The 72,089-nt window shown below is 40.6% G+C and overlaps 1 protein-coding gene and 3 long non-coding RNA genes across 4 annotated transcripts; 3 read left to right on the top strand and 1 right to left on the bottom strand.

Moving 5' to 3' along the window:
- Nucleotides 1-25,845: 25,845 nt before the first annotated feature.
- LOC136008691 (uncharacterized) lies at nucleotides 25,846-27,832 on the top strand. The gene is made up of 3 exons (XR_010610197.1): nucleotides 25,846-25,973; nucleotides 27,242-27,560; nucleotides 27,802-27,832. It is a non-coding gene; the product is annotated as an uncharacterized LOC136008691 (long non-coding RNA).
- Nucleotides 27,833-34,618: 6,786 nt separating this feature from the next.
- On the bottom strand, nucleotides 34,619-44,224 carry LOC136008690 (uncharacterized). The gene is made up of 3 exons (XR_010610196.1): nucleotides 43,952-44,224; nucleotides 43,692-43,803; nucleotides 34,619-34,686 (listed from the first exon to the last, which is right to left on the bottom strand). It is a non-coding gene; the product is annotated as an uncharacterized LOC136008690 (long non-coding RNA).
- Nucleotides 44,225-44,297: 73 nt separating this feature from the next.
- BPNT2 (3'(2'), 5'-bisphosphate nucleotidase 2) lies at nucleotides 44,298-62,491 on the top strand. The gene is made up of 5 exons (XM_065668314.1): nucleotides 44,298-44,906; nucleotides 57,354-57,513; nucleotides 58,455-58,550; nucleotides 60,438-60,599; nucleotides 62,030-62,491. Exons 1-5 carry the CDS (start codon nucleotides 44,529-44,531, stop codon nucleotides 62,299-62,301), a joined length of 1,068 nt encoding a protein of 355 aa, XP_065524386.1. The 5' UTR covers nucleotides 44,298-44,528; the 3' UTR covers nucleotides 62,302-62,491.
- Nucleotides 47,400-50,776, top strand: LOC136008689 (uncharacterized). Its single transcript, XR_010610195.1, has 3 exons — nucleotides 47,400-48,027; nucleotides 50,349-50,417; nucleotides 50,537-50,776. It is a non-coding gene; the product is annotated as an uncharacterized LOC136008689 (long non-coding RNA).
- Nucleotides 62,492-72,089: the final 9,598 nt, after the last annotated feature.

The following is a 72,089-nucleotide window of genomic DNA, read 5'->3' as shown; positions in this document are numbered from 1 at the left end:
ACAGAAAAGAGTTGTAGACCTCTCTTTGCAAACTGCTCTTTCAGTCATATCCCTCTAGCATAAATAAGATAAAATTAGGCTAAAAAAAAAAATATATCTGCAAGGACAGCAAGCTTTATCTGAGATTTTTAGGTCAGGCAAGGCTGGTTCAGTGGTGACCAGAAAAGAAATGAAAGATTTCAAAAAGCATAGACACGGGCATTTAAAATTTAAAGTTGCTTTTAACTCTTTTGGGCAACGTTCTTGGAAGATTTGGATAAGGATGTGAGATTTGAGCATTGGAAATATGAGATACACTGATTTCTTCAGAGGTGGAAGGTTCAAAGACAGACTTCAGGGAGGCTTACTGGCAACTCTGGCAACTCTCTCCATGCTGCACATACATGCAGACCAGATAGGTGATCTACGCAAGTGGAATGAACACCCTCCATGCACACTGCTGAATGTAAAATCTCTGGTCCTGTGTTTGAAAGTGGACTTGCCTTTTTAACTTGTGACTATTACTGAAACACAATATTCAACCCCCCCACCCCCACCCCCGCGCTTCTTGACTTGTTTATACCTCTGGGCTATCTCAGCTACCAGAACACTGATACTATGTAAATAATATCAAGTAAGTAACCAGTCTCTCTAAACGCACTGGATCCCCAAAGCCTTATGCTTTGACAGATCTTTACGCTTCTGGCTAAGTAATCGCTTGAATTCAATGGCAGTACTCAGAGTCCATGATGCCAAGCTTAAGTATAAGTCTTTATTAGAGCAGGACCTTGGATGGCGAGGCACATTATATAAATGTACTAAATAACCCTTTAGCCCACTAAGAAAAAAGTTTAACACCATTGTTTCACTGAACATGTTCTGAGCACTTTGCAATGAATGGTGACAGTAGTATACTGGTGAAAAAGACAAAGGCATTGACCTTAAGTGTCTGTGAGAATCTGCAGATAAGTCCATGACCTACAGCTTCTAAAGAATAGTATTGCAAACACAGGGCAAAATAAGATGAACTCTGGCATCAGCAAAACAGAGATTAAGGGTTTGAAAGACAGAAAGCCTGTGCTGGCAGTACAAAGGGAATAAGCTGGGCAATAATCAAAATTCAGCTTGGTCAAATACAGAAAAGCATTGCTGCAGTCTGGCACTACCTGCAAGAGAAATTTTCAAACTTCCTTTTTTAACAATTAGAGGGATTCAGGAGTCAAATTATCAGAATTTTTTTAGGTGAGCCCAACAGAGAAATATTCACATTCGTGTTGTTTGCAGCTTCATAGCTAAGTGAATAGTTAATGCACTATTGAACTGCGAATTCAAGCTGCTGTGCACCACCATGATAACTAGATAATATTTTCCAAATTGCTTGAACTACATGAATGACTCCAAACCAAGCTTCTGTTAAAGAGCATCACCTGGAATAATTTTCCTTTCATGGACCTTAAATAAGTGCTAGACATATCACATCAATTCACTTAGTGATGCTCACTTAGTCATAGAATCGTACAATTATAGAACATCAGGTTGGAAGGCACCTCAAGGATCATCTGGTCCAACCTTTGGTGGCAACAGCACAGTCTAGACAAGATAAACCAACATCCTGTCCAGCTGAGTTTTGAAAGTGCCCAACATTGGGGTGTCCACCACTTCCCTGAAGCGGTTATTTCCAATGGCTGATTGTTCTCACGATGAAACATTTTCCTCTTGTGTCCAGTCAGAATCTCCCCAGGAGTAACTCGTGCCCATTGCCTCATCTTTTCCATGTGATGCCTTGTGACTCCCTATAAAAAGCGAGTCTCTATCTTTTTTGTAGCCACCCTTTAAATACAGAATCGTGGTGGTAAGGCCTCCCCTGAGCCTTCTTTAGTATCTCATTCCCCTTGCATGAGCAATGTCCTTGGCCCAAACGGCATGTATGCGCTCTGTGAGACCAGACTTATGTAACTGCAGACAAAAACTCTTCTTCATCAGAGTTGCCGCAGACTAAAATAAAGTTGTGCACCATCAGCACAAAGTGATAAGCACTAACAAGTGAAGGGAGACAGCTCAGAGGAGGAATAGTATTTAAAAAGGGAAGAAGACAAGAGTCATCAAATAGATGATCATGAAAAAACAGATTGAATCAGCAAGGCAAAGGACGTCTCTGCAGTTACAGACCGCAGGGCATTTATTCAGATGAGAGCAGAAATCACCCAAGGCAGCCCCTGACAGCCTTAAGCCAAGATGCTTGCAGTCTATTTCACAATGCAACACAGTTATGCTAATGAAATAAGCCAAATAGACATAAATATTTCTGATCTGTTAAGGGAATTTATAGTTCTAAAGATCTTTCTCTCCCTCAAATAGACACCCCTCACTCTCTCCCTCACAGTGGCTGGTTTCTTTCTCTGGTTAGAATAGGCAGGAAAACTGTTTCTGGGTATGATTTTAAGGATTATGGTAGCCTCATTATTGTAACTACTAAAATGTAATCTCAGATACATGATTAACAATAGCTGTTCAAACAGTACATGCTAGTATAATAACGTAATCCATAACAGCAAGAAGAAATTTCCACCAGGAACAGTGAGAACTGAACTCTCTAGATGGGTCGCTAAAGCTACAGCCAGCTGAAAGTTTCACCTAAGGGTGAATGTAGTTAGAAATAAATAAAATAGAAAAAAAAATGGAGATATATGCATGTGCCATGCTTAACTGATGAAGTAAGCTTGCTTCGTATTGTGACAGAAAGGTCAGTGTCATGTCTGAGTTATGCACTCTCTGATTTCACACAGCAAACACTAGTAATTTTCACTGGAATACATGCTACCTGCCTTCTACAATGCTCCCCATAATGGGAACAGTCCTACTAACTAATAAAAAGAAACAGGCTTTTAATACTATTTATACTGTAACTCTATCTATAGCTATTTATAATTTGCTAGGACCAGGTATAGACCACTGCTTTCCACTTTAGCCATGGAATGTGACTATGCTGAGTGCTATGAAGTGAGCCATTGGTCAGGCCTTCTGCAGCTGGAGAACAGATTATCAGAGACCGAGCATTTGGTGAGGATTTCCTGAAAGCATAACAATGATGAATAAATATTACTTAATGGCTGTCTCATTCCTTGGCACTCTTCTTTTCAAGTCTAGAGCTGGTCAAAGAAATGGGCTAGCCTAATCCTGTTGGCAGGTGGAAGTGGGAGGGAAGATAGAGACCAGAACTGAATAAAGGAAAAATACAGCAGAATATCTTCTTTCCTTTTTAATTTTCACACAGCAAAAGAAAAACAACAAAACCCAACCCCCAATAAAATTTTTTAGGTCAGCCTTCAAGGTTTTTCTCAGACAAAAGAAAAATCAATGTTTCAGTTGTGCTACTCCTGTTACTGTTTCTTTTAGACATAGATCAATTTTAAATGAAAACAGCGCTCCCTGAAATGAAAACGAAGAACGTTTTATCTAGAAAATGTCAAACTAAATAGGCTGACATTTTTCATTATTAAAACACCTAAATTAATAGTTCTGATTTTTTGGTATTTTCCCCCATTCTTTCATTTTCCAACTAAAATACTTAAAATTTCAGAAATAATTGGTGCCTTCAATATCTGCGCTACTTTTCTTCAGGATAAAAAGGGTACATGTCAGAGCCTAAGGGCCTAAAGAGCCCCACAGCCAGCTGCTGAAGCCACCCCCAGCTCATGGGGAGGTGCCCACAAGCAGACATCTGTGCACAAGCCACTGTGACCCTCAGGTCTGGTGAGCAAAAAGGCAATGAGAAGAGAAAACACAACACGGCTGCTTTTGAATAGTCCTTTATCTCTGCAAAGCTACCTGCAAGTGGAAGGAATATAAAAATCCCTACCTTAAGTCTAACTCCAGAGTTGCCAGAATAACTTTGCTTTGGCTAATGAGCAGCTGTTACAGTCAGGATTAACAGCCCATCATTTTTTTATTTTGGTGTGTCTCTCCTACCCATCCATAACCCTTCATTTCAGCTTCCAAAAGACCCATAGGAAGATTTTCTCTCAGTGTCAGACCAGTAGTGCCCCTTATCCTTTCATGCTGAGGAGCCCATAGCATCTTGTGCAGATCAAGTCCCTTGCACTGTATCAGATCACATGGGCCTTTTTAGAGAACAGAATTGCAACTTATAGGATGAGGAGTTTCCCAGTCTGTCTTATAAAGGCAATAAAGCTAAAAACCTGGCGAGAAGGGGAAGAATGGTTGCCAGAACAGACTTCTGCCACTCCTGCAGGGAACCTGAGGGACGGCACTTGCCTCATCTTTGTTAACTCACATAGGCACTAAACTCTCGGAGCTCCATTTGCCACTCTCCTTGCTGCCTAAATAGCAGCTCAAACTCTTTCTACTGACTTCAGTAGGAAAGGCTCCATTTTGTGGAAGTAAGGGATGAATTCTCTGCATCTCCATATTGTCTGATGGACCATGCACAACACTTGTGAATGTGTGCAGCTCTATTCAGAGTGAAAAAAAGAAAGCTCACAGCATGGACTTGCACATGATCATAGCACTGCAACTGCCTTTAGTTCTGACATTTATCTAACACTGACAAATCAGTTGAGTTCTTGCAATTTACATGAGGTTTCATCAGAATATATTCCAATATTCAATTAAGATCCTTTCAGGGGGTGGCACTGTGATCAATATATTAGAGATAAGGGAGTCTTTGAAGCTGAGCTGCTCTAATTAATCTACTTTATTTTGCATTTTGCTTGTCTCAGAAAAATATTATTTCATTTCCCATCTGGTTTTTGCACCAACCTGCAAACAAAACCAGAATGTATTTGCCTCTTTTGCAAATGCATCCTGATTATTCTAGTCTTATAGGCATAAGCAAAAATTATATAAATGTACTAAATAACCTACTAACTAAATAAGTGTACTAAATCTGCTTTACTTAAAGCACTTACTGATGTTGTACCAGCCAAGCCTTGGTCTACTGCAACATGCCAGACTGGGAGTCCATTACAACTCTTACACTGTATATATGGTATAAGGAGTAGCAGATATGCCCAGTGGCTTGGGAAATGTAGATGTTATGTTTAATTATGTGACATGGTTAAAAAGGAAGCAGAAAAATATCACATATTCAATAATGAAGGGCAGGAAACTCTCATTAGCTTTAAGTACATAGTATTAAGCAACCATTTTGCTCAGATAAGACAATTTGCTGAATTCAAATCACTGCTAAACCTGAACAGTCTGTCTGGATCCTACACTTCATAATACTTTGAATCAGAGTTTAGATCATCAGGGTCAGAGTGTCTGAAACCAGATTTAAATATCTCCTGAGTGGAGTACAAATAAATGGTTTAAACTTGCAGCCATCTGTGGTGAGGATTATCATTCATTGACTCAAAAGAGAGCAACAGAAGCCCTTGGCAAGTTTGAAATACAGAATGGTGGTGCTTTACCATTGCAGACTTGAGTTACCACTAAATACACATACATGGCACTACAGTTATGGGATCTCCGAATTGTGTCGTATATTATACTTGCAGCCCTCAGACTCTTTCTGTGCAGCCTGCAGTTGTTTGCCAGCCTACAGGAAGTGGAAGAAAGAGAGCACAAACAGCTGCAGCCCCAGCACTACCCAAAAGCTCACATCTCCCCTTCTCTTCCCCCTCTGTTTAGGGGCTGGGCACACCAACAGGGCTTAGATTAGCAGTCTGAGGACATGAAATGGAGGCCTGTCCACAAATATAAGAGTTGTCACAGGCTTCTGTGTATAAGGCCTAAGGGATGTTTCTCTAGGGCATCAGTTAGCTTAGACAGTACACAAGAGTGTGGAGTAAGTGAAACTGGTAGACCAGCATTTTTGCCTCAGCACTACTGCAGATGGTGGAGGGTTTGTCCTGGCTGAAGTGCTGCAGGGGCATATTCTGCTTAGCATGGGCCCTTAGCATACACATGAAATGGTACTCCCCATACAACTCCCTCGCTATTTTCCCCACATTTCCCAGATTTTCCCCAGTCTGCACATGCTTGAGAGCTGTGCAACTGGATATTCAACAAGGGAGATAAAAATGACTGTTGGGTACCGGTTAGTCACTAAGCACAATCATCTTTGCCCTTCTTGATCAGACTAGTGCTCTGAGAGGAAACTACTGCGTGACTATGCCTTTATATGGAGGACCATTCCAGCCTCTCAAATGCAAAGGGCAAAGCTTTGATTGTACAGGCAAACTTACCTTTGATGCTACAGACTATCAAGTGCTTTATCTTGCAGCCCTACCAATGGAGGTTTTAATGGAATCTTATTAAACGTGAAAAATTATTGGCACCTGAGGACAGATACCTCAATAAATGTTAATGAAAGTAAGTAAATAAGGAGAGATGTTGGTAAGAATAATACTCTGAAGCACATTGCCCTTCTCCTGTCTGGAGTTTAGGGGGTCATTAGATGTGGTATTTGCAGCCACGCACTTAATTGCAAGATTTTGCTAGTAATTGTCAACAGTCAATACAATGAAAAATTCATCTGATGGATCTGTAAGATTTATGGAGACTGTAAAGCTTAAAATGGAAGAGAAGTCATCTTGAACTGATGCAAAATTCCCAGGACAACAGAGAAAACCATGGTTATAGTGTAATTGTAACTAGCTCTTTCTGTATTTTTAAGACATGCACAGAAATGAATACTGTATATTCTATGATAATAATTTACTTTTAGAGATATCTATCACTAACTAATTGGCCAGGAGCACTGCAATGTATCAGTAATGAATTATCTTTAAGCAGCACTTTGCATCTAAATGACGCCAATGTGCTTTATAGGCTAAATACTTGGCTGTTGTAACTTCATTGCAGTTGGAGTGATTTCAGAGGATCTACACTTGCATACACGAGTGAAGGGTGTGTGATATTTTATTTCATGCACATTGACATTCAGCCATGGATGAACAGCTGTCTACTAGCTAACCACACTGTTTCATGTGACTTCTGATAATACTTGTCTGATTGAAACCTAGAGGGAAATGAGATAGACCCGAATCATGCACTGAGAGGTTTGAGGCTGTATGAAGCTGCCTGGGACCAATTAGTAGCATGATTATTGATTCACATACTGGAGCATAAGACAATTATTTACCCCTTGATTTTCCCCCTATTAATCTGTCCAAGACTCTACATTTTTTTTGTGTACAGACTTCTTGCTGTGTTCTTTTGACCCCTAATTATTACCAGCACCATCACCAGACACTTCATAGTGGTAGTGAAATTGCCTCATGTATTGGCATATCACAGTCCTGATATTCCTCTCACATGTGGCAGAAATCTCACAAAAGTTCAGGTAAAAAAAATAATAAGTAAAAGTGATTCAGAACCTCGTGATTAATCTTCAAGCATTTTATCCAGGACGGGGCAGCTAGCTTGAGTCAATTATTAATTACTCACATCTGCTTCTGCGATAGGTGGGCCTGCCAGGGCTCTCCAATGCTTGGATCCAGAAGGCAATTTTCCCATGTTCATGGGTGCTTGGCTCCAGTGTTTTGGTTGGGTTTATGCCATCTCTCCTTTCTCTGACAGCATGTTGTTGTATTTAAAAATAGAAAACTCCATCTGCCGTATGGGAAACTGAATTGCAGCTAATGTCATTGTATTTCTCTTGTCCGTGATCAGGATATCACTGCCTTTCAGAAAGTACCGTCGCAGACCTATGAAGATCCAGACAGGCTATTTGTTTCTCTCTGAGTCCTTTCCACTAAAACGTAGTAACAACAGAAGAAAAGCAGCTGATCCTATAATTAGCTCCATGAAGGTGGAACCCTGGGACCCATATTGCCTCAGAAGTGCATGGCCAGGCAGACCAATGGAGTGACTCCCATTGACTTCAGGAAGCTCTGGATGATGCCCAAGAGCTCTGCATAGCTTTTCCAATGGCCCCAGTTTTCCACAGTGGTCGGCATAGCCCCAGTGCTCCCACAGATCTGCTGGTGCACTCACATCCTGCAGCAGGCTCCTGCAAAGCCCAGAGCAGAAGATGGGCCATTCCCTGAAAGAAGGCATGGGACTCCTGAGCAGTGACCACAGAAGACAAGCAGACGCTGCTGAAAAACATAAGTTTAAGCGATGATTGCAAAGGTTAGAGATTTGCACTTCAAACAGCCAGTTCCCCGGTTAAATACAGATTCTGTCCCATGACAGATTTCACACTTTGCTGACTCACAGCAACTACTCATTCATTTGTCTAAATATTTTCCATTGTATGCATGTTATGATGCCCCTGTGAGCTGGGGAGGCTGATGGTAAGGAGATGGGTGGCTGTGACCATGAGGCAGAGTGGGACATCTTCTCCCCAGCCCCAGGCAGGCAGTGGTCCCTGGCATGGGGACAAGGAGCTGGAAGGAGGTGACACACTGGGATAAGCTGGGATGTCAGCAGTGTGCTGGGGCATCAGGAAAAAAGCCTGATGTCACAGGGGTAATATTCCCTCAACAAATCTGGTGAGAAAAGAAAAGAAAATGAACAAACAAAAAACCATGACTAAAAATTTTGTTCTTATATTACAGAACTACAGAAAGACCCCGGAGGAGTAAATCCAGATGAAACTAAACAAACCAGTAATTCTGGTTGAGATCAGCTGGGAAGAAGACCTTCAGCAAACATAGGATGCAGATGGAGTCTGAAGCTCACAACTTACTCTTTTGCCATGCGGTTTCAGAAACCTACCTGACATTTGGAACATGCAAAATAAGAGATTTTGGGTAAACCAGTGAAACATAATCAGTGAACTTTATCCATCTGTCAAAATGTCAAAGTTGTTCTTTAATGAATTCCCAACACTGTTGCATTTGTCTGGACATTCCAGTGGGTCAATATCTACTCCTGATGTTTTTCTTCTGGTGCATATCAGGGAAGGGATGAGGAAAACTGTACTTGTGTCACTGGGCTTTAAATGTTCTGATCCTAAGTTAAAAAGCTTTGTCACTGCAGGAGTTATCTTACTGAGTTCATAAAGATTGTTCTTATATTTCACATATGTCTGAATGTTCTGATTTAATGTCAGAACACACAGCCCTTAATCTAATCCAATTTACTATAGGAGTCACAGTACAATACTCAGAGCAATCCTGGTAACCCAGCAGGTCACTGTGTATTCACCACTTTCAAAAGCCTACCTAAATACCTAGCTACAAGACCATGAGATACACTCATAAAACACTTATTATTTTTCTGGGGCAGTAGCTTGCTGAAATGCCACTGAAGCTGTAGTGCTTTTTCTTTGGTCACTGCTCCAGAATTTATTGTCACGAGAGAGCATTTGAGGATTCAGAGTTTTCAAAGATTTATGAAGTTACCTGGGATAGAGCCAACAGAGCTAACTAATAAAAATAAAACCATGTAAAGTAAATCCTAGGAAAAAAAAATCCTGCCCTGCTGCAAGAATAGCATCTCCAAACTATTTTTAGGCACAGGATCCATCCTCACCAATTAGACTGTTTGATAATTTGAAGAATAGAATGGTTTTGCGATTCTTTAAGATTAATGCCTTTTCCACAGATGAATGAGCTATACTCATGTCTGCTCTCATGTCAAGCTGTCAGATAAAGTACTAAAGTAGAAATAAAAAAATACCAGATTTCCTTTTTTGTCTGGCTTTAAGAACAGTATACGGAGTGCCCCAAATAAATCCTCATTATGCTACTTTTCTTAAAATAAGATTAGTGAGAAAATAGCTTGGCAAATGAAAAATTCCTCTTCCACCATAGATTAGTTGTCAGGCCCTGACAGAGAGACTGGAGACATTCCTTTTATCTGGTGGAAAAAATCTTTCTTCCTGGATTGAGCTATGGCAGCTATATTCATTAGTATTTTTTCTTTTGAAAAATGCCAGTGGGTGAAGGAAGCAGACTGTCTTTGGTAGGACATTATTAACCTAGACTTCGGGAAGCTGCAGTTTGCTGCTTCCCACAGGCTGGGAAAATCACTGAAATCCACAGCTGCACTGAGATAATTTCCCTGAAGAAGCTTGGGCATCATCCCTCTGTGCCACAGTTCACAACCTGGAAAATAAGGGTCAAATATTTTGTCTCTTTAAAGGAAGCATGAAAGAATGACACTAATTTACTTATCCAGGTGAAACACAGATATTCATTAATGAATTATAGCATTTACGTCTCTGAATTGAGTCTCTTCAGCCAAACGAAAGTGTAGCTTGTAGTAAGTAGAACATATGCCACCTTGTACTGAAAAATATTTTATTACATGCATAGTGAAAAACTAGGAGACAGAAACCCATGCTTGGAGGGTTAACTTCCCTAGGGTGAAAGGAGGTTGGTGCCTTCAATGATCTACAGGATTTGAAGTCACTGATCACCTCTTAGTTTGGTATCTGTACAGTCATCAGTACTGTATTATGACAGGCACGCAGAGGCTTCAAAGTACCACAAACAACACAAACCTTCTGCACATTCAGAGAGGTCAGATTTTTAGGGATGCCCTCATAATATATTGCAGGGTTTAGATTTCTTTTCAAAATGAAAGGTTAGGCAATGTCAGTCTCCAAGCCTTTAAAAGTGTGAGTCAAAATAAGCAAACAGAGCAGAGGAAAGCAGCACATTTGTCAAGTGAAGTGGGATATCAGGATGTAGCTAGGAAGGCACTTACGTCAACTGTGGCAGTTTTCCGAACATTGGTGGTGCAATTTAATTAGAAACATCACCATTTATAGGAGAAAACAATACTTAAAATTACTGTAAAAAATTATGAACTGAACAAGAATCTTCTAAAAGCCAAGCAGCACAGATTTGTCCATTGCCCAGCAAGGATGATTCACAAATCAAGGCATCAAAAATTATCTAATGCTACAGCACAATGTTACTTCTGACTAATGTGTTGAGAAACTGTTGATAAAGACTTTTCTTTGACCAGGCAAATCGATGCATAGTTTCAGCCTACCTTAGTGGTAGATGATAGATGTTACCACCTTCTCCCTTTGGTTTCTGCGCTAGCAATAAGCAATACCCCCCATTCAGTAGTTCTCACTACCAACACCTTCCCACCAAGAGCAAGACTGTGGCAGATTCTTCAGTCATTCCTTGTGCCATCTTCATAGCATTGTCAATAGCTTTCTATTGAAACAGCCTGAGAGATGGTAAAACTCAAGATACACTGCAAGTTGTTAATGCACACATACCTTGAAAAGCAACTGTGGCATTGCTCTGTCCTCACTGTGCTAACTGTTAAGCATCCAGCCTGGGTCACACACATGTGAAATCTCCAAATGTGCAAAGCAGTGCTCTGATGAGCTTCATGATGAGAACCACCAAATTAACGCCCCATTAACGATTTAGTCTGGCAGGTGTTTGCACAGTAAACTGAAATTGCATGGCTTATTAGGAAAACTAGATCAAGACTGATGCCTTATTTAGAGAAGCCTTCCAGAAGTTTCCAGAGGATATGTTGAAATTTTCCTTCTTTTTCATATAAGAATAGGCTGTATGAGGTGGGACTTCTCAGCTCAGAGAAGATACAACTCAGGTGCATCTTATCAATGTGCCTAAATACCTGATGGGAGTGAATAAAGATGAGGGAGCCAGACTATTCTCTGTAGTGAGAATAGTCTACTGACAGAAGTGGTAACAGACACAAATTAGAACACATGATATTCCAACTACACACAAGAAAACAATATTTTACTGTAAGAGTGATCAAACACAGCCACAGGTCGCCAAAAGAAGTTGTCCAGTCTCTTGGGGGTATTAAAAATATGTTTGGACATGGTCCCAGGCAACCTGCTCTAGGTGACCCTGCTTGAATTGGAGGGTTGAACTAGCTGGCCTCCACAAGTGTCTTCCAACCCCAACCATTCTATGATTCTCTGATTCTGTTTTACCTATAAAGCATCTTAACTCAGCACCGATGCACACTGGAAAGGTTCCTGGGACAATGGATGATCCCAAACTGCTGTACTGTGATTCATCAGAAAACAAAACCTGTGTATTCCAGAATATCATATGGCAGCCACAGACAGTCATCTACTGAACTTCTGAAATGTAAGAGAAAAATACGGTGCTTCTGTGGACATTTTACAAGTGGTGGATTCTGCAAACTGGTATTTCTTGCACCTGCAGATGGAAACATTTTACATTTATCGCAGGGCTATGGTAGTAGTCCTTGGAAATGTCTCTTTGGAATCTCATAATTGGCATATCGGGAAATTACTCTGCATCTCAGGCCCAGAAAGAGTTGCGGTTGTCCCTTAGAAATCAGATGACTTTCTGCACAAGAATGTAATAGAGTACTGAATGGTCCATGATAGGACTGTGCTGCAGGTACTCTGATGGATCATGCTTCACATGAGATTCATGCTAAAAGCTAAAAATTCATACTAACTAAAGAAAAACAAGGATTTTTCTGACCCCTCATTTTCATTGCTGAACATAATTCTAAGTTTTAAGTCAAAATAAATAAAGAAGGCTGAATATTGAACACAGGTGAGGTAAGTAAGTAACATATCTAAGCATTTTGGACTCTGTTCCCACAAACACTTCAACTGGCAATTACTTTTCTTCTAATAGTTTCAGTACCAGTGGCCATACTAATTATTTGCATGACTGGAAACATAAGTCAAGATATAGCCTATCACCAAGGTGATCCTGAAGGCCAAGACTCACTAAATAGGGATAGGGACCAAGATGGAATTTGGTTAATGTGATTTGAATCCTCATGATGCAATTCAATAAAATGAATCACGACTATATCTTCATGATAGAGTTCACATTAAAATGTGAAACTACAGCAATACATGTAGTTTATTTGAAAATTTATGTCCTATCAAGCCTGATTCTAAAGTAAGGCTAAGTCAGCATCTTCTTAATGTCCTTTCCATCACACCTCAAGTCCACAGATATCTCTTTTTTCTCATTAGAAAAACAACATGGGTCACATTCTTGGCTGACTTGCTCCAGTAACATGACGCAGAGTTACAACCACCAGTTCTCTGACCCAGAAATTCATCTTCAGAAGAGGATACATGTATATAATGAGGAAAATGAAGTGGAAACAGGTTAAATTACCAAAAAATAAAATTCCCACAATCAGTGCTTCTTTGTTTTTACTGATTCATTTATGTCATCTACATAAAAGATTTGCAAATGGTAAGTGAAATGCGGCATCTGGCTGGGAGCTAAACAGTGTTTTTAATAGATCTCAGAAACATGTTTTTTACAAAGCAAGACATTCAGCTCTCTTAACTTACACTGAATAATTAGCTTCAGTAGTGATGAACTGCTTCCAAATGAATAAGCTTTTGATAGGAAACTCTAGCAAATTTAAATGAAAAACTGATCATGGGAAAATTGCTCATACAAAGAAATGCCTCAACACTTGATAGATCCCTTAAAAAAAAAAAAAAAAGGATACCTTGGCATTATCTCATTTAATAATGAAGTTGTAAACATAAAACCCGCAAATGTTACTCATACTAAGCAGTTTTGATTACTGTGGTTTTCATCTGATTAAAATATATTAAAATTGTCATACAGGTATTTATCTAGAGTTAGAGCTGTATTCTAGTTTATGTTTTTTGTATTTGAATCTCATTTTGCACTTCAAATTTGTACTTCAATTTATGCTAGACAGTAAACGACATGCCTAGGAAACACTGAAAACTGATAATTTTTTAGTTTTGTTTTGCATGACTCATCTGTCTTTTTAAATCTTCCCCATTATGGAATTTATTTCTTCTCCCATCTTAATCATAGGTAGTAATGATGGGCCATTTTCTATGCAGGCAACCAGCAGAAGTTGCACCATTTTGCAATAAACAGCAGCTACCGTTGTGATTAACAGGTTAGACTTAAGGTTAAACACTTTTGCTACGTTGGTAATTTCCTTTAGCTGCCTAATTGGCAAAAGAACTCTTTGGAAAAGCATGCACTTCTCAGACTGAGTGGAAAAGGACTTATTGATGAAATGTTAGGAATATAGATGGCATGCATGAAGGCAACTGAAAAGGAAATGCCTTCTAATTAAATATCTTTAAGTTATATAGGATTTGAAAATGTACATTGTCCTAGGCAGGCCATCGATCTGAGAAGATTGTTCCTACAGAGTACTGCAGGAGATGCTCTTCGAACAGGAAAGAAATCATTTATCCATTAGGGATTTCAAAGTGCCATGCTATAAGGAATCCTTTCCCCATTCTCCTCCCTCTTCAATGCCCATCTCAACCCAAAAATTCCCATATTAAAGAACAAGCTTAATAGATCAAAATCCCCCGATAACTTCCAAAAAACATAGGAAAAAAACTCTTTCATACTTCATCTGAAATGAATGACATTATCCTTGTTGACCTCCTTCACTTCTCACCAACAGAAGACATCCCACTGCACTAATAAGAAACCCTTGGGCTCTGGGCCCTGGCTGCCAGGCTCAGGGCTTGGCAGTTGCCTTTTCGACAGGCTGGAGGGGAGCACATCAGATGGGAGAAAATTTCCCTTGGAAATTTGCCTTGTTTCTGCTGAGCTGATCCACAAACTGACATGATTCCACAGGATGTTTTGATTTCTTCCATACTGACTTTTCCTAACAGTAAAAAAAAAAAAAAAAAAAAAAGGAAAAGAAAAAGAAAAGAAAAAAAAAAAAGAAATTAGAAACAAGAAATGTTTCCTCTGAAAATTTCCATGTGACTTCAGTCCAGATCTTATGCAGCAGCATGTTTCTTGTCAAATCCTACGAGTTAAAGGGAAAAGATCTAAACACCCTAGCAATCAATAGTTTATGTTGGGCTGATGTTAAAATGGGTTCTGGAGATCTCTTGACAGTTTTGCTCAAAGCGTATAGTGAATTGCTATAAATACCCTGACATAAGGCAACGTTATTCCAGTGTGGGAACTTAAAGTAAACCCTCTGTCCTTAGAAAGCTTGCCCTTTAACCACAAGCATCGGGGCAACTGCCACATCACCAGCCTCTCTGAAAGGTTTCTTTCTATAGGAGGGCAAGCACTCTCTTGCAAGCACAGGTTACCTATACACATCATTTATCTGGAGCTGAGCACATGAAAAAAGGCTTTATCCAGGATCTGCCACATTCACTAAATAATTCAACAAACTAGTGTTTCTTCAGGCTGCTGCCTGAAGATACCTGTACTTTGAGTTTCAGCACAGCACTGTGTGTTTGGTTCCATTAAGTTCCTACTGCTCAGATGAACTTGCTTTGGGGTTTTTGTTGCTGTTTGGGTTTTTTGGGGGGTTGCTGTTCTTGTAGTTTTGTTTGTTGGTTTGTTTTGATTTTGCTTTTGTATTTTTTACCATAAGCAGCAGTGTGGCTTATTTTTTTCCTCCAATTAACATAAAGAAACTCAAATGTTTAAATATGGGCCTGTTCCATCAAGAGTGCTTTGAGGAAATTAGCTGTTGTTTGATTTCCTGGTGGGATTAGTTCCTGTCAAATACATTTTTAATGCACTTCTGGTATCTAATGAATTATGTAGCACGCCCCTTTTCCTTCTGTCAAATGAGGTTTGGAACAAATCAGGTCAAGTCCAATGGCAAACAGTGATATAGTATTCTGAAATAACCCCTAGTCTTAGTGAAAAAACCATTCTGATGGAAACTAGTTCCTGATGAAACAAAGGAAAATATTACAAATGAGCCAGGCTTCCCTATTTTTGTGGCCACCACCACCAAAATTTCCTCCACAAGGCAGTGGCCAAGTACAATTTTTACCTTACAGGCCTTACAGGAAGCTAGTGAAAGCCAGGTTTGAAACAATCAAAAGAAAGTTTATTAGTGTATTAGCAGGCTTGCGGCACCTCTAGACAAGGAATGCTAAGGAGGTGAGAAGCTTCTGTGGGTACCAGTAGAGCTTGGACACAAACTTTGAAGAGAGATCCATTAGCAGTTACTAAATAGAAAAATCATGGATTGCTCAGGAAATTCCCCCACCTCAAAATGCCCCAAAGTGCTTGTCCTGTTCCTCCCCTTCCCTGGCTACCCATCATCATCACTGTGAAGCACAAAAAGAAACTTAACTTAGATGGCTTTATGGTCTAAACCACCATGGCTGTTTTTGTGTTCTCTTCATTATTAAATGGCAAAATCCTAGAATAAAAGAAAAATTGCCAAAGTTACTTTTGTTGTTTGGTTATATGCCCAAACCCCAAAACAAGTTTTCTTGTTGACTAATATCTCTGTGGAATAGGACTGTTAATGCAGGGGGCCCTATGTTGTTCAACATGAAATGTGGGTATGACTTCTAATATCTCCCTTCCAATAGGTTTGCTTTTGTAGTGCTGACACACTGATTCACTTCAGGATGACTGACAGATGCTCTGCTTAGAACTGAGATTAAATATGTGTCTTCAGAAAATCCATTCTACTTAGGTCATACTTTCTGAGGCTTAGCAGTTCCGGTTTTTTCTTCCTTTATTTTTTCTGTTACAGAACTGTAACATTTTGGCTCTTGCCATTAAAAACTGAGCAGGTACATGATTTCTAATTAAACTTTGACCACCATCACATTTGTTTCATTTTAAAAAAATTGCTTATTGCAATTTTCCTGACAAGAATCAAATTAACAGTTTTGAAATGCCTTGAGCTAATACCATTCTCTAAGTCCTGTACACATAAGTGCTCTATTTTGATTGCGATAACTGTCCTTTCCAGATCAGACTTGGAACATTATTTGCCCAATAATGTGGGTTTTACATTTAATTAAATATCACATACGTTGCTTTTTGATTGAAGCAATTTGAGCTCAAATATTCCCTGAGGGGTTCTAGAGAAGAAAATTTTTCTGCCTCCTGTTTCCAATACATTGATTTTTCCAACATTTCTGTTCCTAAGCTACACAAAGATGCCACACACACCTTAAAGGAAATAAAAAAGGACAAGTTCTTTCAGTCATGGGACTTCCTTTTTTTTAACCCACCAACACTACTGCTTTTCAGTTTTATTTTTCTTTTTTCCTGAAGAGCTGTCATTAGTCACTGACTAATGAGAAAGGCTTTAGTTAATGACAACCTACCCTGACACAATGCCTGAAATTTGCCTGTTAACACATTATCACCCACAGTTACTTTGCTCTTCTTCCAGTCCAGTCATGCTCATCCATTCAAATCCCTTCTCTGTGACTCAGAACCAGAACATGAACCTGGCTTACTCAAAGTACCTTCATCAGCAGTTTAGACTGTCTGGAAATAGGTTTCTCTTAATTTCTTCTTTGGAGCTCTCCCCTTGGATATACTCCATTAAATATTAATTGTCCCCAGAGAAAAAAAATAAATTGGGAGAGGGTGACTTCTACTGGCTAAAAGTGGGAAAGTCATGTTCCAGTCCCTGCTTGGATGGGCATATAATCACATACACAAAACACAGCGGGGTTTGCACAGGGAAAGTAGACCTTTCGGGGGCACCCTAAATGCAACAATTCAGCTTTTCCCCACTTTGTCTCCCACTGGAAACGTTTTCCCTAATGATAAAACTGGAAGGTACAGACACAGCGTTAATAGTGTGCCTCCCTGGGCTTTTTCTGCAGCACTAAGCATATTCTGAGGTTGTTTATCTTTAGTCAGGCTTTCTACACAAGACGTATGGGCAGAGGTATGCACTAAGCCACAAGCTATGAAAACCTGATACTTGTGCTTGATGATACATGTACTTTATTACATGCACAGAATTTGTGAGCAGCCCTTCCAAGGTCCCAGGCACGTACAGCTTTATCACCCTATGTGAGTAACAGCCCTTTGCCACCACTAAGTAAAGGACACTCACTGCTGCTGCACCGTGCCCATGGAAATTAGACAGGGAAGTTTATGTGTGACAAATGAGGCAGGGTTTCCTCACCAGCACTACAAGCAAAGCTATGGATGTCTTTATCAGATCTGACCTTAGTCTCTGAGAAGAGGCAATGAGAACTGCAAGACATCTGGACAACAGACGTGAAATGCAATCCGCCCTTGTCTACCACGTTTGTACCGTTATAAACTGTGCAAAGCCCAGGGGCATATATCATCATTGCAAATGACTGCAGAAAGTGATGGATAACCGGGACTCAGGCAATCCACCTCCAGATGGGCAAGGAGACATACAGGATCAGAATAATCAGACAAACAAGAGGATGTAGGAGTGAATTTGAATATACAAAGGAAAACAATGTTACTGTAATAAGCAGTAAATTGGGATTAGTACTACCTATTTTAGTACCTTTGGACAAACCTTGCGAAAGTGCTAATCCATGCTGTTTGTACTCTGGTGTGTTTCTTGGCTTCTTGCTTCCCCTGGTGGCATAGGTGCAAAACTCTTGTGACATGATCTTTCTCTGGAGATGCTCAGAAACTCATGCAGTGACATGGGCAGGAGGAAGAACTGCTGCCTCTCACATGGGGGGTGCTGCGAGTGAGGAGAAATTCAGTATGGGGAACTGTAGCAATTCAGCAAACTAAACTCAACCCAGAGTAAAAATTAGGACCTGAAATAGGCAGGCATTTCTAACCTCACTGGGTTGGAAATCTCGGCCTTTTGTTTCTTTTAGGTAGGCACATAAGCCACAGTGAGAGAACAATAGCCCATCTTTCTAGCTGCTATCTAACCATGCATACAGGGCTCTGCTTCAAAGAGATAACAATGGAAACAGGAGATAAATGATAGATAACAGAAAATGCACCAATGAACTCCAAGCTGACTCAAACTTTCCAGAGAGCACTTTTTCACACTGAAAAGTGTATGGAAATACCGATTTAGTACACTTTGATTTTGAATTTATCGGATTGGCTTGGCTTCCCAAGAACTGAAACAGAACTTCAAAACAAGATACAATGTTTGTTTGACATTTTGAATTATTCCTTCTATTTCATTCTGAAATACTTTGTTTAAAATTTCTTTTTCTTAGACACCAAGATAATTTTAGGAAACACAAACCCTTCTTATCCCTTAAATGACCTAAAACCCCTTCTTTAGACAGAAATGTGTTTTGTTCTAGCTGTGGTGAGAGCACTTTCAAAGCCTTGGGTTTTGTTAACTTCACTTTCTTTAATCTCTTATAAGCTAAGGTATGAAACTGAAAACTCAGTTGCTTACAGAGCTGCAAACCAAGAGGACTGTGCTTTAGTACCCCACAAATCAGCAGGAGCAGCCCATCAATGCCGATTGCTTTGCAGACATCACAGAAGAAATTAGATTTCAAGAGAGCTTAGGAGGAGAGCAGTGCAGTGACTACTGGGATTCTGGCATGCGAAAGCATGAGAGAAATGGGTGAGGGTTTGATGGAGGGAAAGATCAGGAAAGCAGAGAAAAGGGTGTTTATTTTCCCTCTGGAGAAAGGTATTGTAACAAGCTGAACTGTCACAGGCTTGCCAAGGCAGCCGGTGGGCAGGTGCCTCAAAGACGAAATCAGTCAGAAAGAGCAGCAAGTGATGGGTGCTTTTCCTCTTCTCCCCTTGCCTTGCCTCCACCAAGAAGATGCCAGGGCTGCATCACACCCCTGATAGCCCAGCAGTCATGGCCCAGCCATGGTCAAGACCATGCTCCTGCTTATAGGTTGCTGCTCACTTTTTGCAGGGTAGAGGCAAGCCTGAAATTTCCTTTTTATCATACAGTCGAATTTTTGTTAATATCCTGAAATATTATTAACACCCTTTCCAAGGAGAAAAATCTCTTAATGAAAACATTTCACCTTTAGTTGGCACCATGTTAATAACCCTCTCCATCTTCTCCTGCAGAAGGGCATTATAGGTAAAAGTATGTGGCAGGCAAAAAGTAGTTCCTGGGATGGGGATATGGATTACAGGAAGAACGGTGCACGAGTCTGTGTGGGAATAAGTGGGCAAAAGAGCTGCACTGCAGCTCAAGGAGCTATGTACTGAGGTTAAATTCAGCTGGTAACTCAAATGCTTGTTTGACAAGACGGCTCTCTATATGTTCTTCATTTCAGGGCTAATCACTGCAGGGAGTCTGAGGAGGTTTGCAGCATATCTTGCAAGTACCTATTTACAAAACTTTATAAATAAAAGTTTTATGGGCAGGGTTACAGGGGCCATTACTCCTTCATTAGCACTAACACAGAGTGTGCTCCCTGTACATTAGGGAGGGAGTAGCCATGATCCTCTGCACACTTGTTCATTCTCATTTTGTGGCTATGCACCCAGTCCTGCAGCCCTGGTAAAGCTTCAGGGAAAATGATCTCACAGAGAAACTGCTGGAAGACAGAATCCAGGACCAACACCACAATCTGGACCTGGACCAGATCCTGGTCTAGTGATGTTCATGCAGTAATTTCCTGAAGGAAGAGAATTTCCTGGAGGTTTGCAGTTGTACTGTTAGCTGCAAACTGGACAACGCATACAGTGATCTCTCAGACAGAAGTATCTCGCATAAACAATGTGGGATCCTGAAAGGTACTCTACCCTGTACAGAGGGTAGAGTGAGGAGGGTAGAGTGAGGAGGAAAAGAGACAGAAATGGCAACAAATATTAATTCATTAGTAGTTTATTTATTAAGCTTGCCAAGCAGGAACATGTTTCTGTTGTCATGCTCTAATTTAGGAACCTATTATTGAACAGTTACTATTTTAAAGGGGTGCCATATTAAAAATATTACATCTATATGAAGTTTTCAAGGTAAGTCTGTTGTGGTTTGGATGTCAGAGTATGGTAGTCAGCAACTCCGCAACTGCTGTAGCTAGAAATGTATGCAATTGAAACAATTACTGGGTTTTATTGCAGTAAGAGCTTAGACTTATTTTAGCAGGCATATTTTCATATTCAATTTTCATTAGTCTGGAAAAATTATCATAAGTGTACTACAATTTCATGTTTATTAAATGTAAATTATCATGTATACAGAAAGAACCTGCTCCTTCTTACAATGCTAAAATGATGAGCAAATCTGAAATGCAATTTAAGTACAGTCCTGAAGCACAAAAGCCTAGGCTGCAAAGTTCTGCTTCTCAGAGAATGATTAACAGCATTTTCTCCTCCTTGTCACATGGAGTTCCATATTTCTGTTGTCTTTAACCGGTCAGCCAGACTATAGAAGCTCTTCCATGTGCAAGCAAATGTTTACACTCATTGCTAATCAGAAAAGCAATTCAACATGTTCCAAGATCCCACAGAAGAGATGAGGTTTCAAGGTCCACACATCTGCAGAGTTCAACATATTAGAAAAAAATCCTACATCAGTTTGGTGTATATCCTCTGGAACAGCTGTATGGATTTATTTTACAGAAAAAACTTTGATTGATCCAAGCTATGGACACAACCACAAGGAAGGTAGAAGCGATCGGTTCAGTCAGAGTACCAAATATTATCAACAAGTATATGTTTGATGACCTGGACAAGAAATGTTGTTTCAACTCTTGTTTTTTAAAGCTACAGAAACAACAAAACCATGGCTAAAATCAATCCTGAAACCCTTGTTTTGAAGGATGCTGACAAATAATTTGTAAAAGGTGATCCAGCACTGAAGAACTGAACTCGTCAATGCTCTCCATGGGCCATGGAGCCAGCTCTTGCCTCTGCCAGCTGGTGGGCATGTGCTCCTGGGGCTGATGAAACAGGCAGCAAAGCCTCCTGCCAGGGTGGAAGCCTCTTGCACCAGCTGCTCACCTGTGCAAGATGGAGGACCAGCAGCACAGAATTCAGTGCCGCCCTCACACCCGAGGTGACCTCTGAGAGACTTTTACTCTTTTGCAGAGGGTGGGTCTTAGGGTGATGCAGGGATGCTCTGGAGTGTGGGAGCAGCAGAAATGCTTGGCCCTGGCACCCGGTGGGCAGATGCCCCACGATATCCTTTTTTCATCCATCTCGGTCCTGTCCAAATGTAATCCACTGGCAAGAGCAGCAGGGCACAGGCTCTTCTCACCTCACCTTTCCACACTTCACCCCTACTATGATGGCCCTGGGGCTCCATTGCAGCCCTGGTTGCCCAGGAGCACAGCTCAGCTGCCCACTGGTCCTACACTAACAGGCTCAGAAAGGACTGATGGGATCGTAAAGGCAGGAACAGATGTTATTTTGTTCCCTTTTTGTGGGAAATACAATGTAAAAGTAATTTCTCATAGTACAGAAGTGAGAACTCTTGCTGGCAGTGATGGCAATATTGCTGGATTGCTTTGGTCCCTTCTAAACACGTGTGATGACCTGAGAGAACTGCAGGTTTACCCAGACTCACAGGGCCCCTGTGCATGGCTTGAGAGGCAGCTCCAGGGTAGGTATCACGTTGTCAGTTCCAAAAACTGAGCAGCAGCATCCCCCCACTGTCTCTTTCTGGCAACCCAGGTTTAGAGTCAAAACACAATCCCTTGGGCAGAGACGCTGAGCTGGCAGGACTGTGCTGCATGCAGGAGCCAACACGCAGCGCGGTCTGATTTCGTCCCTTCGCACTGAGCCATCCTGGACTGCTTTGCTCTCTAGTGGGCAGTGCAGAGAAAAACCACAAAGGCACCAGGATATATCACTTCTGCACAGGGCCTAGATGCTTTCGGCTTTTTTTTTTTTTTTAACTTTCCTTTGTCTTCTCTTTCTAAATTATCCCAAGGGAAATATGACATTTTTAAAGAAGTGTCAATATCTTAATGTCTAAAGCTACTTGGGAAAAAACCCTCGCTGCACACCTGGGATTTATTTAATACAAACCAGTGCTAGGATTGCCAACAGATATGAACAAAAAAGGGGGGCTTTTTGCTTCTTTATTAAGGAAGCAGGTCAGAGAGCTAACAACTGGGATTCTTATGACCTCACCAGAGTGTATGCTTACCTTTGAAGAAGCAGAGCTTCAGTGAGTGAAAGTTAAGACCACAAAATTTGGAGTAGTATTTTTCTCTGGACACATATTTTCTCCCAGATACAGGTGCGTGTTTCCTATCTAGGGCCATCCTTGCACATCACAGGAACATTTCATATGGTCGGAATAGCATTCTAAAAGTTGAAAGACTGGCAAGCAGGGATGTGCAGGAAACCTGTGATGTGCCCAGTGGCCCACAATTCCACAGTAAGTCCATGTCTCTCATACGGAGGCTAAAACATCGTTTAGTCTGATCCTGTTGTACCTGATCGAACCTGACCCTCTACCACCAAGGGTACATCTTCTTTGCTCCAGATTTTCCCCCTGGTCTCCAGGGTGTGGGAATTCTGAAGGCTGGTCTTGCTAGGACCATCATTCTCCATGATAACTGGCAGCATCTAGATCAGCCTGAAATACTGGCATAGCCTGATGAAGGCCAAGAGAGTTTTAAGTTGGAGCAAAAGCAGTTCACAAATGATGGGTTCTTGTGGCAATGGGGAACTGTGCAGTGCAGCTGTTTGAGTTGTCTTGCCCTATGCTCAGACCTGTCTTCCGGTGTTCAGTAAGGAGGGTCTTTCACAAAATACTGGAAAGCAAACTAACAAAGTAATGAGTTTTGATATCATGAGTTGTACTGTCATGTTCTATTGACTTCCATAGGTCAATGGATTTAGCTGAACTTTCACATAGACCATACATGGAGATAAAGGCCAGAACTTTTACATGACAATTGCCTGTCATGGAAGTTTTAGGAACATAGGGGCAAAATCCATATTTTTAATTATATATACCACACTTCCCTACAAGCTATTACAAGGAGTTCAAACAGTCTCATTTTTCATTTGAGTGTGACACCTTTTCACACTTCTGATGCTACATGTAACATCAGATCAGTTTTTACTCTCACACAGATTATTAGATAGTAGTAATCGCTAATAGATTATCAGAGAGTAGATAATCTGCATTATTTGTGTTAATATCAGGAAAGGAGCTTCCACTTAGCACCTCAATGAAAGTATAAAGATAAATCTATCAAACTCAGTGGGCTACTGATTAACAGATTTCATTCACTACTTTAAAAAAAAAATACGAGAAAGGCATATTCTATCTTGTCTACTACCATACATGTTCTAGGAGGTGAAAAGTTAAAGAATTCACACCTCCCCCCAAAAACCCCTGCAGCACAACCCCCTCAAAAAACCTCACAAGCAAACAAAAGATTAGAGAAAAAAGATTCAACTTCTAGAGCAACAGGGATTTTATTCAGCAAGCAAATTCCCCTATATTATTCCCATTCAATAAACTACATTTTCTGACATTCTGCCTCTAGCCAGTACCAATATGTGACTCTTCCAGGAAAAAGTTACACAAACCAAAAGCTTGTACAGCTTGTTTCCCATGCTGTGCTATGGAAGATGCAGAAATTCTCCCTAATCCAGATTTTTTCACTTACATCCAAAAGCATATGGTGTATTTTTACTTGACAATCTACAGGATCTTATCTCATGCACAGGAAAACCTGCGACGACAGAGTGGTTGGCAACTCTGCTTCAGAGTCAAGAAAGGCTATGATTAAGATTCCTTGTGCGGCCTTCCCGAAGCCTTTTTCTGTGCACTTTTTATGACATTGTCCCTTATTACATGCCCATACAAAGCTCTTTCCACAGGGCACAAGTGTACTCAGTGCCTTGCATGAACTGTGATCACTGACAGAGGAATTAATTCATGTTTTGCGCTTTCCCTGTTGCTCAGCATAGCACATTTATGTAAATGCACAGCACATTTCCTAAATCACACCGTTTCAGTCTGTTCTCCTCTGCACCAGATTTCTTACCTCATCCATCCTTAGCCCTACCTTTTAGTCTTCTCTTAGTCTCAATTTTCTCAGCCAGGCTCAGCCTTATCTGGTCTCCAACTCCGTTCCAGGTTGATTGACATTGCAGTTGCTTCTGCAGATGGAGCTTTTGTTAACACAGCCAAGCTAGCTTTAAACTAATTAACACAGGTACCATTAAGAGTGAAACCGGGACTGAAAACCTGCTAAATCACTGAGTAAACACTTTGTAGTCACCTTGGACTGAACCCCATGTCTCCACAATGTTCCATGCTGATATGGCATTACAGTGTCTGTGAACTGCCTCTCCCATTTACAGTTCCAACTGCTCCCAGCCTCCCTCTCCACATCTGTTTTCTGCTTCAATGATTAAATCAGCTTCAGTCTTCTTTGCAAACAAACCAGGATTTCTTCTTCCTCGGTGTTGTCTGGATGTCATCATGGGTGGTCCTGAGACATCCTGTTCTAGACAGCAGCAGAAGTGGCAGTAATATTGCTGTTCATCTCTGCATCTCCAAAACAGCTCTGATTTCCCTTTATAGCAGGGTTTCCATTTTGTCTCAAGTCCAGAAACATAGGCCTGTACAGTCTAGGTAACATCCCCACATGCTGGGCTCCAGGCACTAGCTAAAAGTCAAAACCAAAGCTATTGTGCAACCTGCCCTTGACATTTTGTGGGACACCAATGCAGAAAGCAGACACTTGCAAGAGCCCATCCATCAGAGGAGAAGAGCTCTATCTCAGGCTGATTCCAAGCCTGCAGCTCTGAGCATTGCCCAGATAACAAACATGTGCAGGGGTCTTCTGCAAAAATGCAGTGCAAATGGGAAAGCTTGGTGAACACACAATAACCAATATTGCTGCAGTAAATCTTTATATTCAGGATGACATAAGCTTATTTTATGCTTGTTTACCCAGGATTTACTGTGTCAGAAAAAAAAACAAACCAAACCAAAACAACACCAACCCCAAAATACAAGATTTTCTTTAGCTTTCTCGTAAAGTTTAGTGTCATTCTCCAGTTTTTATTACTTTGCAATTAGTCATGCATGTTGCTTTCATATCCAGGGAGAAAAACTCTCTCAATAATCACTAATTTAGTTCCTTATAAGAAATTTGGCAGCCACTTCAGATGATTAAATGGTGATTAAGTAGCTGCCTAAAACTGAGAAGCAAGATGCAGCTCTCTGGCCTCTGACATTTCCTGGTTAAAAGCTGAGACTTGTGCTAGCCCTGTTACCCCAGGAGGAAGTCAATCTGCTGCATGGTGCACAGAAGAAATAAGACTCCATACTTCCTACTTTGCAAATGAACTTTCACTCTCACCCTGTAGAGCCTTCAGACCTTATGCCTCCTCTTTGCCATGTGTTACCGTGCAGCTGGGGACAATGCAGCTCAAGAAGAAGCTACTACCCTGGTGGGTCGCCTAAGCCTATTCTTGCCAGAAGCCTTACTTGAACAGTTTCCATCAATATGTTTATCAGATTTGGGATTCAATTAGCACTTTCATTTCAAGTATCTGCTTCACTCAAAACTGGATTTTGTTTGTTTACGTCTTTCTTGTGCTTAGAAAAGTTTTTGGCAGGTTTCAACCAAGCTTTTGGGGGAAATTTTTCAGAAGCTTCTAGCCAGATATACATATGTCTAAACCTGCTGTTTTGGTCTGGTTTGGTTTGGTTTGTTTTTTCCTGGAGGAAACTGATAATGATTTTTGCATTCAGCAAGACACTGTGTGGGTTGAGGGATGGGGCTTTCCCATCAATTTTTATTCCCTCAAAATATCTCTTTCTCCATCTCTAATTTGCAAGTTCATATGCTGTTAACTATACTGAGATTGCTGTTGTTTGCTCCTGTTTGTGCTTGACCCGACGTATGCAGCTGGGTCTCCCGGTTTTCCCCTATCAAACCCTCCAGGATCTCCAGAGGTCCCTTCCAACTCTAATTCTGTGATTCTTTGAGATTGTTGGCATGTGTTCCAGGTGCAGAGATAAGGCAATAAGCAAGATCAGAAACTTACAAGGGAAATGCAGGGTCTACATAAAGATCAACCTACCCATACTTACTGAACAGCATGGTATAAAACTTCCTCTGCTTCATGAAAACTAGTTTCTTCCCTTCCAAACTCTGGGGTCCAGCTAAGAAAAAGAACCCTCACCAGACACAAAAAGAGGAGAAAAGTAAGGCAAGCTAGCTGTGTGCATGCAGTCATGATGTCTTGGGGAGCCTGGCAGCTATCTGCAAGGACTTTTTTACTTATGATGTAGATGTTAGCATTGGTGTTTCATCAGCTGTAATGCATATTAGGAAGTTTTAACTTACTACTGAAAGTGTATTAAATGCTATGATGTATTAATAACTGTATAATGCAAGATGTTATTTGTGATCTCAGGCACAATTTAATACAGATATAAGCATATGCTTACCCAGAAAAGGAATTTTATTAACAGTTAAATGCTCAAATACTTGTTTATGATCTTCAGAGTTCTATTTACTTTCAATCAGGTTTTTAATTGTTAAATATTAGCTAGCTGTTTTCACACAATGAACTCCCTCTGCAGGGAAATAGAGGTTTCACCTATAATAGGACAGAAAATCTAAACACAAACTATAATGAGGACGCCATTCATTTATAGCAGTCTCGGACTCAGTTTCACTAATTCCCTATGATGAACTTTACCTGTGCAGGTTGTTCCTATCTTCAAGCAAGAAAAATATTGATCTGAGAAGGAAGTAGTAAAAGAAGTAATCACATTTCAGTGGCCATGGAGTACAACAGATTTACATATGCTCTGTAATCAGACATCAAGCTCCTAAAAGTCAAATAAATAAGCTTCCTACATCATTTTGTCTGACTGCTATGGTTTTAATCTGGATGGACTTTATGAGGAAGATCCTTGAAGCCTTGGTTTCTCTGCTGAAGTCAGGAACAAAGATGCTATACTGAAGCCAGCTATATTTGTGACATTTTTCACAGCTATGAGACCTGCCAAGCCACTAGACACAAGTAAGCATCTACTGGATAGCATGTGAGTAAGTGCAACTGATAGGAAAATATTCTCAGGCATGTGTGCTAGCTCTCTCAAGAAATCTTATTCCCTTATCCTCATCTGGGATGAGAATGATGCTTGTTTGCTGCCCTGCCTCCTGCACCCCAGGGTGGGGGGCCCAGCAAGCAGACACATCTAGTGGGCAGGGGGAGGCATGTCAGCTCTTCTTCAAAGCAAATTACTTTGCTCTTTCTTTAGAGATGTAGAAAAGAGAAATCAAAACTGGAGGAAATGGACCCAGCCTGCAAAAATACACTGAGGAAGGGCAAATATATTTTCACATCTTTTTGCTTAGCATGCTTCACCAAGCAGTCTTTACTCTAGACTTTGTGTCCTAAAGCCCAGCCTGTGAAGACTTCACAGAAGAGTGGTGAGTTCTACCTTAAAGTTCTGGCTGATACAGAATTCCTCACAAACAGTTCTAATACTTTTTGCATAATAATGTGAAGAAAAGATATTGAGGCAGCAGGTAGGTACATTTTCCCTTGGGTATGTGGTATAATGTGAGCAAAATACATTTCATCAGTTCTTGACATTAGTTATGTAAGAGCTGGCTTGTCCTTTGGATTGCTTGTACAGTCAATAGAGAAAAACTAGTTGCTTGAAAGAACAATTCACTTTCTTATGAGCAGACAAATACAATCCAGAGGTTTAACTCTGCTTTCATTGACTGTGGATAGAGCCTCGTTACTGGGAATTACAAAGGTGAGATGAATCCCACACAAGCTGTTTCAATGCCAAAAATGTATACGGATTTGATATAGCTCTCCAAAATATAAGTTGCATCCTGAGGTGCCTTGAAATCTGGCTGTGAGGTTGTGAATGCAGGTATATTACTGCATTTTTTAAAAAGTCACAGTTATGCTCCCTAGAAAAATGAGTGCAAGATCCTTCCCCATTATAAAATGTGTATGCCTCTGTAGTATATGAAGCTCTCACTCCTGACTGTCTCTTGCTATCCATAAAATGCTTGGCTTTAGGATAAAGCAAGTAAGTGCTATTTGTCTCTGAAATAGTCTTCCATTCTACAAAGCAGTGGTGGCCTGTGGAATCAGTGCTAGGCAATTTGGGAGATGTATGAAAGGGAGCAAAGAAAAATACTCCTTATAGCTGCAATTAGTTATGATGCTTTCAAGCAGCCCAACCCAACAGCAACTTTCAGCCCAGCTCTTCCCATCCCCCTTTGTAATATCTACCCAGACACCACTATGCTCTTCTGCTGTGTGTTTTTCTCATTCCACAGCTCTCCCACTACAATTTTCATCTGCTATCATTTAGTGGCAGTGCTGGCAAAGCCCTGTGCTGAACAACTCCCTCTTGGCATGTGGGACCCTCCTCCCAGTGCTCTGCTTCCCAGCTGCTTTGAAATGATAAAAATTAGAGACTTGGCTGAACCACACACAAAGAATCTCGGCAATCTGGGGGAGGTCTCGAAGTAAAAAACATTTCAACAGACTGCTACATCTCAAAAGCATATTAGCACAAATAACTTTCCATAACACAACAGCACTGATAGTCTTGTTGAGTTGGTCTTCTCTCTCTGAGACGCATCAGCATCACTTAATACGAATGAGAAAGTTACATGATATCAAAATCACACTTTCCAAACTCAGATTCTATTCTGACTGAAGGTGGAATAAATCTGAAGTAATTTAATTACTATCATTATTCTAGGTTCAAGGCAGTGTAAAATAGAGGATGAAATGTATTCCAGCAAGCGCTGCTAGTCCTCACTTTCACAACACATTTTAATTTTATGGAGAATTTTAACTAATGCAATTTAAGGAGGAAGATGGAAGTAGAATGTGGAAACAAGTTGCTTTCAGACAAATGCATATATAATGGCTCCCTGTGAAGCAGCTTGAAAGCAATGCAACTGCTCATCCAGAACAGAGTTATTTTTTTTAACTTTAGCTAATGTTGATTTAAATACAGCTTTAGTGACTGTGAAAGAAATGTAACAGTTGATTCATTTTTATTGTCATTAATTATTCCAATATTTTTTAAGCTTGTTGTGTTAGATTCTGTTGTCACTTACTTTGTGTATTCACTAAGTTCATTAGCCCCGAAGAAATTGTTCCAGATTTTTACCAGGATAACTTGGAACACAGGCTTATTATAATTTTCAAAAATCATTAAAAAGTGCATAATACAATTGTTATTCATGCGTCCTTTTATTTATTCTGAAAACAGGAAAAACCTAGCAGCTCCAAGGAGCTGAACAGCATGCAAAGTGTGATTTAAATACTACTAAAATGCAGGTGACATTAATGTGTATAATTTTCTCCTTTATTGGTAAACTGCTGAACAGCCAGCCCAAGGGAAGCCATCAGAACAAGTCTGTTCAAAAGAGACTGGGCTAAGGCTTGACTTTCAACCCTGGAATAACATAATTCCATTAGATTCTTAAAAAATAAAAACGCTAAAACATACAAATTCATAACCAAGGACTGAGCATAGTGTGTGTTTGAGATGTGTGTGATTCTGCAGCTTGCATTTACAGCTCTGGGACATGTCAGCTATTGAGCTAGGAGCCTCCTTCACCCCAGCAAAGATGCTAAGCTTAGCTTCCACAAGGAGGACCTGTTTCCTCAGGAGTAAGTCTTTCCAAAATGTCCAGATGGCAACATTACCTAAGTAACATTCTAGAGTGATGCTAAATTTGCAAGGTGCCCATGACAAAGGATATGTAGAGAGACATCTGTGTCTCAATGATACCTCACCAAGAGAATTATCAGCAATAACAAAACAGGGAAAATAATGTTCCCTGATGGATATAGCTTATCGCATGTCTCACTGATACTATACACTGCTATCCAGTCTTTACTGAATTAATATCCTAGATTCAATCTGAACATCCCTATACTGCTGTCCTGGAAAGGCTCAGGATCCAAAGTATGATTATGTCAGATGGGAAATGTAGAGAGCTCAGTTATGATCACAAAGCTCCAGTGACTGATTTCAGACTGTGAAACGTGCCTGGCAGGAGGAGACTTTTTTAAAGTCAGAAATATCCAGTCACACTTGAACTCGCTCTGTAAAGCACAGAACACTTTCTAAGCTCATGGAGTCTACATTTGCAGTTTAGAGCTCTTTGATTATTCACTGTATTGGTTAACACCACATGACATCCTGGATTTGTAAACTAGAGTTTTGTCACCATATTGTTTCATAACATATAGATATATATCTACATACACATGTGGAGATATTTCTCAGACACAGAGCATATAAAGTAAGACTGAAATAGTGCATTACTGTAAGACAGGTGAAGAACCAACTGAGCCACAGAATTGGCTGTGTCCCACTAAAGCAACTCATAACCTAGGCAAACAGGGGAATAACAGTGAAGTGGCAGCTGTCTGTAACAGTGCAGTGAATCCAAGACAGGCAGGCAGCAGAAGGTGGTTTGCATCCTGTAGGCACAACCACCAGAAACAAACATCTCACCCTTGCTAGAAAGTGAACCGATCAGCTGTTATCATACATAATTTAAAATACATATTTCTGCAGTTAGCAGCTATACCGCTATATCATGCATGCTTTAAGGCTTGCCAAATGCCTGTACCTGCTAATGGGCATAGCTGCAATAAAAAAGGGAAGGCTTCTGCTTCCGCCAGCAGAGTTTGTCTGTGCATGGGGTAATTCTCTGGTTGCCCCTCCAGCAGTTTAAGTGTCAGAGGAACGGGAAAGGGAGGACCTTAAGGAACGAGCGCATGCAGAGCATAAGACTGCCCTCAAAAGTGTGAACCTCTGGGATGTTCCAGCAATCATTAACAGAACCACTCCAATGCAGAAACCATGTTCCACTTCTCTGACAGGTAGTTTTCCAGAACAGTGAACTTAGGTATTTGAAGTTCTGCCCTTTCTTGGAAGCAGTATTAAATTTAGTCTAGTTCAGCACAGTGTCTTCAGCGCACAGTGCTGTTTGAAGCAGGCTTAATGATACCACTCGTATAAATAGTTTATTGCCCCAGGTCCCTTTTTCTTTAGGTTTGTTTTCTGGTCTAACCTCCAGTTATTCAACACAGATTTATTTCTGTGACTGGATTTCTCCAGCAATTCCATTTCCAATCAAATAGAGCTCTTATAGCATTAACAATGAAGAATCAGTTATGTTACATAAGAAGTAAATTTACTGAACTATGGTAACAAAAAAGTATTGTTTACCTCTTCAGTCATTTTAGCATCTGTCTTTACTGATTACATTAATTTGCAGCCTGTGATTCTTTTATTTTTGCTAATCCTTCTGCTGCTTGTGAAGGGTTTTAGCATTCACCACAGTACTGGATTGTTAATGTACCCATGTTTTCACTGTTTTCAATCCACCTCACTTACCAAATGCTTTGGAGGGTATTTCCACTAGCAGACTCCATTAGTATTGACTGTTGCCCATATCAAACGTTTAATGTGCACTGCCAGATTTAATCATATGTTTGCTTGAACAAGATCCATTATCGTCTCCGCTTGTATTGCAAAGAGCCAGCTTTGTAAGGTTTCTCACTTCACAGACTATTGAATCTTTTTGGTGAACTGTGCTGTTTGTAGGCTAATAACTACAACCTTTTAATTATTAAGAAGCTTGGAGAATTCTGAATGGTACAAGCTAAATGCTTTTCAATCACCACTTTGGACTCTTACTTGCTCCAATATCACTTGCCTGTCCTGTGAACAAGTCTGAATACACAACAAATGGAAGTATCAGTTATTGTCTGTGTAATACATACATACATACATAGAAACCCCTGAAGTATCAGCTAAACGAGTTTTGGCTTAGGCAATGTAGTGTGACAAATTTACACATAGATATTTGCTTTAAGCACTTTCTGGACAAATTCACCTCTGTTTGGCTCCATCACCGGTATGTTAAAGTGCGTGTTAAGACTGCATGTACCCCTCTGGTGATTGTGTTGACGGATGATAGCTTTCTACTGTGGGAAGAGATTGAGTGCCTAGGGCTGAATTCTTTCACGTGTTGTATTTGGGCTTTTTTGACCATGAAGTTTTGTTCATATGCCAGTATCTTAGCAACAACAGACAGTCTGATTCAGGCAAATTCACTGTTTCCTCCCTGGAAAATTAATACAATGTTGACATGCCAGTTTAATCTTGTATTCCACTGCTTTTTGGGGTATGGAAGAGCAATTTATTTAGTTCTGTGCACTACAAAGCGACAGCTCCAGAAGCAATCAGCCCAGAAAAGGTCTGAATTATGTTCCTGTGATAGGGTAAGCAATCATTAAACCAGAAATACAGCACCAGTACCACACAACCCTTTGGCAGACTGGTAAATTTGCAACCTGGGGGCTTTAATGTCCTAAAAGTAGGGACCAATGTAACAAGGTAACCTGCAACTTGATGAAATACAGCCTAATGTCTTAAAATGCATCTGCAAGAAATTAAAAGTTTTTGGAAATGATATATTACTTAGGCTACAGTGGAAGAGAAATAAACTGTGTGGGAGACTATACTTGTAAGCAGCAGGGCTGCAGTCACACTAGACAAAGTACTACTTGAATTGTTTGGAGGACAGCATTCATATATATACACATATACACACACATTTTATGCTTAAGCAAAGATTAGAAACCAAGCGTAAGCCTCTAGCTCCTTCTGACGCTGCTGGCTCATCCCTTTAAGCATATCTCTCAACATGTGGAAAGGCACTGCTAGAGTTAAATGGAAGAATGATCTATTTTAACTGTCTGTTCCTAGAGGTCAATGTTTCGGATTAAAAGAAAGTGAGAGTTGAATGGCACAGCTAGATAAGCTCGTCTTCAGGGTACTGCTTTAAAAAAAGTTTTCCCTATCTCTTTGTCATCAGTATCCAAAAATTCAAAGTTATACTCCAAGGTATATATTGACAGCCCAGTTCTACAGCCCCTATTTGCCAAAGAAATCATGAGGATAAAGGTAAGCAGTATCTGTAAGTGGTGTTAGTCTCATGTACACAAGAAAGGCAAAAAACCCCAGATATTGATTCCAAGCTGATAGGTTTATGCTCAAACAGGAATATGGTCTACGATCCACTTTCAATATATGAACAGCACTGTCTCCATCTCCTCTTGTTCAGATTTTCCAAATACCTCTAGAGTCTGGACCCACATACTTGGTTGTACTTATTTTATAACACACCCTAATATTTTTGTGCGAGTTTCAACAACACTACATGTCTCTGATGTTAATGCAAGAATCTGGCTGGTTACCGTCTTGCCAAGTATGCACTAACTGACCACAGCAAACACATATGGAAAATAAAGCAGCACCAGCCACATGAAAATTAGTCTCTCTCCTTCTGAAATGTTTTAGCAAAATGTTTGTCACACCTTCTAATGATATCTATACAGACAAAAGGTTCCCATAACTACTTGAGGACAGCACACACTGCTACTTTACACTCTTTTCCTTCAGTTACCAGCCTCCTCTCTTCCCACTGCTCCTTTTCATCTGCCCAGTCTTACACCTAGAAAAGTCTTAAAAGCACAAACCAGCAATTATTCTTTCAGTTATGCCTTCCTGGGTAGTCTTTAAATCTCACCTGTAATCTCCTAATTTTCCTAATTAAAGTCATAAAGCTTTATGATTTAATAAACATATTCTGCAAATTAAGGATTCTAATCAGGATCATATTAGAAAAATAGTCAGAGATAAACATAAATATTTCTGACACAGGTCTAAAACTAGAATTATTAATATTATTAACAACAAGGCAAATCAGTGCGGTCTTGATTAGGGGAGTTAAAAGATAAGTAATGAGATTCAGGTGTGGCTGAAGGGTAACACCAAAAGCAACTAATTACCATGAGTTTCAAGAAGAGAATTATAACATGATTAAGCTCAGGATCACTTAATCTCACTTCTTCCTTTGTAAACATACCCTTGCAACTCTTCGTAATGAGTATGAAACCCACTGGAATACAGAGAAGAGCAAAATGGAAACTTTAGAGCCTCTTCTTTAACCATTAACTGGATCTCTGTCATAATCATCATCACATCAAAACCCATGGACACTTACAGAGATATGGAGACGTTGTGTAATCAGGCCTTCTGCAGGGAACATAGACAGGTATTTCTGATATGGAACTGCAAAGAGAGTCAAAGACATCCATTTGTTGGCAGTCAAATATTTCCACCCAAAGCTCCGTCAGCTGTCCATGGAAACAGTGTAAAATCCAAACCCACGTTAACAGCTGTGGCTACTGAGCTGCTGGATACCTAGACCTACAGCATTTCCAGTTCACAATTGCTATAATGGTTGTTCATTTGCACTGGAAATCCTGGCTACTATAGAAGATCTGGGGCCATCCCACGTGAAGGAGTACTGCAAACTACATGGACTCAGAACAGAGATCTTTGCTACTGCAAAGTATTCACTAACCCCCTGTGCAATTTTTACAAAAGAATTGACTTCATGTGTTCAAATGAGCAAGTAAACCCAGAAATATCACACATGCTAAAGAAATCTTTATGATGAGCAAAGACCAGCCAGTAGCCACCAGTCTTATTGCTCTTGGCAAGTTAAAAATGAAACACTGGCATTTCCCCTTTGAAAAGTATGTGGTACACAAGCACCAGCTTCTGGCTGCAAACAGATCTTCCTTTCTGTTTCTCCTGGCATTAGCCAGCATACGAGCTCGACCTCCAGCCTACTTCAGTAGTCGTCTTAAGAAAGAGTAAGCTAGTCAGTGAAGCAATCATGCCAGTTCCTCTCTTGCTCCTTCTCAGACATCCCTAGAGTAATTTCTGAATGGGGACTTCTGTTTGCTGCACCACACAATTCACACTGGCAGTCCTCACCCTGCCTGAATCTTCCTTGTGCCTAAATTGCCTTATGCGGTGAGCCAGCACTTGCTCCAACTCAAACCAATCTCAATTAATGCGTGAAGACCCGGAAAGCAGAGCTGATATCTGTGCTAATCTAATACGCCTAATTTGAGAGTGATACCAGACCATTAGAGAAGTGGAATTCAGGCTCTCAATATTTAGAATAAAAGTTCTGTATAATGGGGGCAGACTTGGAAATGTTACCGATAAAATAGAAACATCTGTACACAAACTATAAATCATTGGATCAGTTTGATATAATAGCCATTATAATAATATAATAATGATAATAATAATATAATAATTATAATAATATAATAATAGCCATTTAAGCCATTGTTGCTTACATGAAAGTGAAAACAAAAGTATCTCAAATATTTGTCAGGCTAGTACCTGTAGAAGTATCAGCTCCCCCAAATAATCTCAGAAATACTCTCATTAATTTTCACAGAACACAAGAAAGATAATTAAATAATATTGTTTTATCCACTTTTTGAATGGGAAGGCAATCCTTTCTTAAAATCAAGATCTTCTCACATAAAGTTTTGTTCGCAAGCACTCAGATGCCACTTTCCAATTGGCAGAGTAGCACCAGCAGTGTAAAGATAGAAACTATGAGATATTCAAAGGAGCCAAAGGAAATGTAGTGTGTATTTTTCATCAAATCTCAGTTCCAGCTAGCTGTCTATTGTCTCTAGCACAGAGAAATTCAAGGTGCGCCCAGACTCGTATACAGCAGCCAAGCAAAGCGATTTTGTGCAGGCTTAACATTCCTACACATAATGACCTTCTCATTAAAGCCAAGACTATCAACTTTATTACTCAGTTAAGAACAGTCTACAGAATAAAAAAAATAAACCTTAGAAGTAGTAGATGGTGTATTAAGCGTTATCCCTGCATATGGCCTCATGCAACATTGTTAGATCTTGCATTAGTGGACCCTCTGAACTGTACATTATTTAAGAAATTAATTTTAACTGATGTATATGGGACAGACATTTGTCCTCAGCTTTTGACTAAGAATGCATATAACAATATTATATCATTTTATACATACATGTATATATATGTATACATATAGGCACTCGCTTTGCAGTTGGTGAGGAGCAACTGAGTAGCATGAGTATCCTGAAGCCAGATGTTAATTTTGAGGGCTGAGGCCAAGAGTGCTGAAACTAGCCTAGACTTCAAGACTGCCTTATTCAAAGGGATTAACTGTGGAAAGACCTGGGTTTTATTACTTCCTTTTGAGGTAACCATCTTCAGATGTTCAAAGAGCACAGGCGTTTTTATTAAGGGTATTTGCACTCTTTCACAAAACTATGTTGGAGCTGCAATAGGAAGCACACCAGGCAGTTTCACAACATAAGACTTAAGAGACAATGCTTCAGAGTCTTAAAGCATTCTTGACCCTCACTTGCAGTCCACTTCACAACATGCAATTCCTCAGGACACAGCAACTTCAACTGGGAAAAAAATCAATTCTGCCATCCAAAAGAGCAGTGTAAAATTGATCTCCATGTCCATGTACAGCTTATTGTGGGGAAAGCAGACAGGTTTGGGCTTGACTCAAGTTAAAAGAACTCAGGTGGGCAGCACCACTCTGGGACAAAAAACTGCTTTAACTCTGGCTCAGTTCACTGTCATAGAATCATAGAATAGTTAGGGTTGGAAAGGACCTCAAGATCATCTAGTTCCAACCCCCCTGCCATGGGCAGGGACACCTCACACTAAACCATCCCACCCAAGGCGTCATCCAACCTGGCCTTGAACACCACCAGGATGGAGCACTGACAACCTCCCTGGGCAACCCATTCCAGTGCCTCACCAACCTAACAGGAAAGAATTTCCTCCTTATCTCCAATCTAAACTTCCCCTGTTTAAGTTTTAACCCATTACCTCTTGTCCTGTCACTATAGTCCCTGACGAAGAGTCCCTCCCCAGCATCCCTATAAGCCCCCTTCAGGTACTGGAAAGCTGCTCTGAGGTCTCCACGCAGCCTTCTCTTCTCCAGGCTGAACAACCCCAACTTTCTCAGCCTACCTTCCGTGAGTATCTGCGCTGGTATAACTGAGGGAAGAAGAGTGTGGGACCAGAAATGAGCAGTAGTGGGTGGAAGCTGAGGAGCAAAACCCCCCTTCAGCTGTGACTGCCACTGAACTACTGAGTGACTGATATCATTCAGTGTAATTTCTGAAGCTTTCTGCAGTGTTGGAAGCAAGAGAATATGCTATGTTGTTTTGGATGGACAGGAAATCTGTGAATAAACATGACAGCTCTGAGAGGTGCCTCTATAAACCAGCATGGTGTTCAAATGAAGTTCTGGCTAGCCCAGAAGATTTTACCACCACAACCCTTTCTGGAAGAGCCTGTTAGAATCCATCAGCAATTAAACCTCACAGGCGATATATAACAGGCTTTTAAAGGACTCTCCACAAAGCTGTGAAATGGGTTATTTTACAGCCTTGTACTTAAATAGTCATCTATTCCTTTATAAATTGAATGGGTATTTCATGGTAACGGATATTTCCAATTCATATGTAAATGCTGTTCTATTTTGATAGCATTTTTACTCACTTTACAGACTTGATTTTGCATTTAAGACCAGAAATGACTATCGGGTCATTTAATATAATCTCCTTACCTTGGATGCCTAAACTTTACTCCACACCAAGCTAAGTAATTTATTTGATCAAAATGTAGGTTGTGTTCAACAGCTGCCACAAACTTCCTCAATATTCCTGCAGTTCAGTGTCTTCCCCACTCTTCCATAATTGCCACAGCAGTTTCCTTACTGTGACCAGCAGATCTTTCTGTTTTGCCTGATTTTTGTAACATTCTCCCAGGTTGCTCTGTACAGCTTCAATGCACTTCACCTGTGCTGAGTGCTGGATATTTCCTAAGCTGAAATGCCAGTGTGCTGTGGTTCAGATTCTCCAGAGCCTTGGAGTTCAGTTACCAGTGAAATCACATTTAATTCTCAGGCTGTTTACAATTCAAACAAAAGGATTTCTCTGTACAGGATCCAAACCCAAAACAGTTAAGAGTACTTAAGCTTTTTGCACCAAGATCAAGTATTTAAAAGAAAAATCTCTCCTCATGTTTCCTGTGGTTACAGTCTTCTGCATACCATACAGCTTAGGCTATATCTACAGAGCCTTTTTTTTACATATCACATAAACTTTTACAGACAAGCTTGCTCTTCTAATCCTCTAAGGGTTCCACACAAATTCAGCCTTTTCCCTTCTAAACTTCTTAATTGCTTACTTATTCAGAAGATATTTCTACACTTGACTTCTTAAGACTTTTTTATTTCTCTGGAGATATAATAATTTATCTGCAGAATCACTGTTAAGCTCTCTACGTAACTGGCTTATTAACAAATTTGTGACTCAACAAGGTAGTAAAATTCTACTCTTTCGCATTATCCTCACCCAGGTTTGACTGTACCGATAAGATGGCAACAGGTCTGGAAAGCAAATGTTAAGAGCTTTTGCAGTCGGATGAGTACTGATCTAATTTATAAATACCATGCCTGTTAAAATTTGTTCCAAACATTCTGGCAAAACAGCTTTGTATCAGATCAAGTAGTAGGTGCCTACACCAGAATTCCCCAGACCACCCACAGGTCCTTTCAGGCCTCTTCCCATTCCCTTCCCACTCCTTGACTCCTGAGCTCATGGCACCTGGCTGCAGCTGCTCTCTGTCAAACAGAGGCTCGAACCATGCTCATTCTTCCTGCCACTTTACATTTGTCTTTCACCTTGACTGCCTCCTCTTGGACAAGGCTTTTCTGCCTTCCTGTATGCTTTTCCCTGAATCAGTTATTGTATCTAGTACTTGGCATTGCCACTAAGCCAGAACCAAGCCCTAGCAGAGAGCCAGACTTGCCATAAGCAGCATCCCCTGAATGCAGCTCTGTGCAGTGAGATGCTCATGGGAGTGAACAGCCAGGAGGGCAAAGCAATCTCTCCCTGGCAATCAGACTGTGAGGAGCTTTGCTGCATCACTGATGACTGAACATCTCAGTATCAGCACTAAGTGGACCTGGAGCAACGCAGAGGGCAGGCTCTGAACAGCACATACCAGAGGACCATGAATGCGTGTGACAGCTCTAGTTTTGGCAGTGACTTGCTGCAAGCTTCAGGAGCTGGATCCTTTCCTGGTGAGGAATACAGACATAATTCCCACATGCACTGCAGATTATGGGCTCTTCCCAGTTTTGGATTTGGATCCATTTCTTCCCCCCTAAGAAACAGGGAATATCAATAGCCAAGGAGCGCACTGCAATTAGGAGCAAACCTTTGAGAAAAGCTGAGCTACAGGAACCTAGGGATTCTTCAGTTCCTACAGGACCTCAAGACAGATCCAGGATCAAGACCAGATAGGAAATTCACTCTCTAGGACCTTTCCTAACATAGTAGTTCTCTTCTCGGGATGCAGCCAGGCATAGGCATTTAACCAACAGAGAGATCTAACAAAACAACCAGGATGCCTCCCCTTCAGCAGTGCTCAGGCCTGTTGTCTTCACCGTGCTTCAGACCAATCCTGCAGCTGGTCCCACGCTTTTAGCAACAACTGTCCCATTTAACCTGTTCCGCATAAGCTTCGGCATGGGACCTACTAGCTGACATTTTCATAGAATCAACTAGGTTGGAAAAGATCTTTAAGATCATCAAGTCCAACTGTTACTCCAGGACTGCCAAGTATGCCACTAAGCCATGTCACTAAGGGCCTTATCTACATGGTTTTTGAACACTTCCAGGGATGGCAATTCCACCACTTTCCTGAGCAGCCTGTTCCAATGCCTGAACACTCCATCTGTGAAGAAATTTTTCCTGATATCCAACCTAAACCTTCCCTGGTGCAGCTTGAGGCTGTTACCTCTTGTCCTATCGCTTGTTACTTGGGAGAATGGACCAACCCCCACCTCACTCCAACCTCCTTTCAGGCAGTTGTAAAGAGTGATAAGGTCTCCTCTGAGCCTTCTGTTCTCCAGACTAAACAGCCCCACTTCCTTCAGCTGCTCCTCATCAGACTTGTGCTCCAGACCCTTCACCAGCTTCGCTGCCCTTCTGACCCATTCCAGCACCTCAGTGTCTCTCTTGTAGTGAGGGGTGCAGAACCGAACCCAGTATTCGAGGTGCAGCCTCACCAGTCTCAGCACAACCCACCCTAGACTCTCAGCTCTGCAGAGCCAGCCAGGATACAGCATATAAGAAAGATCTAGCTATAACTGGGACTGCTGATTCAAGAAAGACTGGGTAAGGTGGTGTTACAAGCAAAACTACCAGGCAAGAACAGGAAATACAGGGAGAAAAGAAAGGAACTACAGGCTACCTCATGGACTACCTTCCCAGCACTGGCAAGCAAATGGCTGCAGCTGGTGCTGGCACTTGCATAACAGGTTCCCCTCAGGTACTCTGGTCCCACGCAACAGCCATCTGCTCTTTCCTGGCCTCTCAGACACAGCAGATCTTTTCCATGTGCTGCAGATCAAACTCTGCTATGACCCTGAGGGACTCCCCGTCTTTTCCAGCATACTGCAGCTGCAGACACAAAAAGCAAACACTCAGGGAGACTGCCCATGAGTGGCTCCATGAACCATCAGGGTAAAGCAGGAGTCACAGAGAAACAACAAGCAACAAAGCACCTGATACTGCCACCAGCCCCTGTTAACCTGCTAGCATGGCTGGAGCTATGGAAGATGCAGGCATTAGCTGCTTTTCCATGAATCAGCGCTGATGCTGGCAAAGCAGCTGTGGTGTAATGTACTGTCAACAAAAAATTGTGAGTCTGGACAAGCACTAACTTATACATACTTGCCACAGACTCTACAAGTCACACACCAAACTCTCTGTACTCTGGCATGCTCCCCACACAGCCATAGCACAAACAGGGGTTTTGTGTATGGCTCTGGCTCTCTCCTCTCCACTGCTGACTCCCCTGACTGTGGTCAGAGGTTACCAGTACCTACAGAGCCTTCCCCATTGTGTTCCCCAGAGATCCCCACCCAGTACTCAGAACATCTCTGTTTATGCTTTTTCACTGCCAGCTAGTGACCCCTTCATTTGTCAATCTCCCAAACTCAAAGTACAACCCTTCTGCCAAAGTCACCACCATTCATCTCATGAATGGAGACCAGGCTGGATGTGGTTCTGGGCAACCTGATCTAACTGAGTATGTCCCTGCTCATTGCAGAGGACTTGGGCTAATGACCTTTGAAGATCCCCTCCAACCCAAAGTATTCTATGATAAGTTGTGCTGAACAGCACGAGCATCACTTCTGGTAAGTTCAGGGGAGGAATCAGACTGCACCAACACATTGCCTCTCTGTCATGCACAGCCTCTGCTACATGAACCTAACAAAGCCATGCATTTCACTCCCAGCACACTGCAACCTATTTTGAGAAGTTCTGCAAGACCTTCCACAGCAATTCTTTCTGTGGGAAGTCAAAGGGACATATTACTTTCATCAAATCAGCCTGTTGTTTGGGCCCTCAAGGTCAGGGCTGCCTTCATATAAAGCTGACTCAGATCCAACAGGGATATATGTAAGATCAGATTTGCATCCTCAGCTTCAGTCTAGGTTGGAGCACTTTTTTCTTCACTCAACCAAGGATCATTTCAATATTACAGATGGATATAATTTTCCTGTCAAAAACCCAAATATGTCTTAAAACTTAGCTTGATTCAAGCAAAACTCTAATTTTCCAAACCTATCAAATTATTGGACCCATAATTGATTAAAATGTCCAAAAGAATAGTATTATATTTTCAAAAGGAACATTTCCATTACATTTTTATTTTACTCCTCATGTCATGCAGCTCCTTTTGCAAAGAATAAGCAGACAAATTTTTCTTTTTTTTTTTTTTTAAGTTTATTTCATTCTGTGCCTATATTATGGCCTCTGCATACCCATCTTACATGTTGAAGCCATAAAAAACCCCTAGCCTAAACTCCTTTTATGCCATATGCCAGGAGCACTTTGCAAAGATTTCTGCTGTGCTTTGGAGCCCAGCTAAAATCAACAGCACCCTTGATAAATATGAGAAACCTGACTTAGGGATCTTGGAAAAACAGCATGTCAGGTGCCAGAATGAGTCCTTTAAAAATTATATTGGTAATTACAGAACAAGATTGCTATGGAGAAAAGGAATGCCACCATATTGTCTATTGGTTATGTGACTGCATTCAGTAACAAACACTGTTTATTCTGAAAGCTGGCACAGATGGTATATACAGTATCACTGAAATAAAGAGCCCTCTGCTCACTGTCCTCTTCATGGTCTACATTACTGTTAGTATTTACTCTTTACATTCACTGCAGGCACAGAAATGTTATCAGCAAGTAATAAATGCACAATTTTTCTATGCCTCTGTAAGGTCTTTGCAAACCTCAGTGGGACAAAAATCCTAATACTTCACTTTCTTTCCATTAAGTAGGAAACCAGTTCAGAAAGTTGCAGGTTTTCTTCCTTCTCCTGGGTTTCCTCCTCCACCAGTAGTTTAAATTCCTGTTTACTGAACACACATAAACTGTGACTGATAGCAGCAGGCAGCAGTGCTGCTGACTACTTTGCCCAGCATTTTTTAATTTAATCTTGCATTCATTGCTCATTACAGACACAAGTTTACTCGTTGTCCAACACCAACCCTGTGTTGCTGAATAGCTTCTTACCCTTACTGTACGAAAAGCTGACCAGTGTATCTTTTCAAACCCCCTTTCTGCCAGAGAAGCAACTGCATAGAGAAAAAAAACCCTTAAACCATAAGAAGAATGGGAAGCAATCTAGTTGTTGTCTACTAGCCTGTAAAATTAAATCCCACTAAAACTAAGAGTAAAATCAAACTCTTCTAAATCCCATTTCAAAATGTATGCCTTCTCTTTCTACAGTCCTTTCATTTTCAGCCCCTGCAGACACTTCAGAGTGTGACCCTGAGGGACACTTGCTATGTACTCATGTTTAAAATGTAAATAGAGAAAATGATACTGCAACTTGAGTTTGCAAGGCCAATCTTAATTTTGGTCTTTCCTAGTTTACACATTTGTGATCACCTAAAAAAAAAACACAACCCAAATAAGCCAGAAGATCCCAAGAAAAGTGTTATACTGCACGATCCCTAGTAATTAGCTATCCCCAGAGCCACTAACAAGGTCTGTTTCTATAACCTGTATATCAAGAAACAAGAGTATTGCTGAAGTAAAAGAACACATCATTAATCCAAAACATGCTTTCTGTTTGTTTCTGATGTAACTTACTCAAAACTACTAGAGGGAGTTGGAGAAGAGGAAAAAAAAATCAGACTGCTGATTTCCACCTCAGACGTCCATCCTGGTCACAGACATGCAGTTTCACACTCCCCCAGACCAGCTGGGAAGCAAAGAGAAAGTATAAATTAAGACACGTGGGCCTTTAGCACATCACTTGGTTGAGGAAATGGCTAGGCTATGCTTCAGTTTACTGAATGAAAGGAATTCACCTTCCTGAAGCACAAGGGAGCCGAGGGCCCCAAAGTTACCTAACAAGTATGAAAAAAACCAAGGGATGCTCAGAACCGCAAATCTCAGGAATTAAGTAGCAGTTATTGCAAACAGTGATTTCCGACTGAAAGCTCCTTCCCGGCCTGTCGAGCCATCATTCCGAGCAGCCCTGGCAGACAGCGGGCGGGGGCACCTCCAACCGGTGTCCCACGGCGCACCTGCAGCCTAGGAAATGAAGCCACCCGAAATCACGCTTTTCGCGAGAAACAGCGGGGGCCCGTGTGCTGCCAGAGGTGCCCGCGGTAGGAAGCGGTAGGAAGCGGTAGGCAACGACGGGACCGTCCCGCCGAGACGCCCGCGGAGCGACACAGGACCGCAACTCCCGCGGAGCGGGCAGTGGGACATGCTCAGTGCGAGCGGCGAGCCCCGCCCCGCCTGACCCGGATACAGACGGCGCTGCCTGCTCGCCGGCCCGTGAGGAGCGTGGAGCCGGGCCGGTTTTGCCACCGGTGCAGCAGCAGCCGAGAGACTGGAGCGCCCCAGCGGCGTTATGGGTCTGTGGTGAGCGCACGGCACCGCTGCCTGCTCCGCTGTTCCCCCCCTTTCCCCGCGGCCATGGCCCCCATGGGGATCCGTCTCTCGCCGCTCGGCATGGCTGTGTTCTGCCTGCTGGGGCTGGGGGTACTCTACCACCTCTACTCCGGCTTCCTGGCCGGCCGCTTCGCCTTCTTTATGCTGAGCGAGCCGGCTGCCGGCGAGCCCGAGACCCCCCATGGCTCTGGTGCTGTGGACCTGCGGGAGTTGCTGGCCGTGTCCGTCCTGGCTGCTGTCAGGGGTGGGGAGGAGGTGAAGCGGGTCCGCGATGGCAACGACCTCAATGCCAAGGCCAAGGGGAAGACGCGGGAGGGGGCCGAGGAGCAGCTGACGAGCGGTGACCTGCTGTCCAACCGCAAGATGTTCTACCTGCTGAAGAGCGCCTTCCCCGCCGTGCAGGTGGGTGCCGGGCTCCCTTCCCTCGGGTGGGCGGCTGCGGGCCCGGAGCTGGGCGCCGCTCAGCCCGCGGGGTAGAGCCCCAGGGGTGGGCTGCCTAATACTGGTCACGTAACGCTCAGCCCTTTGCGGGGAGACACGTGTCGCCTCTCCGTTTTGTAATTGCCGACGGGAAACGCTGCCCTGGTTTTGCATTTTTCCTTCCCCTCTCGCAGGTTCAGTGGCAGTGCCACCTCGTACATGTTGCCGTGGGTGCTGGGTTGCAGGGGAAGGGAACGGATCGTGTGTAAGCAAAGCTGTGTGATATGAAACACTATATTTGAAGTGATGTGGACATGAGGGGTGAAAAACACTGAGTCTAACTTGCAGATTAAGTGTTCTATGGTTAAGGATAAAGGCCACTTCATAGTGCCTATTCTGCAAGTGTTTGTGGCGCTGTAATTAGGGATAGTTATTTTTGTAATTATCCTTCCGGCCGGCTGTCATTCCCACTTTTAAGTTACAGGGAGAAAGGATTGGAAATTTGTGGTTTAGGAACTTAGTGTTAACATTACGTGAGGTCTTAGCTCTGGTGGCTTTGGGCCGGCAGGTAAACCAACAGCTGTGTCACTGCATCGCTGCCCGCGTGGGCAAAATAAATTTACTTTTCTTTCATAGGTATATACACCTCCCTGCCTCATGAGCTTATGAAATCTAACACCTAAGGTTGCACCCAAACCCAGAGTTATACTTTGAGGCTTGGGGGGTTTTGTTGACTTTGTTATCACTTTTGCTTTAGTGAATGGGAACTTCTCTTCAGTCTCTTGATGTTAAAGGCTACCTTTTTATTGTCATTTAAAACTGATAGCAAACCCTTGTTTTGGATTTAAAACGCGATGATTGCATGCTTTTCCTGGGCAGGTGGTATAGTTAATTTTACTTTTTGGTTAGGTTTAGTTACTACTTGATGAGTTTTCAGTGGTTGTTCAGGGTGGTGTGTAGGTTTTTGGTGCTTTGTTTTTTTTTTGGGGGGGGGGGTTTTAAATGTTGTAGAGAACCCATTTAATATAATATGTAAAGAAAACACCAAATTCTTCAATATTTGCAATAAACTTGACATGTGATTATTCTTCCTCTACAGAAAGATTGTGAAGGTTATGTCCTGACGATTGCTGAATTGGCAGTTAATAGCAAACCCCCTTAGCAGGCCCTGCATTAAAGGAGGAAAAAGCATTGTCCCCTGTTCTCTTTTGGTGTTACAACATGCCTGTATTGCTGCCTGAAACCTGTAGTTTCTCCCCTTCTGCAGGTGGAGGGACTTCATTAGTTATGAGAGTTGTCTATTCTTCTAGAGGAGGCTGGGGCTTTGGTCTGGACTTGAAGAGCTCAGTAAACTGTAGTGCCTGTTCCGTGTCTAGCTATGTGCATAAACTCTGCTGTGGTGCCTGGGATGCGTAGCAGTGACGTGCGTGTCTTCCTCTGAGGTTGTTGACTTTGAAAATCTACTTTTAAAAAGCTTTGGTACTCCTTTTTTATTTTTTTTTTATTTTTTTTTTTTTTGCAGTTAATTTATGCTGCTGGTCTTTAAAACTAGGTAGTACTTTCTGAAGTGCAGCTGTGTTCTCCATCATAGTGTGAGGACAAAAATGTGTGTGCACATCTGTGGAACTGGGGGGAAAAAAATCAGATGTGTGCTTTTTCTTTTTTCATCCTTCTCCTGCCACTGAGCTTGAGCACTGAGGATGACTGGGAAGAGTTTGCTTGACAAATCTTTCAACTGATCTAGTTACTCAGTCTGACATACCAGCTCTGGGATATTTGGTATTCTGAGTACATAATCTGGATAATAACAGGTTATCTCATGCAGTGTTTAAAAAATTTGTACTAAGCGGTATGTACTGATAAGACATTCTGCCTCTTAAAGTCTATACTGCAGTGAAGATGTGTTTGTAAACATTTGTCCAAAACAAAATAATGTGGTTTTTTTTCTTTACACTATGTGCATGTAGCACTGTATCCTCCTGACGTGTGAAGACAAGGTCTCCTCTCAGTCTGCAAATCCATCATGTGTGTCTTCAGCACAGCACACCTAAAACTGCGACTGTTCTATAGAACAGTCTTGCTGCCGTTTTGGGTTGAATAGGAGGATTACAGAGGATTTCCTGAGACACCTTTCATGTGAGACAATATGAAGCTGCATCTTGTAAGAAGCATTGTACTTTTTACCTGCAGCCTTATCCCTTTGTACAGAGTGATGCTCCAGAATAAAAAACATTGCTGAAGTGGAATGAAACCCCTCCTCTTGCTAGAGAAGGTCCTGCTAACAAAGCTGTTGAATAAACCAGAAAGAATTCCATGAGTAAACTTACGTAAAATGCTGATTTACTCTCATCATGGAGTCCTTGGCCTAATAGGGGTACCTCAAGATTTAAATTACTGCCAAATATTGCAGCCAGGAAAAAAAAAAAACAACAAAAAACCACAAACTGGCACAAAAAAAAAAAAAACAACAAAAAAAAACCAAAACAAAACAAAACAAATTGTCAAAATATGTCTATAATGTAAAAGAAATGGAGCTTTGAGCAACCTGGTCCAGTGGAAGGTATCCCTGCCCATGGCAGGGAAGTTGGAACTAGATGAGCTATATGGTCCTTTCCAACCCAAACCATTCTATGAACCTCTAAGAATAGCCATGGCTTTCCAATGTTTAAAAATAATCGGGGGAGAAGTTACTTGACTGAAATAAGCTGAAGTTAGTGAGCAGCCTTGCTTTCCTTGTATTGTGCTGCTGGACATAAAATTGGGAAAGCATGCAAATCGTCTGTATGAAGCAGATTTTCTCGTAAGGTGTGATTATTAAGAGAAGATGGAGGACTTAGGCTTTTCACTTGCAAAAGCTGACATAAACCTGGAAAAAGTCTTACAGTCCTGACAGTAGTGATTTATACAAACATTCTCAAAATCTGAGGGCAGGAAGAGAGGAAAAAAAACAACCCATCACAACAAAGAGCACAGAGAATGTTTTGTTCCTTTACATAAAGGTACTGACTCTACAGAGGAAGAACTCCACTGCTTACATCACCTGCTCTACTTGATATAAATAGATGCATTTGCATAAGTTCAAGACTTCTTGCAGCTAGGTTAGGTAAGATGAAAGAGGAATGGATCAATTCTGTTTTATCACTGTGTAGTAAAATTGAGTGGTATTGGGTATTGTTGTTATATCCCTCAGAAATAGGTATAAGAAAGATAATGGAGGAAGGGACAATTTGGTTATTTCTATCTTGGGTATTACCCAGTGTTGTCTGTCTGATCACAGCATCCAGCAGTGCTTATTTGCATGCATCTTCTATGAAGTATAGTTGTTTAAAATACATTAATTGTTAAAATATATGCCGTGATTTCCCTTGATAAAGTCCTGAACTGTAGTTACAGGCTTTGAGGTGTTTACTTCGTCTGTACTACCTGTGTGTTGTCCTTATCTGTTTGTTTGTCATGCTGAGAATTAATTAAACCTCTGATCCAGCTTAATCATCCCCTCTGCTCTTGTTCATTTTTTAAATTCTTTATGTTTTCTGTGTTACTCTGCTGCATTCCTGGTTGGTTCTGCTGTTTGTTCCTTGTGCTAACACAGTGATGGTGCGATAAGGACTGGGATGGGAATTTCACTGGGATTAGGAAGATGCTTCAGTGGAAGAGGGAACTGGGGAGGCAGTGTTCCCAAATTAAATTAGAGACTGGCCAGAAACACTGTAATGTTTTGCAGAGAGGAGCTTCTCTGTTTAAGAGATGTTTCATGATACCTGGGTTTCAGCAGCAGTACCTGGTAAAAGAGGTTCTCCCAGCACTACGCATCAGGGTCTTCCATTCTTTCAGCACTGCTTGTCCAGGGATCAGTGTCAGGAGCTTGATATTGGAATGTATGCAAAGTAAAAATGTAAAATAAAGGTTATTAGGAATGCCCTAGTTTACTTAGCATTGTGGCTCTACCAGCAGCCTGTTCCAGCACATCTGAAGGAGCACCTGTCCTTGCTTACAAAGGTAGGAGTGATTGATAGAGGAAGATGTGACCTTTAAACTAGTACTTTAGCCACATTCCCTCTTTTTTCTGACTATGAAAAAAACCCATCAATTTTAAATTGGTGAAATTTAAACCCCCCCCCCCCCCCCCCCCAAAATTCAGCTACTTTGCTTGTGTACTGTCCTAGCGTTATTTTCATGGGGTGCAGCCTTCAGTCTTATTTGACAGAATAAATGCTGCCCTATACTCTCATTTTTCAAGTTTGGGCTTATTTTTGACCAGTGCATTAGAATTGTAGAATTGTACAATGGTTTGGGTTGGAAGGGATCTTAAACTTATTTAGTTCCATTAATTTATGTTCGTAGTTGCACCAGCTATATGTCTTGTTTTCTATTTTAAATACTGAATAGAGAAATATCCTTTGTTCCTTCTAGGGTGTTTTTTGTGGTTTTTCTTTTTTTGATTGTTTTGGGGTTTGTTTTGTTATTGTGACTGTGATGTATATCAAATCTTTCTCTGTCCCAGCCTTCTGGCTTCTTTTTATTACTCTTGCCACTGGTCTGAATCTGAATGTTCTATCTCCTTCCCACTTAAGACAGATAATAAATACCTCATTTCAAGTTTGAGCATGATAATGCCGGAATCAGGCATCAGTGTTTGAAATGGAAATTTAAGAACATGACAGTTTTACTTTTAATGAGATTTTCTTCTAAATTAATTCCACTTTTTGAAGATTAATGTCTCCAAGCACTCCATTTTTGTGAAGTACCTGAAGTACTTTCTAGGTTTAAGCATGCCGTTTACAGGCTTCTGACCACAGTGCCAACTGTCATACTGGAATTTCATCTGAGATGGCGAGCTCTGCATCTGATACAGATTCTGTGGGACAAATAGATTTGTTAAAGAAGTAGGCTTAAAAAACAAAATGCTACTTAAATTTTGGAAGGATTTCAGTGCTTTGCTGAGTCAGTTCAGTAATTTGTCTCTTTCTGTTGTGAGAATGGCATCTTCAGGTATTAAGTTTTTAACAAAATTAACGTCTTTCTGACCCAGATGATCTTAGCAGCTGCCAACAGGTTTCTAAGTAAACTAAGAAGTGTGAATGTTAATCTGATATCTCAGTAGTAGGTGTTGTCTGGAGATGCATCTCTCAACATGGGTTCTAATTGATGTTAGATGACTTATGCTACATAAAAAGAAATCGAAGCCTGTAACTTTATGTTAAATGAGTTCTGTGATTATCAGATGGAAATACAAGTAGTTTGTTTGGCTTGTGTGGGTACTGGGGGTGTTTCATCTGTCAATTAAACTCAAACTGGAAGTTTTCTCAGTGTTATATATTGCATTGGTAGGCTTCTAATCTGGCCTTATTTGGATGTTTTCCTAAACTGAAAAGTAGTGTTTCAACTCTCATGACAAGCTAGTCATCCCTTTCTCTTTGCTAGACTTGCATTTGCATAGAACTGAAACGGAGAGTTTTGCCATCTGCAGAAACAACTTGTGGGAGCTAATGAGTGAGTGACTTTATTTCTTTTGCTGGGCTTAAAGTCTAGTTTCTACAGATTACTGGTGGAAACTGAATTCTGTGATCCATGCTGATTCCCTCTTACATTTTTTGTTCTATTCATTATAGGCCAGTAGAAGCAGAGCTGTCATCTGACACATCTTTACCATTTATGCAAGCCTGTTTAACACTGTTTCCTGCTGGCTGAATGACCAAAGCCACATAACAAGTTTTGATAAGCACTAGTTGAGCTTTTTGACATTTAGGCTTGTCCGTATTTTTCTTTGCATACGCTATGATCTTGTTCCTGAGTGAAGTGATGACTTGTCATTAAATTAAATAAAGATGTAGTTGGTAGATGGAAACTTCTGTCTGGTCTCCTGTGCCTTGAAATATGCATGTGTCCTTTATCTGTATTGTGGCATTATTATAGAAGTATTTGGTTGGGGTTTTTTTTCATTTCAAATGAATGATGAGACCAGTGTTTTTTATACATTTTATTATTTCACGTTAGTATATTTTTGTACTTCACACATTTATATACAAATATACTTTATGTTTTTGTTAAACTTGATTGCCTTTTAACAAGCTATTTATTTAGAGAATCATGTGGTTTGGATAAGGTCCTCTCTGTCCTTTGATAACAAAACTTACACTGCTAAAACTCTTTGTAAATTGGACCCCCTAGCAAGAGGAACCTTTTTGAAAGGCTTTGTAAAAACTTATTTTTAATTTCTAATATGTTGTAGTAATCTATGGAGGAAAAGAACCTTTCCAAAAGGAAGCAGCTGTCTTTAAAAATGTCAGTGTATTGAATAAAAAAATTGAGTTTTTTTACTATGCTGGCAAAGCTACTATTCAAATTGTTTGAAGCTTAAAGGTGTTTAAACTTAAAGGAAGTGATACTTTGTTTTCCAAATTTGCATTCTTTTCATTGTCAAGTAGCGTAAGTATTCAGGAAGCAGCTTTTGTTCATTATGAAAACTGCTACTTTCTACCCCAAATTCAAAGTTGGAAGGGAGGGATCATGAGTAGTCCTGACAGCAGGTGAGCTAAGTCTTGGTGTGACTGCAAGTCTGTCCTTCTGTAGCAGATTTTGGAGTCCTGTTTTGTATAAGTTAGATACTTTTCTTGGTTATTGGAAATACAGTGCTTTGACCTCTTCTTGCTCTCCTGGAGAGTGCTCTCCTGTTGTGCATATTTATATGTCCTGACTTCTTGAGGGGGTGTTTACATTTAGGGATTTTGGCATCTTTGTGCGTACAGATACTGTGAGAAGACAGCTTTCACCTCTGATACATTTGAGGGAAAAAACGGAGAAGCTGAGCAAGTGAAGGTAAAACAGTCTGACTTGTAGTGTAGGACATGTCACTCTTCAGAGCAGTACAATAACATTGGTTGGAGGTGCAAGGCGTGAGGTCTGGTCTGTAAGTGGAAGAAAGCCCAAAAGCTTTTGCTGTCCCTTGAGTTGTGACATCTCTGAAGCACAGGCAAGTAACAGTAAGTAAGTTATAACTGTATGCAGCCCCCTGGTAGGTCAGTACTCCTTTCGAGGTGCATAGTTGTGGGTATCTTCTTGCCGGTTGCTCTGGACATTAGTCCAGAGGGTGCATACAGTGATAAAATATTTTCTACTGTTTGCAGGGAACATCTCTCAGTAAGCCTGTAAGAAGGTATCATAACCATTGCTGGTTTATGGTTTGTAAATGTTTGCATTTGCTTATTTACTTCTGGCCCTCCAATCTTTCCTCCATCTCGTGATGTGTGAATACAAATAGTGAAGTTTGAATCTCGGGTATGGGTAATGTTTACATTGTGAATCACTGGTGAAGGGGCTGTGTATGTCATGCAGAATTAGTGCCCTAACTAAAGAGAAAAATGAAGTCAAACATCTATTAATGTTTTACTAACATTCCCCTGTACATGCTGTTTTGTCTTGGCCTCCAGGGTTTTCATTTTCAGGGTCCTATTCAAATCAATGGACTTATCATTGAATCATAGAATCATGGAATGGTTTGGGTTGGAAGGGACCCTTAAAGTTCATGTAGTCCAGCCTGCCTGCAGTGAGAAGGGACATCTTTAACTAGATCAGTCTGTTTAGAGCCCTATCCAGCCTGACCTTGAGTGTTTCCAGGGATGAGGCATCTACCACCTCTCCAGGCAACCTGTCCCAGTCTCTGTTCCTGAATTGTAACGCCTGGAATATACTTATATTCTGAATAGTGAATATTACCTTTTATTGTTAACTAAACTATGGGGTTTGTTTTGGTTTTTACCTTGAGTAGCTTAATTAGTGTTTCTTTTTCATAATACAGACAGGATAGTATTTTGTTCTTGTCTTGTTTTCTATTTTAATAAGACAGCACTGAGATTTGGATTTGAGAGGACTTTAATTATCAAATGTGGATATTGACGCTCTTGGGAATAAAGAGCTGTGCTGCCTCATGTTTTTCAAGATATTGAATTATTTGCATATTAAAATACAAAATGAGTATTGGGCTGGATAAGAATATGGAGAAGGAGGGGTAGTAATAAATTTCAATTAAATTCACATACCACCACTCTAAGAAAAGCATTGCATTTTCATGTGCAAATGTTTATTAAAGAAATGTTTTTGAACAGAAACCTCTGGTTTGATGGCTTGTTTGGTTTTTTGGGTTTGTTTTTTCTTTTTTTCTTAGCTTACATATTTTCAGTTTAATTTATCTTTAATGGGTGAATTCAAGGGCAAAGTTGCAGCTGTGTCCTACTCTTTCAAACCAGCAAAAAGCCTAAGTTTGTCCATCTCGCCATGGACAACTAGCTAGTAATCAAGGTTTGTTGGATGATGAGCTGCCACGAAGATATCAGGAAGTACTGCTAGGGAGTAGCCCAACATAGGACAAAGAGCCACTGTGAGGTTCCCTGAAGTCTTTACGTGGTCAGGACTGTTGGCTGTTAGTTTAGAGCACTGCATTTATCCACACAGATCTGTAGTACACTCAGATTGCTTCCCATGTCCCTAGGCAGATCTGTATTCCAATCACCAAAATGCTGGAGGAGAATGTTTTCTCTGTGAGGCGTTTCTGGAGGTTAGGAGTGCCTGGGTGTTTGGAAAGGAACATCATTGTTGCCAGATGTTGCCATTGGACCTCTGTTGTGGCTACTGTGAGCAGCATCCCTCTTCCATTATGGGATTCATGCACCTCACAGGCTTGTTTTGCGGAAGCTTTGTGCTGGTGAGATGCAGTCAGACTCCCTTGTTTATGAAATAATTGTTTTTGTTGACCTTTCAGCAGCATTCTGTTTAACAATTTCTGTGTATTTGTCCTGGGTTCAGCAGTAGCAGTCAATTTTTCTCCTTCCTAGTAGCTGGTGCAGTGCTGTGTTTTGACTTTCAGCCTGGGAACAGAGCTGGTAACACTCATGTTTACTCTGACCAAGGACTTTGTGAGTCTCATGCTCTGCCAGGGAGGAGGGGAGGCCGGGAGGAAGCAGGGACAGGACACCTGACCCAAACTAGCCAAAGAGGTATTCCATACCACAGCGCGTCATGCCCAGGGAGGTAACTGGGAGTTACCCAGGAAGGCCACTCTCTTCTCAGTCGGGTTCGTTTCGGCGGGTGGTATCATATTCTCTTCCCTTGTTATTTCCCTTATCATTATTATCATTGGTGGCAGCAGCAGTGGTTTGTGTTATACCTTAGTTACTGGGCTGTTCTTATCTCAACCTGTGGGAGTTACATTCTTTCGATTCTCCTCCCCATCCCTCTACAAGCCGGGGTGGGGCGGGGGGGCAGAAAGAAGGAGTGGGGGAGAGTAGAAACTGTGTGGCTGTCTGGGTTTAAACCATGAAAGTATTTTATTAAGTCTGAGTTTGGTGCAGTTCTTTGTGAGGAGGGCTTTCCCTTCAAGCGCAAAAAAATGCTGAAATGTAGTTAAGCTTGGTGTTGGTGGGCAACTTGCAGAACTTCCCAAGATTTGGTTTTACAGTTTACAGCTAACTCAAATACCTATTTCTGTCTTCTGCTTGCTGTCTCAAATTCTGGCATGATGGGTTTCAATCTAAATCTGACTCTTAGGAGTACCCAAAGTTACGTATGTGATGGCAAGCATGCAAACTTTATTCACACTAATGTTGCAATTTAATAGACTCAGAATGTCTTGTTTGAAACATTTGGTGTTGTGACTGTCTTTCTACCATCACTATTTCTAATTTCTAAGTGAAGATTTAGGAATACAATCAACTACATATGCATTTCAGGAAAGCCTGAAATACAAGGTCATGACCTCTGGGGACTTCTAGCAAATGAGAATGGCAAGTTGGAAGGGAGCATCATACTGACACAAAGTCATGTTTTCCAGGTATATTTTCATGCCTTAAAAATAAAACAGGAGGGGGAAAAAAAGAAGTTCCCAGTGTTAAGGGTTGGTGGTCCTCTCTCTGGCAACTCTGGCTTGCAAAATCTATACTGTAGCTTCCTAACAATAAATAAATTTAATAACTGCATTGTGGTGAAATGGCTATGAATTTCTACTGGGACTATAACTTTTGGAGTATTTAGCCAAGTCTACAGAGTAAATGGCCATGTGAATGGAGGAAGAACAAGTGACCCAGTTGGGGGGCTTTTTTTAATTTTCCCCAGATAGCTCTGCAACCTCGTTGCTGTTATCTTCTACTCTCCTCCCCGCTCCCCTTTTTCCCTTTTGTTTTATTCTGCCAGACTCATCATGACTGTTGAGAGAGACTTTCTACAAGCATTATAAATGCTGCAGCATCATGGCCACCACTACAAAATTCGAGCTAGTAGAAGGTCTTTCTCTGAAAACAATACCTTTCAGATAGCTGCAGTCTTTTAATTTCAGTGTACTGTAACAAAAGGTTTAACAAGATATCCTTCCTTTTGAGGATTGGTTCCAACTCTTTAACTTTTTGGAGGCCTCTTCCCTCTCTTGAGGAAAATTATTTTTTTTTTAATGGTGGTGCGTAATGTGCTGTAGTGGAACTTAAACTGCCTGAGGGCTGTGTTGAGGCTGCCAAGTCTGTGGGACTAGGCATCTTGACTTTGCAGGACTATTTTCCTGAGGGGAAAACGCAATCATTGGGTTTATTGTATAGTGAAGATGTTTAACTTGTAAATGTCACGGCAACTTCAAGGTCTCTGTGTTTGGTATACAATGCTTCAAATACTGCTTTTACGTGAGAAGACAGCTGTGATGTATGGCTGGAGTCGCTGCAGTTCTGCTTTTTTCTTTTGAATTCTCTTGGAGAAGATGGCTCTTAACCCTCTGCTAATAATCTGTTACAGCTGAGGTGTGTGATGTCTCTTGTCATGATGTGAATTGTGGAAAAATCATGCTGATACAAAGTTTGTAACATTCAAATGTAGTCTGATTGCTTCTTTATTTTCATTGTCTTTCAACGTCACTTGCCTGCAGCATCTGTAATAACAGGTTGGTTTAGTCAGAGGGGACCTTTTCTTAGCAGGTATCTGAATCTGACCTAGCAGTCTTGACTCCACCTGTAGCAAATAAAGGTAAATCAGTGGTTCTAGGCTTGTAGACACATTGCATCACACATGTGCCTACTATTTTGCCATGACTGGACATCAGAGCTAGTCACTTTGGCATCTCTTTAGAATTATATTAGAGGAAGTCACCTGTAAAAATAGCAAGAATAAAAAAAACTGTGGTCCTAATATTCTGAAACGTCCTAAAAGCCCAGTTGTCCTAAAAGTTGGCTACACTCAAGACATTCAACCTATGTATCTAAGCCATAAACATCTTTGTCCTATTGAGTAATTAGGGGAGTTAGGCATTTCTGAAGGGTTCATGCAGGCTGATGCTTGAAAGGCACAATAGCAGTGATTTCTATTTTATTAGCAGTAGAAGGAGCATATAAATACTAGTCTCCTTATGTAACCGAGGTGCTAAAAGTAAATGGGATGAATTTTCTACCCTCTTTCAGTTTAAAACCGTTCTCCCTATAAGTTCACTACATGCATTTATAAAAAGTCCCCCTCCTGCTTTCATGTAAAGCCCCTTTAGATACTGGAAGGCTGCTCTAAGGTCTTCCTAGAGCCTTTTCTTCTTCAGCCTGCCTTTATAGGAGAGGTGCTGCAGTCCTCTGATCATCTTCATAGTCTTCCTTTTGACTTGCTCCAACAGGTCCCCATCCTTCTTATGATAGGAGCCATGAGCTGAATGCAGTACTCCTTAGGGGTTCTCACAAGAGCAGAATAGAGGGGTAGAATCACCTCCCTTGACCTGCTGGTCACACTCCTTTTGATGCAGCCCAGGATACGATTGGCTTTCTGGGCTGCAGACACAGCAGCACTTATGAACCTATAGAAACTTTTCGTGTTGTCTTTGATGTCCTTGTCCAGATTTAGTTCTGTCAGGGCTTTAGCTTTCCTAACCCGATCCCTGGCTGCTTGGACAGTTTCTCTCTATTCCTCCCAGGCTACCTGTCCTTGCTTCTGGCCTCTGTAGGCTTCCTTTTTGTGTCTGAGTTTGTCCAGGATAAGCTGGATATTCATAAAATATCTGTACATTTCAGTCTGCATCTACTGATATGTATAAATGGAGTAATTAGACTGCTATTATATCTATATGTACTACATGATTCTCCAAAATGTTCTGTTTGTAGTCTTTGAAGCAACTGCATGTAAATTTTGTTTCTGAAAAAATTGCAATTCATGTTGCAAGAATGTTCAGAAGGAAAAACTTGAGCCAAAGAAACAGTGTCCAGCTGCTGTATGGTTCACAATCAAATTCTGGATTGAGCTTTTCTGTTGCTAGTTACATGATGGTACTAGCTTGTGAGTTGGTGAAAACTTATTAATTCATGTACTTTTAGCTGGAGTTGAAGGGAGAAAGAGAAGGTGGGAGCAAAACTTAACTTTCCTGAATCCCACAGTGACTATGTCTGATAAGTTAATGCAACTACGTTTGTTGTTTTATCGTAGATAAACTCTGAAGAGCGTGTTGATACAGCTGATCAAGAGACAGTCTCTTGGAATCGCAGTATTCCTGAAGACATAAGACAAAAAATACAGCCTAAAGAGGTTCCAGCAGAAAGTGTTACTGTCTGGATCGATCCATTAGATGCTACACAAGAATACACAGGTAGCTGATTCTTGTTGACAAATCATGTGTGTAATTCTGATGTCTACCTTTTATACCGGAGTCAAAATAGTAAATATTTAAAACAACATCTCTTGCTAAAGTATAATATGTCAAAGCAGCGTGATTTAATTGTTCAGATTGCATGATGAAATCTCTATACTTATCAAACTGCAGGGTTTACTTTTATGTAGTCTAATTACTTTGGTATTCCTTGCATCTTGCAACTAAGTAGTTGCTAAAATAAATGATAACTGTCATTTATGGATTCTGCTGGAATTATGAACCTCTGTATTTCAGTTATTACTGTGGCAATGCTAAGTATCTCGAAATGTGTTTTGTTTGTTTAGTTAAAGGGCTACTCTGTAAGTATTCTGTTCGACTTGCTTTTAAACAAAAATGTATAGTTTTTAAAAAAAGCATGCATAATTCAATCTTCCCCTTTTTCAAATGTTTTAAGATCCAACTAAATTTCTTGATGATAAGTACAGAAGAGCAATCTAAAAAATGGGGATTTTTTTTTTTTTTCTTTTTTCTCCAAATATTCCATTGATACAATCACCCTTTCTGGGGAATGGTCTTAGGTATTTGAATTATTAGCTTTGAACCAGTAGAGGATAGGAGGTGGGGCAGATAATGGAGAATATAGGGGCACAGTTTTCCATGAAAACACATACTGCATAAGACACTGTAGTTAGTGTTAGATCTTGTAGTAGTATAGGTAGGTTACATCTACTGAACAGGAAAAAATTGCTGGAGAGCTGAAAAAGTCTTTGAAGTCTTTTGAAAACTGCAAGAGTTGTTTGAAGATACAACAGAGTTACATAATTGTGAGAGGCAGAATGTAGACTTGCCTTCCAAAACCAAAATGTCTGTAATGTTAAGTCTGCATTCTTTCTGTGTTCCTGGCTGTAAAGTTGCTCACTTTCTTGTTTTGCCCACAGAGAACCTCCGACAGTATGTCACGACAATGGTTTGCGTGGCTGTAAATGGTAAACCAGTAATAGGAGTGATACACAAGCCATTCTCAGCATATACAGGTACTTCTATGGCTTCACATCTTTCCAGCATCTTCAGTCATAGTGTTAATTAAAATGTTAATTTAAATTAGCTAAATTAAAAATTTAAATGATGTCTGAGAGAACATCTGTAGGTATAAATGAAAAAATAGTACCTGAGGCAAACGAGTGCTGCTGCAGACCTCAGAATTAGAGCTGCAGCTGTGTTATGTGCTATAAAACCACAAAGCAAAATGCTGCCCCAGCATAAAAATGATGCACTTTAAATTAACTGAAAATATGTTTAAGAATTAAGATCTCTTCAATCAAAGTGCTTATAGCAACCCAAAGAAAATGAAACCTACACATACTGACCAGTCTTATGTATGCTGTTAGTCTTTAGCAGAAGAGTATTTTGCTTATTCAGCAGAAGAACTTGTGACCATGACATTAAACCCAGGAGCTGGTTTTTAATCAGTCTTTGTTATTCACACTGAATAAAGATCTTAGTGGCAACTGCTTGTGTGTAACAGGCAAGGCTGTCTAGCATAACCTTATCAATTATCTGACATACTTTTAATGCCACAACTGTGAACTAATTAATTCTTTAGTATTAATGATGTATCAGTGGGCATGGTGGCAAGTTTGGCAATGTGTATGCACTTCTCAAAGCTTCAAAGTAGTTTTAGTATTTGCATCTCGCTCTATTTGAAACAGGAATTTCTGTTCTTGTTTTACCTTAGGCAATACTGACCTCTAGAGTTGTGAAGTTGTGCAGTAGCTCTGGCACAGAAATAGTCTGAGTAAATGTTTTTTGGGGGGTTTTAGTGGGGTTCTTGGGGGATTTTTTGTTTGAGGTTTGGTTTTGGGGTTCTTTTTGTTTGTGGGGTTTTTTGTTTGTTTGTTTTGTTTTAAGTATGTGCTGTATTCCAGTATGCTCTAAGAATCTGTGTTGTGGAAGATACTTTTCTGCATATCAATATCTATATGAAGGAATGTTTTGGGTTTTTTTTAGCACTGTAATTTTGAGAATTTATCTCAATAATAATAAAGCATGAAATATTCAGACATGGCATCAGATGAGATGCAGTGAATTCTGTCATTCCATGTAATGAGTATTCATTTCTCAAGCTAGAAATGCCAATATGTTGTGAATGGGATTGTTCCTAATAGTACCACACAAATACAAAGCAATAAAGGGCAGTCAGAATTGTTATTACACATAGCTCAGTCTGTTGCCATGAAATCTGGCCCTCTACTGAGATGAAATTTCTGGTTAGTCTGCTAAGTAAACATCAAATTAATGGTTAGGGGATGCCACCTACCAAGCTTGGCTTTGAACCTCAAAATGAAACAAGTAGGAGGTAGTGTATTGTAAATCCAGTCCTCCAAAACACACCATCTAATGTTTTCTTTAGTATTACTGTCCTCGTGAGCTATTTCCTTGCTTAGCATTACTACCCTTCTGAGCAAAATACCTCAGTAACATTTTGCTGTCTGCTTTGATGGGTAGTGGGGTTCTTGTTCTTGTAAAAGGGTTGTTTGTGGAAATTCTGGATCTGTTCCAGACTCAGAGCCATCCTTTTAACTTTTCTATCTTTCCAATTGCAAGTTCTCAATAGTACTACTTGGGATTTTTTGCCCTTTGCCCTTACCCTATATTTTGGAAGTAGCACACATGAATAGTCTGGTACGGGATAATGCCATATGCAGAAAGGTGTGTGTATGGGGCTGTTTTGCTTTCTCTTCTGTTTGTGTGCATATGTGGACATGTAACCCTTCCTTCTGTCAGCCCTAACTTTCTCTTGTACAGTAGGGAGAGAAATTAGAGACGTCAATTCCATTTTCTCAGATAAGTATCCTTTTATCTTTACACTTAACAGAGATTGTCTTTTGTAAATCTTAACAGATTTTTTTTTTCTCTTGTAGCCTGGGCAATGGTGGATGGTGGGTCAAATATAAAAGCGCGTTCTTCCTACAATGAGAGAACTCCAAGGATTATTGTATCCCGCTCCCATGCAGGAAAAGTTGAGCAGGTTGCACGACAGACATTTGGAAATAAAACTGTGATAATCCCAGCTGGTGGAGCAGGTTTGGTTCCTTGAGCATCCTGTCCATTTTACCGCTTCTGAATGATTTAGCGGGATAGCTGTTATTAGAAAAAAGGAAATAACTGTGGAATCTCCTCTTTTTCCTTTTACATTTTGTTCTTCACATCTCTATAAGCAAGCACGTGGCAATAGGGACACAGGTTATTTTCTTGCATATAGAAGCTTACATGCAAATTTGGTTCAGGCTTTAGACTGTTCGCAAGTTAATATCAGTACATCTAAGCCTGGACCAGCAATGTTACTGAGGTCCTCTTACTGAACACGCTGATGTGTGTTCACTGAAAGCACCAGTGCCTCTGTTGAAGACAAAGGGTTGTGTAACCACATACAGAATCATCGAAGAGAATCTGATGGTTGTTAGTTAAATAGTAATAACAAACGTCTTGGCATTTTTTATTTATTTATTTTTTTTTTTAGCAAAAGCCATTAAAATTTGGTACTATTTCTTGCATTTATGTCAAAAGAGAAAACTAGTGGCATTAAAGTCTGTTTTTATCTGCCTCATACTCAGTCCAAACAGGTTTTAGCATACTTTTTGTAACCTTACACAAGATGCTTGTACGTGTTACTGACAGAATGCAAATGTAGGAGGCACTAGTGTGAAGCAGTAGCTGTTTTAAAGTCTCGGAAAAACTATGCAAAATTCAAATTTTATGGAAATATATCTTCTGTGTCTTTAATATGGAAAGTTGGGGCTCCCCTACAGATTCTTTAGTAAAGAAGATCTTGCACAGGTTCTTGATGATTGATTGATCTAAACGTGTTTTCTTAAGATAAAGTGAAAGTGTAACTAATTATAGCTGATCATCTCCAGGGCTTGACTCTGTATAAGAAGATAAAAAAAAGGAACACTTTAATAAAACAAGGATATTGGTTGAACAGTTGAAAAATTGAAAAAAATAAAAATCCAGTGTGTACTGTGCAATGTATGATAAAAGGGAATACCCTGGGCTGAGTTGCTTTATTAAAGAGTGGTATATGCATCTTCCTTCTATTGTTGATAAAAAGCCAGGAAGGAAAAGGTAGACTAGCATAATACAAAGGCTGAGAAATAAGTAAGCGAGCATAAGAGCAAAACTGTATTTGAGTTTCTGGTGGTCTTTCAATGCATCTCTAGGTAAGTCTACGTAGCATATTGGTAAAGGCTGTCTAAAAATAATGTGTCTCCAGTACCCAAGGTTTTAATTGGGATGCAGTGGAATTGTGGGTTGGGAGGGAGTGTTCCTTTTTCAAATTTTCTCTACAGGTCAAAGGGCAGATAAAGTACATTATATACATGATATAATGAATGACATCACTTTCCTGAATCTTGCATATGCGTATTATTAACACTTGCTAGTACATTTGTCCTTTGTGGAGAACAGGAAGACTTGGGTTAACTTTTTTTTAACCTCTGCCCATTTCTTCTAGGCTATAAAGTGTTGGCCCTCCTTGATGTGGCTGAAAAGAATCAAGAAGAAGCTGATGTGTATATCCATGTCACCTACATTAAGAAGTGGGACATATGTGCTGGAAATGCAGTGTTGAGAGCGTTGGGTGGCCATATGACTACCCTGTCTGGTGAAGAAATTAGTTACACTGGCTCAGATGGCAATGAGGGAGGACTTATAGCCAGTATCAACATGAACCATAAAGCACTAATTGAAAAACTTCCAAATCTGGAAAAAACATCACACAAATAAACATGACTGATGGAGAAGTACAAGTCATGCTTTTGTAACCTCCAAATACTCTGTCTGAAGAAGCAGGTGTGAAAACCTGCTGGGAAAGATGCACAGCAAAGCAGTTTGTGGGTTTGGGGACTATGTCATGCATTGGGTTTCTTCAGTGGTGGTATTTAAAAACGAATAAAATAATAATCAGAAGTAGGAAGGGGACTGACTGCTCACATCTCGGTTTCCATGTTTAATTTTCTTCAGACTGTTTTCATGCAGTTCTTACACTGAAGGTGCATTTACAGTATATATTGGTGAATGTAGGTGAACTAAAGAAAAATCCAAATTTATTCATAAGTAGTTCTTACAGGAATTTCTTGGAACCTTTTACATCTTGTTACTGTAGTTGTAGCAACTGCATAATGAATTAGGTAGGAAAAGGTTGATTTGTATAGGCATCTGATAACTGTGGACAGTTTAGCAGGAAACATGATTCTGTGTTCTGTATCCCCTGAATGGAAAGCACAAGAAGATTGACACATTTATATGCAGCAACAGTTTATAGTGTGGCACTCCTTTTTAAGACAGAGGAAAAAAAACAAAACACATGTTCTGTACTATTTTTACTTATTTCCTGTAGATGTAAACTGTTTAGTTGAGATGGGTTGTGAATATCAGTGGTTTATTAATCAGCGTATTTATTTCCATATACTTTTTTTTAAAGAAGGCAGCATTTCTGTGTGCAGTTTTTAACAGTTACTTCTGGTCCTTGATTTCTGCTTAGAGTGTTGAAGATGCATGCTGGACTTTAATGTAGGACTTGTTCATCATTTGGTGTTTGTGCCTATAGAAGCTGCCTCTTCCTTCCGTACCTGGGGTTTTTTTTTGTTTCTTTTGCTCCACTGGACAGAGTCAGATGGAACGAGTTTAACAGAAGTAGTAAGTTGATTGGTTAGTTTTGTTTACAACATGACATAAAAACCAGCAATTTTTCCACAACCCCCAAAATAACCTTTTAGGTTAAGGTGCACTCTTTTGTGCAAAAAGCTCTTGAGCCATCCCAAGCAGCTAGCAGTTACTCCATTTGTGATACTTTATATAGAGGGAGACAATTTGAATGTGAATCTGTTCAAGCAGGTCTTTGAAGAGCATGGGCTTAAAATACAGCGGGGTCTGCAAAACATTACTAAAAAATGTTCTGTGTCAGTACAGTGTATACAGAACAGAACATGGGCCCCTTGATATCAAATGAGTTTGTTGCACCTCAAAAACACATGGACTTCTATCTGCAAAAATGTAGCCATCTGTATTGTTCTCTGCATCCCTTTGAAGGGTTTCAGAAGGTTAAAAATGTATCTGTTATTTGAATTACCAGCAGGTAAGCTTCCCATCTCTCTTTGAAAGCTAAAATTCATAGTTAATACAGATTCTTTCTGTTCAAAGTTTATTCAGTATAAGCTTAGGCTGTTTAAACCAAATTCTTACATTACTTTCATTTGAACTTCTTTTATCATACTGCTGTTCTGATTAAGAAGAGGTTTTTCTCCTTATATTGGTAGTGGAGCATGTTAGATGCATTTTTTAACTTCTAGCTAATACTCGTATTTCCAAAAGACAGCCTCCTCATGTTGCATGACTACAGATACAGACTTTTATTTTGTAAACTTACTGGCGAAGTAGACTACAGCTTAGTCCTACTAGCCTTCTGGTACGGGTAGTTTTTTTAGCGAACTCTTTTTCCAAAATTGACACTATTGCTGCTGTTTGAAAATGGCTTTTACGCATGTAGATAATACACAAAGCAACTTCCATTTTTTTTAAATTACTATATGCTGTGACAGATAACTGAACAAGCCCTTTTTAAAAAGGGTCTGATCTATTTTGAAGAACTTGTTGAGCCTCCAAACCTCAGTGAAGAACAATAAATCCTGGCTTTAGTAATATTTTACAAGAAGACTGCAGGTTTTTCTCCTTCAGGCTGATTTAAATGTCTTAAAGCCTAATAAAAATAATGATAATAAGAAAAAGGAGCAGCTCTTCTGTTTATTAGTTAAAGAACACTGATTAAATTTTAAACATGAGAAATAGCCATAGTTAGAACCTAGTATCAAAACCTAATTGTGTCACAGAGGTTGAATGCACAATACTTAAATAGGCAATTAAAACAAAGTCTGTGGCACATTGTGGTTTTAGATTCAGGCTGAAATCATGTGTTAACTTACCTTGTGAAAACGTGCTTTTATTTCAGGTATGATTCTATCACATCCTTGCATAAGCTGTGATCAGACTTAGCTTTTATTTCAGGTGCGATTCTATCACATCCTTGCATAAACTGTGATCAGACTTAGCCTCTATATCAGAAATGAAAAATAAGATGCTACATGTTGTATGAGGGTTTACTTCAACCCCTTAGTTGAAAGTATAGAACAGTAAACAAGTATTTGCATTAATTATTTTTCCTTAGGAAGAGAAGGTCCAGGGAAGAGCTTCAGTCCTCCTTTCTTTCCTCCCCTGTGCTGGCTAAAATACCTGGTCTTCCATTGGGAAGATGTGTGCTTGGTTAGACCCATTTGTATCCTAAATTGCTTTGTTGCAACGGATCAGTGTTCAGTACCTTTCATGGGGACCCTTACAGGCCCAATATTATTTGTTGTGAAATGAAAGAAAAGTGAGAGTGAGATGCCCAGTTAATTACTTCCAGGACAGCCTGAGCTCATACAGCTTTCTCACAGCTGAGGCCTAAGGTGGTGCTTGGGGTTTCCCAGTCTGTTTCAGAGAGGAGCTGTTTGGTGTGAGAATAGGTAAGAACCTGGTGGATATCGGTTTCTGATGTCATTTTACAATAAATGCAACTGTTATGCAGACCAGCAGTTGTTCTGAAGTACTTAGTGCACATGTGCCAGTGCACTTCGATACTTATGTTGACACTCAGTCTATCTTATTTGACTATGTTTACACTCCATTCTAAAACTATTTGTTTGGTCCTAGCTGCGTGGATGTGACTTAAGCTAATGCCCAGAGTGGTAGGAGATCATACCATACCCATGTCTCACTGGTGGGCTAGAACACTGTACTTTACATTTTAGCATTTTCCACATAAAACTGTAATACCATTTTTAGGGATGCTACTTAAAACAGTTGCATGGAGTAGGTGGGGCTTACAAAAGTATGTCTTTTCTACAAATTTCAGTTAAAAGAATTCATGGTATCATAGTAGCTCCAAACAAGGGAAGTTAAGAGAATGAATTGTTTTAGCCACTCAAAAAATCCAGCATTGGAAAACCAATGCTATTATGGTTATGGTAATTGCAGGTAAAATTATTCTAAAGCCGTATGTATTTTCTCTTTTTCATTCCGCTAAAAAGAGCAGGTAGTAGGGTAGATCATACCTCATACTGTACTGAGAGTCCTAACTTGAATGACTATTTTCTAAATAAATGGATGCAGAAGTAAAAGGGTTGAATATTGTATTTACCTGGTTTCAAGATTAGCCTTTTCACCAGACTTTTACAGGTGGACTTACATAAGAGCTGTTTGTTCTGATCTGCAGAGCACTTAATATTATGAAAATATTTAGCAGAGATGGCTTAATCAAATGGTGAATTAGCCATATAGGTGAAGCTGCAAAGTCATCTAGAGATGTTGTTTCATCTGTTTGCTTTTACATCAATGTCATTAGAGTGGACAGATCTCAGGTGTGAGAAGAGATTTTTTTTTTTAATGGCCAGTGCTTGGAGAGCAAGGGCATGGAAGGGAGTCAGCACTGTAGCTCATGTCTGCATTTTGTTTATCAGCAAATGTATCCCAAAACCTTTGTGGCATGCTGTTACCTGTTGGAGTTGTACAACTGCTGTACAATGCTGTACACTGCCGGCTTAACAGTGTAGAGCAGGGAGTCTGCATCCCCCAAGAACAGCGCAATGAGAAGTGACTGAGTGTTATGCTGGGCCTACTCTGTGTTATGCCAGCAGAGGCTTCCTGTTTCATTGTATTGTGGATGTCATTCCAATTGCAGTTTCTCTGATGGCAAAACTGCTTTTCTAAGCTATAAGTTCCCCAGTTGTGCCCAACCACTTTGTGTATCTGTTTTCTAAAGTAAAATAGGGAAGTGGAGAGGAAAGAAGCAGATGGCTGTGCTGCAAAAATTGTAACAGAGGACATTATTTTTATTTCTTGATTTTTAAATTACATTGATAGTTTCACTTCTTTTGTCCTTCAGGGGTTAGACAAGCATACAGGTAAGATTTAATGGACCGCAGATAAAGGCTTGTGGGATTTTAAGCCCAAATAGGATGAGGGCAGGGGACGCTGCCTCTAACCACGGAGTGCCTGAATGAATGGTTTCCTGTCAGGACACGTTGAGCCTTTTTTCAGTGTTTTGTTGTAGAGATTTAGGCCCTTCCCCACGTACCATTACAGATTAGGCTTTGCCAAAATAATGTTCATAGTCTGCCTTCTGACCTGCTGTTCTCAATGGTAAAAAACTACATGATATCCACTTCACTGTAATCTAACTTGCTGAGACAAGACTGTGGTAACCAACTCTGAGGGCTGAAAAGGTTGCTTGACTTTTGAACCACACGTTCTGTATGGTAGCTACTATGAAGTGCTAGCCCACTGCAGTGTCTTCTCAGCCCAGGTGCAGGCCATGCCTCTCAGATTGTATCAAGAAGCTGTTGAAGCCTTATACTTCATGGTTTTCAGATGCCATACGAGCTCTTTCAGCTCTTCTGAGAGAGGTTCAGAAGTGCCCGTAATATTTCCTCTGGAGCCAGTAATTAGCCATTTTCCCTTCTTTGCTGTTCCTCATCTCTGTTGTTTCACGATCCTTGCTTCTTTGTTAGTCCATGCGGACAAGAAAAATGTGAGATTGCAGGTAGAGGCAGTCCCAGAGAGAAAGGAACACAGCAGTAAGCTACCCAGTTTATCCTGAAGCTGTTACGGTTTGGGACCAAGGCCTAAGGTGCTGATCCTACCAGAAGTGCAATAGATGCCAACAAAATAAAGGCATCTTGAAAAGAGGTTCATATGATTGGTCATACTGAACATGTAGAAAAGCTGAAAATGGGCTAAAGAGAACTTAAACTGTCTGAAAAAGAGAAGAAAACAGCTGCTCCGTGTAATCTTAAAAGTATTCAGTATTTCTGTTCCTCTGGGTGCAGAGCTTCATTGCTTATGAATGAAGCTACATTGGCCCTCTGTAAAAGGCCTGATTTTGTTGGAGTCAGTAGTAGCATTCCCACTGCCTTCAATGTGAGCAGAAGCAAGCCAGATAAAACACAAACAGTAAAGTTAAGCTCTGAAGAGCTCTGCTTCATGCCAATAGAGCAAACAACGTGGGTTGTGTTAAAACTTACCTCTGGTGGCTTTGGTCTGTGTTACTGGAGAGCTTGGAAATATCATACCAGTATCTCAAAGTTTGAAGACTCTCAGGCTTTTTAATGGTTTACAGCTGAGAGAACCCACTTTCACATAATACTTCAACTTTCAACCCCAATTGTTCCTTACTTGTAATTCACAGTTCTTTTTTCTCCCCAAAGGACCAGCAACACTGGCTTTTTTTCTTGTTGTCCTACCAAATTGTATTAGCATTTTCCAATTGTGTGCCAAATTGGAATAACAATTCTATAAATAAACTCTCTGAAAATACTGGTCTGTGAGGGTGTTTTCCTATGTCTTGTCTATCTGATGGGTATTTAGTGTTTCTTTGTGCACCAAAGACTTTTTTCTTTTACTGTTTCCTGTAATGCATCTCAGCAGCTGTGCTACATCCATTGTGTGTGCATGACTTTCTGTCTGAAGGTATATTGTTATGGAGAGGTTCAGCCAAGTTCATGATAAAAGTGAAGATCTTCACTGTTTTTGTTTTCATGTGTGTTCTATCGTGAAAGTTGGTGGACTTGTGTGATGGAAAATGAGTGCTTAGAGATCTCCTGTATAGTACTGTTCTTGGATCTGAGGAAGTTGTCCTTCTAATACCGTCTCCAGGACTCTTCCTTAATTATGTTACTTCATTCTGCAAGAGGGGCTTGCTTCCATGAGAATGGTAGTACTACAGTAGTAACTCTACCATTACTAGTTCTTTCTCTAACAGTGTGCCACTCTTCTTAAGTGAAACCTTGGAATAAGTTGACAAATGCTTCAATGTCCCACATCAATATGATATTTTGGGCTTCTTTTGGGCACAGCTTCAAATATGGTTGTTGTCACCTCTATCAGCATAAGCAAGACTGGATGTGCAACAGCATTGTGTGTCATCCTGGCAATGCTGGCCTTCATATGCTTTGCTGTTTCACATCTTTCCCCAACTATGAACCAAAATTCTCAGGCAGCCTCTCTGCCAGCACAATCCAGTCACTATTCACAAAACCTATGCTTCAGCATGCCTAAAGTTGTGCTTTAGCACTAACACCGATTGAACATACTACTAAGTACCTTCAGACTCCAGGACAGAGTGGCTGCATGTAGACTGCTCATTACATGACCTGGGATTGTGCAGACTACTGAACTGTGCCTGGGAAATTGAGATGGAGCTGGTCTGCTTAGACCAGAAACATGCTGGTAATTATGCTATAGTACAGACTGTTGAGCTATGGGTCCAGGATCATTCTGAACAGTATATCTGGCTTATATTGACATAGGCAATATATGCCACAGGAGCCATACATGGATGATTTAAAAACCCTTGTTGATTGTGTGTGATCTGACCAGATAATCAGTGTGGAGTATTTGCAGTAACTGGGAGCAAGAAGTGTCTGTTACAATGCTCTGAAGAGTATTCTGGGGTAGGAACAACCCAGAGGAGCAGGGATTCTTCCTATTTTGCAAAGTGTGTGTGCGTGAAAGTGGACGTTTGCATTTATTGGTGTCATTGGCATTTCCCCAAGTGGAACAGTGGACATTTCCCCCTGGACAGCCCAAGTGGCAGGCTTGTCTGAGGAAAGCATAGCATGTGTCTAGTTGTTCCCTCAGCAACATGAACCAAATTTGTGTCTTTGTTTTGTTTGTTGAATCAGTTCCTCACATACACTGTTTGACACATTCTTCTTTTCTTTTTCATCTTTCAGGTGGTCATATTGTCCATACGCTGTTCATAAATGCAAGCTAAAATCATTAAAACCTCTGTCAGTTCAGTTCAGTTCAAATCATGCATGTCGAACAACCATTTGCATGTTTCTTTCTTTGTACAATAGTAAGACTGTCCTGAGTAGACTTCTCGTCTGTTGGCACGCAGGCATCCCGCCTCATGGCTCTGGACTCCAAATGTCTGTTCACTTGTAGTGCTACAATAATTAAACTGTGTCTTTTGGAGTAACTGCACAGCACTGTTTTTAACTTGGTCTTTTTAACTCTTGCTTAAAGGCATTCTAGGAGTTTCTGACCAAAGAGGACAAATTCTCATCCTCAAACTGTGCACTCCTGCTGCAGAGGATGAAAGTTTAACCTGGCACCACTAGTGGGTATGGAAGTGGTGAAAGCGCTGTCAAGCAGCTGGGAGTAGGGGCTGTGGCAATGCTTTGCAATTGGGTCAGATGAGCTAGAGTGAGTGCCCATCAGCTCTGCTGTGAAGCCGAGACTTGGTGACCCTTTACTTGTCACACATCTTTAGTAAAATTACTCCAAATTACAGGACTTCTGCCAAAGTAAGTGGTATGATTGAACGGAAAAACACAATAAACGTTGTGCTAATCTAGAGCAATTCTGTTAGGGCAGTTGGCTGACATGAAACTACACAGATTTGTCTTTTACATTTTAAAACCAACCATTTTTCTTCTGAAGGGATATATTTACTGTATAGTTCAGAATGCATCAACTTTGCACTCCTGTCATCTGAGCTCCACCCAGGCTGTGTGAATCTGGTGTCTGTATTTGCAGGACTGTAGGACTGAACTGACGCAGGTCTGCTTGCTGTTCTGGTAAGATCCTGATCTTCTTTACAAAATAGTTTTGTGCAGGTGTAACGTTGGCTTTTGGAACCTAAACTGCACTCCATCTTAATACATTTAGACTAAGAAAATGCGTATGCTGAAATAGCTTTCAGCACTGACACTTGGATCTCTAATACTGAAGAACTTGGTGGGGGGAAGCCACAACAGGGGCCAGTAGAGGGCTCTGTCTTTCATGGATGCCCTGCAGAGCCAGAAAGATACTGAATTTACGTGCCCATTTAATCCTTTGGACCTTTCTCAGCCGTGTCACATGTTTTTACTTAGGAGGGCACCCACAGCATCCTAGAGTCGGATCCAGAGGACTGTACTGTATTGCTGTGGTGCAATTTGACAGCTACTTGCTATTTCTAATGCATATTTTCTCTTGTATTTTTAATTTGATTTAATATTGCAGTAAGAATGCACACTTTGTACAGTGCTTTTAAGCTACTGGTAATATACCTTCTGTTAAGTAGCTCTTTTTAGGCTATTTAAAACATATCCCATGCATTCACATACATTCACAAACAGAGCTTGAAAGTCACAGTGTGAACTTCCCATGAAGATGTTTAATGTTCGTGCTCATTTCCTAGAAGTTTTGCTTCTGTAAGTGGTGAGAACAAGGTCAGTTGTGACAACTGTACATCTAAGTTTTGTGTGCTTTTGAGTACATAACCTCTCCACCTGCCTCTTTAATTGCTCATGTCTGATGCTGTTAGAAGAGTGACTCCTCCACTTCCCTCAGCTCAACGACTACATTTCAGTCTCATGGAAGTAATATCTTTATTCTCACCTACCATAAGCATGACTGATAACCCTCTATAAAGGCCCCTCCACTTTTTTCTTAAAATCTAGGTGTTCCCCAACAGACAATTTATATCAGTTTGGTTTAATTAATGGAAAAGCTGTTTGAAGGTTTTTGGGTACGTCTGTCACTGGCATTTTGTGCTTTGTGTTCATTTCTCATATGGAGGAAAAGAAAAAAAAATTACTTTCAGCCTTTTCCAGAAAGCTGGTAATGCTTTTCTCCACAGTTGTCTTCCGGTAAGGTATTGACAACATCAAAATGTAATATTACTGCTTTCTTTGCATTGCCTTTTATTCACACCATATAGACTCCTAGGACTGTCACCTTCCTGCCTGTGGAAAACGTCCATGTCCCCACACTTCAGCTGCACAGACAAAGCCATGCGTGCTGCTCTCCGCCTCTGCAGATTCTTACTTAGCCAAGATTCTCATTGAGGCAAGATGAAAGAGGGGAGTTTTGAAGAACATCCATTTGCTAAAATGCAGACTTCACTCTTCAACTGCAGAGATTGCACTCCCATGGTGGAAACTAACATAAATGGGTCCTTGCCTGCCAGAGGTATGGTACAGATACCAGAAGGTCTAACAACGACCACCAGATAAAAGAGCTGGAAGAAAATAGGCATCCTAATTTTAAAGAGAGAGCTGACAGCGAAGAAAACAGATTGGGACTTTCATGGGTTTACATCTGTCTCCTAATACGATGCTAATTTTGGAGTTGTCAGTTGTGTGTGCAAGTAACTCCTGTTAATTATATATAGCTGCATATATAAGTACAATACCTAAAAATAATATGAAAACTAAGTTCCTTAGCTACTTTGGGAGATGAAAGGGAATTAAAGAAAGCTAATATTAAAGAAAATAATTATAAAATAAGAAAACATTTTGTTTGGAAGCCTTTGAATCACTGCATTGTTCTTGGTCCATGTTCATCACAGGCATTTTCTGCAGTGCTGACTGAAACAGGACTAATCTGAGCTTTTCTGTGTGTCTGACTTCCAACTGCAGGGGTGCGCTGGGGTTGACGGTTCCTCATTCTGTGGGCTAATTGGAGTCAGCAGAGAAAAATCCTTACCGAGA

The sequence above is a fragment of the Lathamus discolor genome, chromosome 2 (genome assembly GCF_037157495.1).
Source record: "Lathamus discolor isolate bLatDis1 chromosome 2, bLatDis1.hap1, whole genome shotgun sequence".
Lineage (NCBI taxonomy): Eukaryota > Metazoa > Chordata > Aves > Psittaciformes > Psittacidae > Lathamus > Lathamus discolor.
Note: the sequence above shows the minus strand (reverse complement) of the source record. Positions and strands in the feature narration are given on the sequence as shown.

What these genes read in the sequence shown, in the direction of transcription:
- BPNT2 (XM_065668314.1), top strand. Translation starts at nt 44,529, where the DNA reads ATGGCCCCCATGGGGATCCGTCTCTCGCCGCTCGGCATGGCTGTGTTC. An exon ending in GCGCCTTCCCCGCCGTGCAG is followed by an intron (nt 44,907 to 57,353) that starts GTGGGTGCCGGG and finishes GTTTTATCGTAG; the next exon opens with ATAAACTCTGAAGAGCGTGT. An exon ending in AATCCCAGCTGGTGGAGCAG is followed by an intron (nt 60,600 to 62,029) that starts GTTTGGTTCCTT and finishes CATTTCTTCTAG; the next exon opens with GCTATAAAGTGTTGGCCCTC.